Source organism: Lissotriton vulgaris, chromosome 12 (genome assembly GCF_964263255.1).
Source record: "Lissotriton vulgaris chromosome 12, aLisVul1.2, whole genome shotgun sequence".
In the NCBI taxonomy this organism is placed as follows: domain Eukaryota; kingdom Metazoa; phylum Chordata; class Amphibia; order Caudata; family Salamandridae; genus Lissotriton; species Lissotriton vulgaris.
In genome coordinates, this window is record NC_141700.1 from 427834951 (window position 1) to 427907039 (window position 72089).

Genomic DNA, 72089 nt, shown 5'->3' on the forward strand with positions numbered 1-72089 from the left:
AGACACCAACTTTCCAGTACAATTCTAGGCATGCATGATACTCTGCTATGAAAAAGCATTGCTGTGCTGCTACAAGGACTGCCACTCTGCTCAACTGCTACTCTGAAGGGGCCCCTGCCCTTCCGTGCTGACCTGCTTCCTGCTTCCCTCTTGCCTGTGGAAGAAGAACTGGACATGACACTTCATTTCCAACCCAGGGCCCCTGAGGGACTCAAAGGGCTAGTCTGTGGGCCTCCTGATATGAGCCTCAGGGACTTAAAAGGCTCCCCAACAGCTCCTGGATCCATCTTCAGTGAGTTCCTGACCCCCAAGAGGTGTCTTGGTGCGGCTTTAAACGTCTTGAATTAAGTCAATCAGGCTCTTCATGCCGCTCGCACCAAAAATCAGTGCGAGCCACCACCATCTCATCTCTTCACACAGGAAGCATTGACTGCCGCTTAGAACTGCTAAAGAGAGGCTCCAGCTTGCCTGTCCATAATACCTGGCCTGCTCCTCGTGCCACACCAACCACCACAAGCGATACTCTCCTTGTTCCCATTGACCCTCTCCAAAGTGAACAGGAGTCTTAGCACAAAACTTGAGAAGGTAAAACTTCAGCTGGACTACTTTGGGACTTTATTTGACCCATGTAGCCATTGTGGTTGGCCTGAACTGTTTAAATTGAGCTGGTCCAGTGCAAATATGTAGCAGCAGTTGGTGCTTTCTGTTTCTAGGAGCTATTTTATAATTTATTCTTTAAAAATTCATAACCCGGTTCTACTATATTGGTTGTTTTGTCGTTTTGGTTTGGATGTATGTCAGTACAACGCGATCTTCACAACGCGGTTATTACAACGACTTGCGTTGGAGGGCGCGGATTGAGGAATATTATAATTTTATATTTCAACACCAGTCCACGTAACAGTAGGGAAGGATGTTGCAATATAAATTTACAATATTCCTTAACCAACAGCGCCATCCAGGGCAAGTCGTAGTAACGACTTGCGTTGTAATGGCAGCGTGGTAAAGGTTGTGCGGTGTAAACACCGCGCTGTAAACAACGTTTACCTTTTGGTCTTGCTTTAGTTATTAAATTAAGCTCTATTTTTCTACCTGGTGTGGGATCTTTTTGTGCTGTTTTCACTGGTTTACTGATTGAAATGTTGCACAAATACAGTACACATTGCCTCTAAGTTAAGCCTGAGTGCTCTGTGTCAAGCTACCAGGGGTTGAGCACAGATTAATTTGGGGGTTGCTTGTGCCTTACCCTGACTTGGATTGTGGTTGGTGCTTCACCAGGGCTCAAAACCCAGTCAACCAATATCCCAATTTCTAATTTTGTTGAACACTGGTGAGGATAAGACGTGTGTTTTTCGATGCCATACAGCGACCTGGTGTACACTCCCATCTCATGTCTGAGACCATTACGAGTTTTTTAATTCTCCTTTTTCTCTCTTGGTCATTTTTTCAAAATTGACTCCTGCTTCACTTTCATCAACTTGGGACTCTTGGTATTGTACCTGTGATACCTTGCATTTCTCTAGAGATGCACAGGATCCGTGAGGAGGATTGAGTTGCTAGCATTTGGAGGCATATACCTATAGATGGGAGGGACACCGTACTTGCCCTAGAGAAGGCGTATATAAATTAGGTATTCCAACATGAAGGAGACCCTTGTCAAGAGATATGAATTTAGACCTGAAGATTACAGGTTGAGGTTCAGTGACAGCCAGAACTGTCTCATCAGTCCCATGGGGATTTTTTTGGGGTACTTGTGTGAGGCACTGGAAGGTTGGGTGATGAGTAGTGAAGTAAATACCTGTGAGAGGCTGTACAATTTGGTCGCCAAAGAGCATATGTTCAGTGACTGTTTTCTGGAGCTACTCCAATACCTGGTTGATTGCAAGCTCACTGACCTCAGGGAGCTTGCAAAGGAGGCAGACCTCTGGGTGAAGGCCAGAGTGTCTGGGAAGACATTTTGGAGTGATCCTAAGGGAGTGACTCTGGCTCCCCCAATCAGAGTGAGCAGAAAGTATACAGTGACCCAGACAGGTGCCAGTATAGTGTGGGGGAAAGTATTCCCATGTCCCTTCTAAGCGTAGAAGGGGAGATTTTGTGGGCAGAGGCCCAGTCTGCCCTATTTTCAGTCCCAATGCTTTGGTTGCTCTCAGAGGGGCACACACAGGGGGACCTTGGCTGTACCAAGAGGCCATTCTCTGGTTCTCTTTTCTGGGGGTACTACTGAACAGCCGAGGGTACGGAGGCACAGATGGAGGCTTAGGAGGGGTAAACAATCCACAGTGGGATGACCAGTGGGTCAGGGGTTGCCAGCTCTGAGAACAGAGCACCCCTAGACTGACCCCGGTGAGGCAACTTCTGACTAATGGGGGCTCCAAGCTCTTTCACAGGGACCTGTGCCAGGCAGACTTGTGCATGACATAGACAAAAGGCCTATTTACAATGCCAGTTGGAAATCCTCCAACCACTGGTCTGAGACTTTTCAATCGACATGGGAGGTTTTAAAGTCCGACCACCGTATTATGATGACGGTGGTGGGGGTTTAAATCGGCCGGGGAATCATACGCAGGTCTGACAGGCGCCAGGCGAAAACTCCTCATCATCCTTTAAGCACTGCATTTCCACTGTTGGGATTATGATGTCGGCCTATCCTATCAGGGCTCCCTTTTTCCCTGGGCCTCCACATTTGGGCCTCGTGGGCACCTATGGTACCTCTAAACATCCCTGTACTGTGTACCTGCCACACGTTGTAGAGATATTTAGAAACTAAAATTTTTTAATGGGACCTTGTCTTGTAGGCAGTTTTGACCCATCCCAATGGCGTTGTCGGAACCGGCGACCTATGGTCGGACAGTTCTTTCCCCAAAACGGCTTCGGTTGGAGGCAACTCAAACCGACATCGTAATTAGGCTCAGTGTGTGTCACCCTTGAGGGGGGTGTTGGCTACCCCCCCCCCAGGAAGTCCTGGCTTGCCAGGCATATGTTCAGTCTCAGGGTACAGGCCCTGGGCTGAGTGATAAAAAAATACTTGAACTGGTGGTAGGTAGAGTGGAAATAGGGTGTGCAACACCCAGGGCTACCACCTCCCCACTCTGAGAAACCTTAGAGGTCAGAGAGCTCTGGTTGGCCTGGGGCCCTGCTCTTGACACTGATACCTGTCAGTGGCCTCTATCGGTTGTTAGAGTTTTCCTTGGGTTGGGGACTGTGGCCTGAATCAAGAGTTGGAGTGGACTAAATCACGTTGTTGGACATGGTGATACAGCCAGCCGACTGGGATGTATCTGTAAGCAAGTTCAGGTTAGGTGCTGCACAGATGGTGTCCACAAGTGAAGAGAAGGGTTCCCGTTAGCTCAGGAGAGTATAGAGCGAGGGATCCAACTGAGTTTAGAGAGGCATATAACTGACAAGTCCTCCTGCATAACAGAGCCTTTGTCCATGTTCTATCACCTAAGAAGGAAAGACCATCACTGAGTTGATTAGTCTACCCTTGCTGTTGGCTGGAGAGGGGTTGAGTTAGACATAATTGGCTTATGCCCATATTGGCATATTGTATTTACTTGTAGGTCCCTAGTAAAGTGGCACTGCATATGCCCATGGCCTGTAAATTAAAAGTTACTGGAGGGCCTTCAACCCATACACAAAATAGTGATGGATGGAATGCTTGAATTAATCTCAACCACTAGTAATTACATGGGGCTGCATCCCAATCCATTGTTATTTTACACAGCATTTCACCTCAATTTGGATTCAGCTATATGGAAATCAGTCTTGATCCTCCTCCAATGGGATCAGTCCAGTCCAAACTGCCAAGCTAGGTCCTCCCTGAATCAGAAAACAAGGAACCCCCCATGAACCCCTGCCCACTAGTAAAAAATGTAACTTTAAAGTTTAATTTTCTGTTTTTTAAATGCATCACATTTTCCCTTAAGGAAAAGGGCAGCATTTAAAAAAAGATTGCTTTATTAGAAATCAATCACCAGTAGGTAGTTATAGTTAGGCTCTAATTTCCATTGGGAAAGCGTTTTTTGTTTTGCTAATAACTTTTGCAAAGTTTGACGAATCTTTATGAAAATGTCAAAACTCGTTTGCAAGTCACTTCTGCTGCAGTCTAGAAAGTGTTGGGGTGATTCCTCAAATGGGGGCCAAAAAAACAGGGGGACCCAAAATGCGTTTTCCCTAGACAATTTAAACACGACTACAGCCTGAAAAGCTGAACGGAATTACACCAAATTTAACAGAAAGCTTAGTCTTGGTCCAGAAAGAGTGCATTTTTGTAATTTGGTATAAATCTGTTACATAGTTTTGGAGTTATTTAAAAAAATATAAAGATTTATGTATATCTAGGCATGGAGATCCATCTTGTTGGAGCCACGCATCAACAGCAATGCCATGATTGGCCCATCATGTGAGAATAGTTGCAGCTGCCATTTTATTACTCGAAACATAGTTTCCAGGGGAGGGGGAACAAAGTGGAACGCAATATAAGGGGTCAAAATAAGGGTATTCTAACCCCATAGGACTGATGGAGGGTTCTGAGAGGGACCCCTCACGGGTAAGAAATTGTTGGAAATTTTTTTGGGGGCACTTGAGGATACACCCTGGTGATCAGCACATCCCGTGTGAATCTGCAGCAGATCCATGAAACCGGACCTCAATTAAAAGAAAAATATACCCGTTCACAGACCCAATTACACACTCACTCACACAACCACTTACACACCCACACAACCACTCACACACCCACTCCCCATACAGCCAGTCACACACCCACTCAGAGACCCAGAACACTACTCACACATCCATACAGCCATGCACATACACTCCCCCTGACCCAGAGAACAGCTTGATGTAAATCGGTTCAGGATTTTTGAGAAATTAAGGTTAAAAATCATTGTATATTTCATGCACTAGAGGATCCTTGGAGGTAACACATTTCAAGACAAGAGCTGAGTGGCTGCCACCACATCAGCAATGATTTAATCCAATATCCTGTAAACAAAAACTAAAAGTGCACATAGGCACGCAGCCTAAGGATACCCTGTTCCTCTAGGCAGGGTGGGGGGGTACCAGAGGGACAATCCCAGGCCAGAACCATAACTTAAAACAAAATCAGTGCTGTGTATCTGTTGAGGATCCACCGTTCTGCAACATTGTTAAAAAAACAAAGTTCCCTGCGCTTTAAAAAAATAAGCACCCTACGTTGGGCAATGGCCCAGGGATTCAGCCCTAGTGACAGCAGCCCTAGGGCCCATTAAAATTTTTCAAGAAAGAGCATGTACCTCCCTGAGCCTCTTAATAGCCCTGGGGAACCCATACACCAGGGCTGAATATTTTATTTAGGGGAGAGGTTGTGCAACCCTGATCCTTTTTTAACTCTCCCCAGGTTCATGATTTTACATTTTTGGAGGCTCTCCGAGCTGTACATTGGCCTGATGCCTAGTGCAGTGTCCCGGGATTTAATACCCTGAGACATTGCTGTTCCCTGCCCAGGAGAGTATGGGTATGGAACAGAATCTTTTTCTCGGGCCCACACTATCCCAGGAAGGGATCACAACTTTGCCCCTGCCCAGCTAAAAGCAGAGGAAAATGCTGCTCTTGCCCAAGCAGGAGCAACGTTAAAGAGCTGACTCCTGCCAGCACCACAATGGTTGCTGGCAGGGAAGCCTGTTGGGCCATGGGAGGTATTGGGGTTTACCTGTGTCCCCAAGCCATTAAGTTTGTTTGCTTGCTCTGGGTGGAACACAGCATCAACTATTAAAAAGAAAAATGCCAGCTCCTGCTGGCACCTGATATGTTTGCTGGCTGGGGAGTCAGCTGAGGCTGTGGTGCTGCAGAGCTTCCCCTCACAGTCCTCAACAATAAAGATTTGTGTGTGTGCCCCAGGTGGGCACTGGGACAGCCACTCTCAAACAAATAGCCAGCCCCCAGCAGCACTTACTGTGGGTGCTGGCTTGGGAGGTAGCAGGGGCCATGGGGTTTCCATACTCCCCCCACTATGCCCAACATTTTCATATAGGGTGGGTAGGCAACAGAGCACCCACTTTCAAAAAAAAGAAACAAAAAAGAAGAATAAATGAGCAGCAGGACCTGCTGATTTATTATTTACTGCTCTGTGCAAGGAGCTCCCCATAAAAAAAAATGCCACAGTAAGGGGCTCATTACGATGTCAGTTGGAAACTAAACCGACCGCTTCCTTGCCAGATTCGGTTCCGACTGAGTCACGGTCTGCAGTTTCCTCCAAACCGATTATGACGCTTCCGAACATCTTTCGGAAGGACTCCCATTGACTTCAATGAGAGCCTGTGTTCTGACTGACAACACAGACTCCTGTGGGGAAAATGGGTCTCTGCGTAAAACCTTGCACCCTGTTGCAGGCACCCCAACACGGTGCAAGGTTGTTCAGGGGAGTCCCTTGGGTACCCCCTCAACCCCAAACACGAGGACTCAGGATTAAGGGTGCCTGCTTGGAGCCCATAAAGTCTGTTTCCAAAAGCCTTTTTTTGTCAGAAAGACAGATTTGGAATGTCAGTCGGAATACGACTTCATAACCGGTCGGTCGGAAATGCTGTCTATTGAGCTGTATGAATCATATCAGATTTTTTGAATGCCGGTCAGAACCGATTTGGAATGACCGAATGGTTCCCATTCCGACCGCGAGTATTGTGATCGATCGGTCAGGAATGTTTCCGACCAAGTTGGGCTGATGGGTTACGACACGGTCTAGGAGAATCCAAATGTCGGTCGGAGGCTTTCAGACCGACGTCGTAATCATGCCCATAGTCTCTTGTGTCATTGAATCCATGACCATAGGAGAGCTTACTACATTTTTTCAGCCCACTTTAAGCCGGAGTTGGGTGCTCTTCAGTTGGAGTGCATGGACCCATTGTGGTGGGTTCTAGGCTTGCATTTTGTGACTTGAAAAACATTTTAAAAATACATAAATTTAGGGTTATTTTAGTAAGGATTTATTAAAACTATTTTACAACAATCAATTTAATATTTATTGCAATGTGTGAATTTATAAATTGTACATTTTAGACACTACCCCGCTCTGTGTCAACACCGATTTGCACACATTGAGTACTTCATGGTAAACAGGAGTAAAACTTCAAAACCAATTATTTTTTCTTGAAAACATCAATGATAAGCAACAGTATAAAACCAAGATCAAGATTTTCTCCTTCCCACTGTTACATATATATGGCCCACTTTTCTAATACTAATACTGTACAATTAAAATATCACTTGCATGCTGAAGATTCTACAGCACCTGAAGATAATAGAAACATCATATGTAAATTGAAGACTACTTATATCACATTCAAGATTAGATTCCCTCTAGTATTCTTTGCTTCCATGCATCTAACAAAAGATATCCAGCTTTAGACTTAGCTATCCCAACCACAATTCCATTCAATTGACCACTGTGCATTTGCCCCAACACCAGCACATGTAAAAACTGCACATTGGAGTATTTTTCAATGTGATTGTAACATTATATCTCAGTTCAAACTTGTTACACAAATGTGCATTGTCCAACCCCTTCTGAACGGCACTGAATTTTCCTTCAAATCTCAGGCCTCATCTACCACAACTCCATTTACTGAGGCATCCTTCCAAATTAGTTTATGATGTTCAAACTGCTCCCAGCTGCACTACCTGCATCTTTTTTTGGTGACACAACCACCTCACTCCTACCTTGATTGCTTTCCATTGATTATTGAAACACATTATTTCAATTGCCAGTTTCTAGCCTAGCATTGCACACTTTTGCCCTAATTATGAGGAAATGTTATTTTTAAGTAAACACTTTATTGTGCGTAGGCGGCTCAATGGAGAGAGCGAGCTGGGCTGCCTGCATATATGGCAATGGTGGTGGAGCACAGAAGCTTGTGTGACCCATATCATGTCCCTCAGCAGGAGTCAGGATTAAGTGACATGAACAACTTGGGGCGGTGCACTGGAAATTTTGCACATAGTGAGATTGCCCCTGGTAGCTATATGGGCAGGGAAGAGTCAAACAGGAGACTTTGCAAATCTCTGTAATACTGTAGAGTGTACAGCATTATCACAGGTGCCATGAGGCCACCAGCCATGAGAGCTCATTGTTGTGGATACCACCATCTTTGTGGAGGTACGCTAAGTGCTGCCCTGCTTCTGCACATGTGTGGACAGAGCCCTCCCCTGAACTCACTAGCCAGTCATATGCGCAGTTACAAACAGGCACTGCAACCAGTTTCCACTGCCACATCATTGATCGAGACTGGCGGAGGGCTGCCTCTTTTTGCCAGCTACCTTTGAAGGAAGAGTCCTGTGAGCTCCACTTCAATATAAACCTTTCTAGATTGAGCATATGTCCTGAATTTTTCCTTCTAAGCCACTGATGGCTTTAACTTGGCTGTTTCTGTAACTCCAGCATAGAGAAAGCTATATTTAGCATCAGCTAAAATAGGAGTAACTGGAGTAAAATTGTATCTGATTTCAACAGTTTACCAATTACAGAGAGACATCTAAAACAGGGAAGCAATTCCACACACAGTGGAAAAGAGACTAGAGCTGAAGAAAACTTAAAGCAAACAGCCTGCCGTCAGTGCTGTTTGCTAAGTTCAGAACAAATAAAAGATCAAATAAGCATATCATTAACTTGCTAAAAGAAGCATACTTCCTTCCTAATCCAAATTAACTGTGCTGGGTTGTGCGCTGGAATGCAGAGCAAAAAAGGCAATTTTGAGGTAATCAGTCAGCAAGATGTAAATGTTATCCATAAATAATACCAAACAGGTTGAAATAAAATACTACAAACAGGTTGAAATAAGACACACGGGCCCCTTATGTAAATTATATCCTTTATCTCTTATGAATTTCAAATGGTTTCATTTTACTTAAAGTGAAAAACACTTTTTATCTCGTTGGAACACCTTACATTCTGTTTACATTCCTTCTGCTGAATCAAGGTGCTTCATATTTCATTTTATGTTCCGCTTGTTAATCGGTTTAGTAAAGTGATTACCATTTGCAAATGGTGCATATTAACCATGTCTTGTGCAAGGGCGCAACTTCTTAAAAATTGCTACCACTTAAAAATGCAAAATGCCATTTTTAAACGGGAGTTTTGGATTATACCCCTTCATAAAAACCTTTCAAAAATGGTCACACATTTTAATGTCTTTCTTTACAAAATAAAACAACAATGCTTGCATTTGGCAAACATACTATAAGATCAGATAGCGAACATAACATAGCATAACATAATATATATGACATGTTACTCTAATCAGTTAGGCATTGAGACACTAGCCCTGCAACCAGTGGATGAGGAAGTGTGTTTGCTTGTTTTTAGGAATGCGGGTGCTTGAATGTATGTATGTGACTTACACCGCACAAACCTAACTACAAAGAAGGAAGCAATGCTTATGACGGGTATTTACAGTATGCAGTGAGGAATAGGTGGGCAGTGAGGTTCATCAGCTGCGGCTGCTCCCGGGAAGCGGTAGTTGGATGGGGAGGGGGGAAGGAGGGTGGGGGTTTGAAAAAAAAAATCACCTCTTCCATGCATCGGAAGGCGTCCGGGGGCCGTCCAACGTCACGGTTGGCGTGTGCGGAGGACAGCCTGGGGCTAATCAACAATATAGATGAGGGTCCGCAACTTCATTCGTTTTGATCACTATCCCCAAGGAGATAATGGGATCCTCTGGACTCTGGATATAACTGAGCCCGAGACTCATGAGTAGACTCAAGGGGTCATGCAAATTAGCAGTCCTCAGGGCATCATACCTCTGGATAATGGTCCAAAACTCTGGGAAACTCTAGGAGGAGGTTGCTGGGAGCCACATGGAGACATCCCCGACCTAAGGGAAATGATGCTTCATTGCCTGTTGTGTGCCTCTCCATGCAATAGCTGTCCCACATGGTGAGTGAATACAAGAACATCGGATGTGGGTCGGTGGAAGCGACGTCCTGACAGCAAAGTGGACAATGTGTGGAGATTCCCAGGCACAAACTCGCCATAAAGGCACACACCGTTTGAAGGATCCATACAATCAAAGACACAGTAACCCAGAAAATCACATGCAACAACACATAGTGGAAGATGCAAAAGAACACGAACAAAAAACATTCACTCATAGGCAACAACATAGAACAGAACCTTTCTGAGCATCATAATGCAGAAAACATGACGGAAGTTCAATTGACTCTATAAAGGGCATGCAGTGTGGCAGGGTATGCTCAGACGTGAGTCCGTTGCTCACTTTGCCACTGGATTCAAGCAAGCCGGGCTGAAGACGGCTGGAATGCCAGAAACCGGTCCTTGGAAGCTTGTTTCCGGTCCAGGGAAGACATGGCTTGGCAGTTCGGGCTGGACTGTTCTCATGAGGCACAGGGTCAGACTGATTTGCATATGGCCATGTCTGAACTGGGGTGGCAGAGTGGGCTAAAGAACGGTGATGGATTAAACCCAGATCTTTTGACTGGGTGTGAGTGTTTGATTGATTCAGATGCTCCGTCCATCACAACCCCCTATTGTACCGCTTTTGGCCGCCATAAGTGTGGCAGGGTATGCTCAGACGTGAGTCCCTTGCTCACTTTGCCACTGGATTCAAGCAAGCCGGGCTGAAGACGGCTGGAATGCCAGAAACTGATCCTCGGAAGTTTGTTTCTGGTCCAGGGAAGACATAGCTTGGCAGTTCGGGCTGGACTGTTCCCATGAGGCACAGGGTCAGACTGATTTGCATATGGCCATGTCTGAACTGGGGTGGCAGAGTGGGCTAAAGAACGGTGATAGATTAAACCCAGATCTTTTGACTGGGTGTGAGTGTTTGATTGATTCAGATGCTCCGTCCATCACAACCCCCTTTTTTACCGCTTTTGGCCGCCATAAGTGTGGCAGGGTATGCTCAGACGTGAGTCACTTGCTCACTTTGCCACTGGATTCAAGCATGCCGGGCTGAAGACGGCTGGAATGCCAGAAACCGGTCCTCGGAAGCTTGTTTCCGGTCCAGGGTAGACATGGCTTGGCAGTTCGGGCTCGACTGTTCCATGAGGCACAGGGTCAGACTGATTTGCATATGGCCATGTCTGAACTGGGGTGGCAGAGTGGGCTAAAGAACGGTGATGGATTAAACCCAGATCTTTTGACTGGGTGTGAGTGTTTGATTGATTCAGATGCTCCATCCATCACAACCCCCTTTTGTACCGCTTTTGGCCGCCATAAGTGTGGCAGGGTATGCTCAGACGTGAGTCCCTTGCTCACTTTGCCACTGGATTCAAGCAAGCCGGGCTGAAGACGGCTGGAATGCCAGAAACCGGTCCTCGGAAGCTTGTTTCCGGTCCAGGGAAGACATGGCTTGGCAGTTCGGGCTGGACTGTTTCCATGAGGCACAGGGTCAGACTGATTTGCATATGGCCATGTCTGAACTGGGGTGGCAGAGTGGGCTAAAGAACGGTGATGGATTAAACCCAGATCTTTTGACTGGGTGTGAGTGTTTGATTGATTCAGATGCTCCGTCCATCACAACCCCCTTTTGTACCACATGTATTCTTCAGTTGCTAGGCTTTGGAGGTTGTTTGGGTCACATCTGATCTTTTCACCAAACCACACTCTCTATTCCCCCTGGAATCTCACGACAGTAGGTCCATTCCTTTTGGGGGGAATAGTGAACATCTAACACTTGTAGACCCTCACGTATTAGTTTTCATAAAGCCAAGGCGCAGGTGAAATAACCCATCACTGTATCGTTGTGTACTGCAGTCACTTGAAGCATGTAAACTACATCGCACAGATGAACCACAAATAGTGTGCGATGCATCAATGAGAGATGTGTGTGGCAGACAACATAATCTTAAACAGACCTTGCAATTATACTATGGCTATGGTCATGATTAAAAAAAGACTCAGGAAAGTGTCCTAGGAGTTGTATAGATTTCCACTGTTAAGCAAATTCACAAAATACCCAGGACTATGTATTGATAGCTATGCAAATTGTAGATTTCCATGCATACTGTGATCTAATGGGCACATGCATCAATATTGCATTTTGCGATTCCTTAATTGCGAAAAATAAGGAATTGCAATTAAGGAATTGCAAACTGCAATGCATCAAGAAATCGCTATAAAAATAGCGATTTCTTAAAATTCCTTAATTGCGATTCTCTAATTGAGAATCGCAATTAAGGAATACCTCCCCATCCATTCCTATGGGCCTAGAGGCCCATAGGAATGAATGGAAAGCCATTCTTAATTTGCAATTCCCCATTAGAAATTCGCAAATTAAGAATGCAATTTCAAGGGTGCAGGGGTGTCCAAAGGACACCCTGTTGGACCCCTGAAATCTGCTTAGAAGTACATTTTGCACACTCACATGCCCCAAGGGCATGTATGTGTGTAAAATGGAACTTTGAAAAATGCACTTTAGTGCATTTTTCAAAGTTTTCGCAAATTACCATGAATGTCAACTTCATGATAATTTGCTCCCCTTATTTGCGAATTCGCAAAATTTTAGAGTTTGATGCATTGCATTTAAGGAATCTCAAAAATGTTAATGCATCCCAAAAATGGGAATTGCATTCGCAAACAGACGAATTTTGCGATTCACACCATTTGCGAATGCAATTTCCTTTGATGAATGTGCCCCTAACTTCATCCGTCTTAGCCTTTTAAATATGAGTAACTCCCTGAAGAAATGCTCTGCTTAAACATTAATTTGTGCGGTGTGCAATGGACATGTTTGCTGACCTACTGAAGTATGACTCAAATGTACAAACTGGAAAGGCGGCTTTAGACCTTCAGGCAAAGCTGAAAAACTACTGCTTGAACATCCAAATTTAAAAAGTAAAAGGCTTATGGTGCAATCATTCTCACGAAATGCAACTAGAATTTGGAACTCACTACCTCCAAACCTTCGCACCAGCGCTTCTTTCTGAATTTTCAAAGCAGATCTTAAAACTCTTCTTTTCCAAAGACACTTTGATCAATAATTCTCCTCTGCAAGTGCTCCTCCAGCAACACACCCCTTTTTCTTAGGTCATGACCCTGATTGTTACATGACACTCATGAGAGCTACTATGACCCTCTGTCTCAATTTTGTGATTATGTATTATGTATTAGCGTGACCCCAATCACTCCACCTTTTTAGGACGAGGACCGTAGGCTGCGGTCCGAGATTTTATGTTTCTTAGAATGGGGGCTTTAACCCACCCCTCTTCTCCATTGGCTGGCTTCCTAAACAGAGGCCAGCCATTGGAGGAGAGGGGCATCACTCCGTTTAAGCCCCGTCTTTTTCCGATTCGGGGGCGTCTTTTTTCGCTTCTTTCTTGTTTTCTTTCTCTCCTCTTCCAATTGGCTGGAATTTACCTTCCAGCCAATGGGAAGAGGAGAGAAAGAAAACCACGCCCCTGAATCAGAAAATGCAGCTGCTTTTTCCGAGGCATTTCTGCTTCGCCTCGGAGAAAGATGATGGTGCTTCAGCCCCTTCCCGTGCCCGCCCCCGTTTCAGCCGACCCCGTCAACAGAGGCTTGTTTTGTGTAGACACAGGGAGATTAAGTGGTTTGGCCAGATTCACACATGTGGAGCCGGCGCCTAGATTCAAACTCGGTTCCCAAATAGGCATCTCTGGTCGGTACGCGTTATCCTGTCCCCATGTGCCAAACTGTGAGATATTGGGAAGAACCATGGTATAACAGCGGCTTCTCCACTTGGCCGAATTGTTTGATCTTGTGCACATGAATGGTGATGAAGGACCAGCATGCAGCGGGGGGAGACTTCTGCTGCCGCCACTGCGGGGAGGCATCTCTGCTCGGAAATATGTGAGTATAAATGTGTCTTTCAGAGGATCCCAGACCTGAAAATAAAACTCTGGTCATTGTTTTTGTGCCTCTGTTCCCGGTTTTTGTGCCTCTGTTCTCGGTTTTTGTGCCTCTGTTTTCGGTTTTTGTGCCTCTGTTCCCGGTTTTTGTGCCTCTGTTCCCTGCTTGTGCCTCTTTTCCCTGCTTGTGCCTCTGTTCCCTGCTTGTAATCCGGTTTTCGTGCCTCTGTCCCCTTCTTGTGCCTCTGTTCCCTGCTTGTGCCTCTGTTCCCTGCTTGTGATGCGGTTTTTCGTGCCTCTGTTCCCTGCTTGTGCCTCTGTTCCCTGCTTGTGATCCGGTTTTTGTGCCTCTGTTCGAGCCTCTGTTCCCTGCTTTTGCCTCTGTTCCCTGCTTGAGCCTCTGTTCCCTGCTTGTGATCCAGTTTTCGTGCTTCTGTTCCCTGCTTGTGCCTCTTTTCCCTGCTTGTAATCCGGTTTTTCATGCCTCTGTTCCCTGGTTGTGCCTCTGTTCCCTGCTTGTGATCTGGTTTTCGTGCCTCGTTTTGTGCCTCTGTTCCCTGTTCATGCCTTTGTTCCCTGCTTGTGCCTCTGTTCCCTGCTTGTGCCTCTGTTCCCTGCTTGTGCCTCTGTTCCCTGCTTGTGATCCGTTTTTTTGTGCCTCTGTTCCCTGCTTGTGCCTCTGTTCCCTGCTTGTGATCCGGTTTTTGTGCCTCTGTTCGAGCCTCTGTTCCCTGCTTGTGCCTCTGTTCCCTGCTTTTGCCTCTGTTCCCTGCTTTTGCCTCTGTTCCCTGCTTGTGCCTCTGTTCCCTGCTTGTGATCCAGTTTTCGTGCTGTTCCCTGCTTGTGCCTCTTTTCCCTGCTTGTAATCCGTTTTTTCATGCATCTGTTCCCTGCTTGTGCCTCTGCTCCCTGCTTGTGATCCGGTTTTCGTGCCTCTGTTTGTGCCTCTGTTCCCTGTTTGTGCCTCTGTCCCCTGCTTGTGCCTCTGTTCCCTGCTTGTGCCTCTGTTCCGAGCTTGTGCCTCTGTTCCCTGTTTGTGATCCAGTTTTTCGTGCCTCTGTTCCCTACTTGTGATCCGGTTTTTCGTGCCTCTGTTGCCAAGGGCGTTACTGGACAGAGAGCTGTGTGTGTGTGTCTCTCTGTGTGTGGCTCTGTCTGTGTGTGGTGCCGACTGTGTGTGGCTCTGTGTGTGTGTGACCCTGTGTGTGTGTGTGTGTGGCTCTGTTCGCTCTGTGTGTGTGGCTCTGTCTGTGTGTGTGTGGCTCTGTCTGTGTGTGTGTGGCTCTGTCTGTGTGTGTGTGTGGCTCTGTCTGTGTGTGTGTGGCTTTGTCTGTGTGTGTGTGTGTGGCTTTGTCTGTGTGTGTGTGGATTTGTCTGTGTGTGTGTGGCTCTGTCTGTGTGTATGTGTGTGGCTCTGTGTGTGTATGTGGCACTGTGTGTGTGTGTGTGGCTGTGTGCGTGTGTGTGTGTGGCTCTGTGAGTGTGTGGCTCTGTGTCGGCTAATACTTTCTCATGCTCACCTATTGCCATTGTAAATGACAATACCTTGTATTAATAGTTTTAAAAAAAATGAAAAATGAAAAAAATGCCATTTGCAATGCAATAGCTGTAACTTTAATAAAGCCGAGACCATTGCATTGTAAATGCTTGTTTTAATATGTAATCTTGAGTGAATATGTAATTTGTTAATCTGTAACTCATACAACAAGTAACTGTTGTACATATAGGTAGTGATACCTACTACCATATTACTCTTTTTCCTTATGTAATTTACTTTGCTCTATTGTAATTCGCTGTGACACCTCTGGGTAAAGTACGTACTATATAAAAACCCATAAATAAATATAATGTTTAAACCGTGCAGTAGAGATTGGCGAGAGGGCTTTCTCTTGGATGGGACAGCCTGTGAAATTCACACATTTCTCATTGTCAAGCATGTATATTATGTTCATCGAACACGTGTTTCTGGTTCTCCAGATTCATTTTGTCTTTGCTCCAAACAAATGGCTTTCTGTAAATATGAATAGGCTTTTCCCAATGTTATTACTAATATGATTAAGATTTTCTTGTGTCTGGATGGATGACATTCAGAATTCCTATCTTTTGGGCATAGTCAAGAGAAAACTCAGTCCAATCACACACTCAACAAACCCAGAGGAGCACTCTAAAAGAGACTGTTAAAAATTCCAAATTATCACTCCAGAAAAGTAGATTGTTAGAAATGGGGGTCTCTAGTTGGCAGAGGTATTCACCTTTGTCCAAGTATACATGTTTACAAATATAACTCTTAGAACAGTTACTTCAAAAATAGCACTTGTAGAAACAAGAATACATTTAAGCATGGATCCGACCACGGGGTGCACAGGAAAGGACACAGAGTCACATGGACCTTTAAACAACAATACCTTGGAAACCAAGTCAGTAGACGATGCACAGCATCGTGGAGATGAGGTGTCAGTGCCAAGGCGGGCCAGTTCCCTTCTACCATGGTGGAGGCGAGGCATCGAGTACGTGAGGAGGCGAGGCATTGAGTCCAGGACAGGGAAGTTAGGCAGCAGCGAGGCGTCGGTTCCAGTGAGGGGAGACAACTTTGAAGAGTTCATGAGGTCACACTTGTCGGTTATTGGCTTTGTGATAATGGGATGCGGGCCCTGACGGTGACTGCGTTGGTGTGAGCACTGGAGTCAGGAAGGCCGATAACTGCAGGCATTGAAGGGTGTTGAAGCGGGGCTGTGCGTTGTGTACTTTATGAGTGGTGCCACTGGCCTCAGTGCAGGTCGCAGCGTTACTACGTCATCACTGACTGCATCAGAGACTGTTTTTCTTGCTTCTTTCAAATTGCTTCCAGCTCCCAACCGGAGGAACAACCTCCAGAGACCCAAAATTGGAATATGCATTTGGCTACGCACGTATAAACTAAAGATAGTGCGTTGTATTGTATGTTGCAATTTTGAAGGAATTGTTGTATATATATGTGTCTATTTTGTTTAATTGGTTTTGTCCAAAGTCATTTATACATGTTTGAAGTTGATGTGTCCTTGTGGTGTAAATTATATGTCCTTCTGGGAATAGAAGAGACTTCCTATTCAGAATAAATATTCAAACTGAAAAATAAGAGGTTGAATAAAATAACCTAACCACAAAAAGAATATAGTGTGGTTTCTGAAAAACAAAAAGTGGGAATCCAGGTATTTTTTCTGTGTATCTTGTATTTTGGGCCCTACCTGGTTCCTATCATTGGGCTTAACCCCTGTGTTGATCAAATACTTTTGAAAAGTGGCATTTTCAAATATGCAATTTAAAAACCATCTCCCTAAAATAATGTGTTATTAAAATATGAGATCAGAGAGCCTAACCTCTGTTTCTCTATCTTGTCCCAATCGAAAGCTATACTTGTAACATGTTACAAAAAACTCCCAGGTTAGCCTATGCGACAGATAGGCTTTCAATAGTAAAAAACAAAATTTGCTGTATTTCACTATCAGGACATGTAAAGCACATGACATGTAAAGCACATGTCCTACCCTTTACATGCAATTCACCCTGCCCATGGGGGTAACTTCAGCCTACCTGAGGGGTGCCTTATCATGTAAACAAAGGGAAGGTTAAGGCCTGGCGAGTGGGTGCACTTGCCAGGTCGACAGGGAGTTTAAAACTCCGCACACTGACCCTGCAGAGGCAGGTCAGAGATACATTTCAAGGGCTACTCGTGAGGGTGGCACAATCACTGCTGCAGTTCTACTAGTAGCATTTGATATACAGGCTCTGGGCACACACAGTGCACTGTTCTAGGGACTTATCAGTAAATCAAATATGTCATTGATGGATAACAACCTATAACAACAACTTATACAGGGAGCACTTGCACGTTGGCACTGTTTAGCAATGGTAAAGTGCCCAAAGCATCTAAGCCAGCCAAAACAAATTGCATCATACAGTCAAAAATGCAGGTGGTAGAAGCAAAAAGTATGTCAAGTCTAACATAGATCATATGTCAAAAGGAAACAGAAATTTACAAAGCCAATAGGCCCGGCTTAAATAAAAACAGCATTGTTTCATACCTATGTTGGCATATTAAAGCCAGACCAATCCACTTTTCAAAATAGGTGGCTGTGCAGTATGTGGAGCACTCCACTTGGAAAATTGAGAGTCCTGATAAAACATTAAAAAATGTCCTTCTGCAGTGGAAATAACTGGCAAAGCCAATAGGGCATTGGCTAAAAGAAAAATATTGTATGGTCTTGGAAAGCACACATTTCCTTTGTAGTCCATGACAGTGAAGGTATCTATGTATATTGGTCTCCTTGTGAAAGAGCAGAATGCCATCACCACAGTGGAGTTAGCCATTATCTGAAATGGGCTGACTCATTGCCCCATGGTGTATGCTGTAGTGGGTGGAAGGAAAATGTGAATACCACAATAGGCCAGTGGATGAAGAGGCCTGCCTGAAAACCATTATAAGCATATTATGTATTTCCTTTTAGTAAAATATAAAGATCTTGGCTAAAGGTAGCTCTAAAAAAAGTTATGATTTGGCCCTTTTCTGGTGATTGAGTAAAGGAATGCTATACAAAAACAGAATATTTTCAGAGTTTTACGCATAAAAACCTACCTGTTGCAGTTGCTAGATACTGTTTTAAAAGGAATTTGTAATTTAGTCAAGTGTTGTGGAACATCCAGAAGACACTAGTTAATGTTCATTTCTCTACATTTAGAATGTATACATTAAATTATCGTCTGACCATTCTCTTGCCTACTTAGTACCTTCCTGCACATAAACAATCTTTACAGCAATTTGCTGTTTTTATGCATGCTGCAGAATTCAGAACACATGGAAACATGTATTGCCTGATTAAGACCAGCTAAATTCCCCAGGGATATTTTTGGCGCTGCCCCATACCTTGTTATGTTATGTTATCCTCCATTTATAACGAGCAGGGCTATGTGGAAGTGTCCCAGCGCGGAAGCCAAATGGTGGAGACAGAGAGGGGCAGACCTGGTTGGAAGATTTACTTAAATAACAACGTTTTTAAATGTTTTTTAAACAGCCTAAGGTCGCCGATGTTCCACAGTTCAAAAGGCAGGGCATTCCAAGCCATGGCCGCTCTGACAGAAAGGGAGCTGCCTCCCATTCTTGACAGGCGGTATCTGGGAACAACAGTGAGGCATGTAACTATAGAACGTAAATGTCTGGGTGGCACAAAAAACTTGAACCGACTTCTGAGATACTAAGGCCCAGCCTTGTAAAGAGCACCGTGGGCAAGCGTAAGAGCTTTAAACAAAATACGTTGGTCAACTGGGAGCCAGTGCAGATCCCTTAGAAATATGGGACTGGGTAAATATGGGACTGTGTTAAAAGGCAATGGGTGTTGCAGCAGAAAGCTCACTGCAACACCTCTTGTACGCCCCTTTCACACTAAGGGGCCGATTATGATGGTGGATGGACCTGAGTCCGTCCGCCACCATAGAGTAGGAGGGAACCTCCGCATGGCCTGCGGAGTTCCCTCCTGTGCAATTAGGATGTGATCGCCACCCTGGCGGTCACATCCTCTATTTATGCCATTGCGGCGGGTGCGGCTTCAAGCTGCATCGGCCGCAATAGTAAAAATGCATACTTTGCATTTGTATGCAGAAAGCGACAGGCACCGTGCGGTGCCTGCCGATTTCTGCATACAAATGCAGGGGGGTACCATAGGTACCATAGGTACCCCCATGTGCACCCCCCACCCCCTTGACCCAGGGGACCTGCATCGGGCCCCCGCAGTGAAGTTACACATGCTTTTTCCACAGCGGAAAACCCGCCGCGGAAAAGCATTTTTAACAGCCCATCCTAATATGGCTGACGGTGTCTGGGAGACACCGTCACTATAGTAGAGCTTTTCTGCCGCGGTTGTAAGCCAACCGCGGCGGAAAAGCTGCGGATGGAAACCAGGACCCACCAGCCATCCTAATGTGGCGGTGGGTCTTTGGTGGGTCCGCTGCGGTTTTTCCGCATCCTCCAGGCCGGCGGTGGCTTCCGCCGGCCCGGAGGATGCGGAAAAAACGTAATCGTAATAGGCCCCTTAGTGTTGCTTGAATAGGGGCATTATTTACAAGGAGGCGTTAAACCACATTAAGTGACTTAAAGGTGTGAATAAGGCGAAGCACATAAAACCACCAGAACGTCAGAAACATTGACGTTGACTCATTGTAAATATGCCTCTAAAGGAGAGTTGGTCTCCAGGGTCTTGTCTTGAGCTGTGAGATAAATATAAACTGAAAATCCAGCTCTTCTTTTTTGACCATCTATGAATCCCACTCTTCTTTTTTAACCTCTCCTGTCTCCTCACACACAGCATGTTCTCATACCTGTTTTTGTTATTTAGAACGTGGGGGCAGATGCATTAGTGGAGAGTAATTGAGAGTGAATTCAATGGCTCAGCAATTTCTAACCCACCAAGTGAAACCTTCTTGAATTTTTGAGGAGGCATTCTGTGAGATGTACACAGGCAGAAGGCAACTGTCACAAAATAAGGAATATATCATCCAGTAACAAAGGCGGGAAAGCAATATATGAGGGAAAGTTATAGATTTATTTACAGGAAGCACCCAATGGCCACTTTTAGAACACATGCTAGACCCACTATTCTACCGTTCAAGCCTGAAAAAGAATGATCCCTACTTTGTATGAAAAACAAACATTACTTGCTAACTCTGCTGCAGGAACTACCAAGAGAGTATTACTATTCTGTAGATGAGTCTGCTACTGCAAGAATCTACTCTAGGACGTTAGAGGGCAGTCACAGGGCAGAAAGCTGACAACAAGTATCAATGGGAGCAGCTGGGGCAGCAAGCTGAAAATAGAGGGCAGGACAGAGGGAATGGGGTAACAAGGTGACAGTGGAGGGCGAGGGGGGGGGACTGGAAGCACGGTGACAATGGGAGTGGGAGTGAATTGGGCAACACATGGACAACAGAGGATGGGGATGCTAGAACGCCAAGGAAAGGTGGATGAGGAGGAAGCAAGAACTGTAACTGAGAAATGGGAACACAGAGAGGGGAGCAGGGAAGACGGTAGACAGTTGGAAAACACATGCACTCTCAAAAAGTGCTTAAACAGAAAGAAAAAGTAGCACATGAAAAATGAGCAGTGGAAGGACACACGTAATATGTCCATGCTCCAGTGGAGGGGCAAAAACAAGAAGGGGAAGGAAAGCCTAACGCAGCTGATGAATAGGAAGCAAGCAAATGAGAGTAAAAACTAAGTTAAACAATGAAAAGCGATAGGGAGGCTCTAAGCTCCCTGTTATGTAACAAAATGTCTTGCAACAGACAATCTTAGGCGGGACATAAAAAAAATGCCTCATTCCACATGAATTCATTTTCATCTCAACAAAGTGAATCATTGACTGATCTTTTAAATTGGAGGTTTCTAGCTTTGCCACTGCCTCAAAGGAGACTGCCTTCTGGTTTGACCCCCTGAATTCCAGAACAGTTCTTAAATCAAAAGGCAAGCATTTTGATTGGCCCAGGCTCACACAAATATATGGCTGTTTGTTGTTTGCAGTCTGCTAGCAGTTGTACCTAATTTTGGCGAAAGACCTAATAAGATATCCTCAGTCTGATGACCACTAGCTGACTATACTCTATTTTGATGACTTTACAAAATCAAGAAAAGACTTTTCCTTGAAAAATACTGACAACAGGGTCAGTGGGAGCAGCTGGGGAAGCAATGGGAGGGGATGGGGCAACCAGCTGACAATGGAGTGCAAGTGGGAGGGGATTGGGAAGCAGAGTGACAATGGTGGGTGGGTGTGGATCAGGCAAGACATGGAAAACTGAGGTTGGGGAAGCTGGAACGGCAAGGGAAGGTGGGCAAGGAAGAAGCAAAAACACTAACTGAGGAAGGGCGAAAAAGGGAAACACAGAGAAGGAACAAGTACACAAAGGAGACAGTTGAAAAACACATGCAATCTCATAGAGTGCTTAAAGAAAAAGAAAAAAGTAGCACATGAAAAATTAGCCGTGGAAGGACACACATAAAATGTCCATCCTCCAGTGGAGGGTTAACCCAAGAAATGGAAGGAAAGCCTAAGGCAGCTGATGAATAGGAAGCAAGTAAAGGATAGTGCAAATTAGGTTAACCAATGGTAGGCAAAAAGCTGGCTCTGGGAAACCTGTAATGTCTTGTAACAGACAGAGCATGCACTCTCTTAAGCAAGACCTAAAAAAAAGTGCCTTGAACCATGCAAATACATTTTCATCTCAGCAAAGTGAATACACAGATCTTTTGAATTGGAGGTTTCTAACTTTCCCATTGCCACAATGGAGATTGCCTCCTGGTTTGAATCCCTGACCTTACATGGTTTCCAGAAAAGTTCTTAATTCAAAAGGCAAACAGATTCATTGGCCCAGGCACACACATAGATTAGGTTATTTGTCGTTGTCAGTCTGCAAGCGGTTGTACCTAATTGCGGCAAAAGAACAAAAAAGGTACCCTCATTCTGATGACCCCAAGCTGACTAAACTATATTTTGGTGAATTTTCAAAATTAGGAAAAGACTTTTCCTTGAAAAATATTAGGAATTTAAAATGGTGGATACATAATGGCACAATAAAACATGTAAAGACATAAGGGATAGGGCTAATGGAGATGAATAGAGGGGCAAGATGCTCTAAGTAGTGGTATATATCTAGAACCTATTCTGAGATAAGATGGTATGCTATTAGAGTATAGGGTGTATATACTAGGTTATAGATTTGGATAGCAGGGATAGCAGTATTAGGGAACAGCTAAGGATATCTGTATTAGGGTATACTCAGGTATATATGTATTGATATATAGGTAGCGGTGCCAGACCAGACATTGGAGTAACTTTAATATCTATTTATTCATCATCTCAGTTCCATGTTCATCGTCCTATGACTTGTGTCAACAATTATTCCTGGTCCTGGCTTTCAGTTCATTTTGACAATAATATACTAAAACTTTCTGTAAGAGTTTCACAAATGTCCACCTGGGAGAGCCTGCCATCCTCTTAATGATAGTCTCATTTTACAGCAGCATAGTCACAAAAAGATCTTAATAAGTGTGTACTTTTCATGTTGGTGATGAATAACCTTATACATTATGTCATGAGCAAAGCAGTGAAAGAGAATTACATTTGCTTCTGAAAATATTAAAACACTTTAACTAAGTTTCTTTTTGTGGCATCGAGGTGGTATATTTAGATAAGTGTTGCTGTTTTTTTTTTTTAAATGTTCAGTTTTGTAGTACTAAGCTAAAGGTTGCCTGAATATACTATTTGTTTTATTAAAACAAATATATGCATGTATCGATCTGTTTATCCACTACCATTCCAGTCTATCTTTCTATTTATTTTGTTTTATGTGTGGATGAAGGAGGTTGGCCAGTCAAGTATTTTTGGCCTAAACATGTACACCACACTTTCCACCTCTTTATACGCTTACCTTATTTAAAAGTGCAAGTAGAGCATGACATTTTAAAAATTCAATTACATCAAACATTTCTGTTACAAAATGTACTTCTTTCAAAACAGGTACCCCGTGAAGTTCCTACAGAAGGTGCAATGGCAAACTCTGGGGTAGGTTGTAGGACGGCCTATTTCATATTCTGCAAATTTTTATTGAGAGCAAAAGCACATCACATTTCTGAATTTTGATTAATTCTAGCTGACACTGACACATATAGGATAACATAACGGAAACCTCACTTTGCGAAGTGAGTAGAAAGTAAAACAATATTGCTCTATGAGTCAGAATAATTCACATCTGATTCTGAAATGAATCTGGAATCACATTGGCGAACTTCAAAGGGCCCAGCAGGATATCCCTAATTTCAGGATCTGACACAGAGCTGCTGTGTGTTCGGATTTACATCTCTGCACTTCTAACGCTGTCACTTTGAATAATTTCTCTTGATTATGATTTAGATTTGCAAAGGTGAGCCTAAATAAGGCTCAGCATCACACACAAAATATGTCCTTACTAATTTTGATATTACTCTGGCAAGGCGGCAGGAGAAAGATGCAGATCGTGTTGTCTGGGCTGTGATATTCTGCATAATCCCCAGTGATTGCAACACTGTGTCAACATATGAGCTTCAAATGTAAATTGTGGGGTGCTTTGAAGTTCTGAAAAATAACACTGAGTCTGGTAGGCAGCTAGCGTGCCGCTTTAACACGTCAGACCATGCCAAATCCATCATAATTGTCAAGAAGCGTTATTGATGGTGCCTGTTAGCACTCGGGGCTTTCAGCAAGGTTTGCCTTTCTTCTGTGTGATGTTTATAGATTATGACAGGAAAGGGAACAAATATCACTGGTTGCCATGAGTTGTTGTTATGTGGCAAGCTGCATTTAAGAGATTAAACATATCTTCCCATTTTGCGAGTACCGAACGTCAGTGGAGAGCCCTGAAGTCATACTGAAATATGTTCTTCAGGTGTACATCTATGTTTGCACCACTGCTTAGAAACGGGGCTGGAATACTTAAAATTGCATCACCAACTGGGGCACCCTGTGGGCGTTCTTTACAAGCCCCTTGTGCCGCCGGGGGCGTCACTTTTTGTGAAGCACCGGCAGTGCATTTTGCTGCCCCATATTTACAAGGACACGAAAAACCACCTGCGTGGCTTTTCGTGTCCTTGTAAATATGGCCCCTTTTAATGCAGCACTTTGCATAAACTGGCATTCCATGGGTGTTGCTGTGGGTGTTCCCACGCAACACCCATGGAACATTACAGATTTACGAGAAATCGTAAACCTGGAAATACGTCTGAGGGGAGGAGTTGGGCGGCGCAGCACGGAGAAATTTATTCATTTCTCCTAGTTTTTTCCTCGTTCTATGAGTGTGGCATTCTGCAGTAAGGTGTCCCTTCCTGCACATAAACAATTGTTTAAAAAATAAAAACTTTTTGCAAGTTCTAATGCAGCACACATAGAAGTTGAAAAACACCATTTCAGATTGTTTAACTGCGGGAAGGGACACCTTCCTGCACATAAACAATCTTCCCTGTGATGCAGGCATTCCTGCACCATGGTGCAAGGGTGCCTGCGTTGGTGCGTGGCATCAAATTGTGAACCAGCGCAGGGGAGAACAAAGGGATCTGTTATATTTTTGTAGATATGACGCATCCCTTTGCTTTGGAATTAACGCAGCACAGCGCAGCCAAATGGCTTGCGGGATAACTCCTTGTAAATGATGCACTGTAGTCCCAAGAACAAGGGTAATACAATGCAAATGTAAACGTGTTCTGCCAGGAAAGTATTTGATAAATTTAGACAAGTAATAGGCCAATCCTTGTACAAATATCGATTATTTAAAATGGCGCCCGTGCTGGCTAAATGTTTCCCTGATCTTCCCCATAGCAAGAATTGTGCTGGTGCTGTTACAGTTTTGCATCCATTTTTGCACCACCTGCCAAGTGCAAAAACAACATTTGCAATCAAAACGCATTGTTTCCCCCTCTTTACAGAGCTGCACTGTTACTGAACCCTGTTTCATTTTAAGAATCTATTTCAGCAATAAATCAAAATTCCTTTGCTGAGTGAGTTCTATCTAAGATATTAGCCAATCTATATTGTGACGTCTGGCAGTACGATTTTATCATGAAGTAATGTATTGTGGTTTACTTCTGCTTTGTTTTTTACAGTATCAACAAAATATATGTCTACTTTTGTTGCTACTATGTTGTCCACGCAAACATGGGTTTACACACGTTTTGAAACAACCAGGCCCTACGTGGTTTTAAAGTTGCACCACATAACCCGTAATGCATTGGGGTGTTATTTGAGAAACATGTTATAGTCTTTCAACCTATGAAGAGTAAAAGAAATAAAGGACAAGAAATCAGTAAATAAGACCATGGGGGGCCAAGAAGGATTGGAGGTGTGGAGAGCACTTATGTGAGGAATAAAGCACTGAAAACATTTCTTTAAAGTGCTGGAACTATTTTTCTGCTGTGGAGGAGACGTTGTAAATAAATATTTAGTTACATACTTATATTTTAAAGAGAATGCTAAATATTGAGATTTAATGGAATTTTAGCAACATTCATTTCATACCAATTAGAAATTTAATAAGGAATGATATATTTAATGAGGAATGAGATATGAAATCCAAAGCTTTAAGCTTTGTGGTCAGTACCTGTGGATGTGGTGTTTTCTTGTCTTTTTGGATATGGTTTTTCCTGAGCACCTTTTGAACAGTAGAGAGCAAAGGCTACACCAAGAACAGACTTTACTTAAGTTTCACTAAACGGGCTATAGAAGAAATATACGCTCTGGACAATGTTATACCTCTGATTCCTACCCCCTCAAGGGGAGCAGCAAAAAAAGAGGGGGAGAGAGTGGGGAAAAGTGGGGACATTCTAAGGAAAACACTAAAAATTAAACAGCCCTTTAATGTCACTGCATAACATACCACATCTCTTGCGAGACACTCTCCCTTCAGCCGTCTTAAACAAGAATCTGCAATGCAATAGGTCTTGTGTTTATGCGAGTGTAACAATTAAAAGTCCTTAAATCCAGTATTATATAATAGGTTTGATTTATTGTAGCTTAGTTCCAGGTTAAGTTTATAATACAGATATAAGTAGATGTAATTGTAACCCCACCAGGAGCAGATAACCTCCTGCTCAGCCTCCAGGTAACTGATACATCCCTTGAACAGCAACAGGTAGAATCCTGGATGACATCACAGAGACATGACAGACTAACAGACACCAACACTAAGAAAGGACAAAGAGGGAGGAAAAGCAGGATGTAACAGCAAGTTTAAGCTATTGGCATTGTAAATGACAATGCCTTTTATTTATGTTTTGAAAACCAAAATATAAATAAAAGGCATTGTCATTTACAATGCCAATAGCTGAAACTCGTGTAAATGCGAGACGTATTGCATTGATTTGATTTAATTTGATTTGAGTGATTTGTAGAGCGCATAGCTGCCCAAAGGCTACCCAGCGCTAAGAGACCAATGCCAGATAGAGGGATAGAAGTGGATTAGTAATACAGAAGGAACAGCCATGTTTTGAGCGATTTCTGGATGGCTGCTTCCATTTCCAGGAGTCTAGATTCCCGTGGGAGTGAGTTCCACAGCCTAGAGGCTAGATGAGTAAAGGATCTGCCTCCCCATCTGGCTCTCCTGATTCTGGTAGTTCTTATCAGCCGTTCAGAGCCGGACATGAGGCTTCTGTTTGGGACATAGGGGATCAGCAGGTTTCTCATTTTCTTCGGGCCCTTGTTGTGTAATGCTCTGTGTGTCATAAACAGTGTCTTGAACTTAATTCTAGACTACGTTGGAAGCCAGTGAAGTCAAGTGCTTCAAGATGCTTTCTGGCTGATTCCTGGACTGGGACCTTGCACAGCAGCCTTGCTGACGCATTCTGGAGCACCTGGAGTCTATTGAGAACGTATTTTGGTGTCCCTAAAAAGAGTGAATTTCCGTGGTTCAGACGTGATGTGACCAAGGAGAGGACTATTGTCTTTCTGAGTAGTATGGGAATACGCTCCAGAACTTTGCGGAGCATTCTTAGTAGACCAAAACATGTGCTAGCTAGTTCTTGGCTTGGATCACCATTGTTAGATCCTTGTCAAGCCAGCAACCAAGATTTTTGATAGATTCCTTCATGGTGGGTGGGGTACCTAGGCAGTTGGGCCAGCTGATCAGAGGCCTGGGAACTGCCTTGTTCCCGAGGACCATAGCTCAGTTTTATCCCAGTTCAGCTTTAGACAGGTATTCGGCATCCAATCCACAACCCTTTCCATGTAGGGTGCTAAGCTATCAGAGTCATCATTGAATCTGGGGTCTAGGGAGATCACCAACTGGATGTCATCATCGTAAGATATCATAGAAACATCAAACTCCAGCGCTACCTGTACTAGTGGTGCCATGTACACATTAAATAGCATGGGGCTCAACGTGGAGCCCTGTGGCACCCCACAAGACAGAGGCTTGATTTGAGAGACAAGGTTAGATTCCATAACTTAGAACATTCTGCCTTCCAGGAAGGATGTCAGCCACTATAGGGATTTATCATGGACACCAAGTCCCAGCAGTCTATCTAGCAGAGTATAGTGGTCCACTGTGTCAAATGCTGCGCTAAGGTCGAGAAGTAGTATAGCGGCAGAGCTTCCCTGATCCAGTGTTGTTTTGAGTTCCTCAAACACTGCCAGGAGTGCTGATTCTGTGCTTTGCTGAGCACGGAATCCCATCTGTGTGGGATGGAGGCATTGATTTGGTTCCAAAAACTATGTTAGCACTCCATTTACATGTTTTCTAACAGTTTTCCAACAAGTGGCAGCATTGAGATGTGGCGATAATTCTCTAGTTGGATTGGGTCTAGATTAGTTTTTTTTTAGCAGAGATCTGATTATTGCATGTTTCCATGCAAATGCTTGTTCTTTTCCTTTAATAGAAATGGGTCTTTAAGTATGAGGATGCAGTGCCTAATGTGTGCCGGTGCTTTCCGGAGCTCAGCACCAGCACTTATTTCACAGGGCCGGGACTATCAATTTCTTTACCTGCTTGTCCATCCCAGTGAGCCCTGCCCAAAGCCAGCCTCAAGACCCAGTGAGCCGCGAGAACTGGGTCATTGTTGGTAAGTGGGCAGGCTTCTGTGCGACTGGATTCAGGCTCATGCCTGGCATCCTCCCACCAAGAGCCACCTGAGTCATACCTTCATCATAACGCCATCCTCTTCACCTTCCCGAATGCCCCTTCCCAGTCCTAGAATAGCTCCTGCCCCACCAGGTCCTATTGCTCGTCACCACTGAGTGCTGTTTCCACTACCTGTGACTTTCTGCCCTATGATTCCGCCACTTCTACTCGGGGCATCTGAGACTGACTTGGCAGCCCAATGGGAGTAGTGAGTGTAGACCCATTTGTCCCACAATAGCCTCACACACATTAGGTTAATGGTTGGGGTTTTCCTGACAGGCCATGCAGTGTTCCTCATGGGGGCTTTCCGGCTTAGTCTTGGCTACTCAATGACCGATTAGTTCATGGCGTCACGAGGTGGAGCTAAGCTGAAGAGGCATGACTTTTCTCATCTGCACAGCTCATGTATCTTCCCAGGTGCGGAAATGGAAAGAAAATCCTCTCTGCTTTCTAGGAAGTCGTCTCTGACTCTCAACCATGTAAATCGAGAAAAGTAAACAAACTTTTTCTCTACTTCTGCGGTGGACTGTAATGAAGTAAGCAATTACGCCGGAATCCAGTAGCAGGGAGGCAGCTCTGCTTTTCTTTCAGCAGCAGCACCTAAAGAGGAACAAGGGATGAACATGAAAGAAAGATAATCTGTGCTCTCTCCGCCACCACACCGTTCGTGGCCAAGGAGAGAGGTACTGATGGCCTTACTGCCTGCACAACCTATTAGAAAATAAACGCGGTTAAATTATCTTTCCCTCCCTATAGGCCAATGTCTGTGGTTCAGGCACGTAATTGTGGTGACGTGCAATAAACAGCCGCTATTGTATGTTAAATCCGAAACAATTAAGAGGTAAGTAACAGTATGAAAGTAACTGTCAGTTGGCCAAATGCTTACTTTAGCACCAAGTCTTTCAAGTTGCATGCTGTTTTGGAATATACACCACAGTTAAGAGTTGTTTTTCTTGATGACAAGAGATGCTAAATTATAACTGAAAAATTGGCAGCGTTGGCTACCAAAGCACCGGAATCAGATGGGACATCAGTATGGGACATAGAAAGGGTGACATATATTGTTTAAGAAAACAAAAACTATACATGTCACGCAGAAATGTCAGCATCATGGGCACTTCCTCTCTGTTGCCGCAATGACCAGAGTCAGTACACGCGAGCGCCACGACAATCCAAGGTGGTAGTAAATGTCTCATACACTGAACACACAGGCACACCAGATTCAATTATCAGAATATAGACGTGTCTTGGGAAATGGGTGATATCTTGCCAGTCCACTGCATCATCAAATCTTTTAGTATGATGTATGGCCATTCAAAATAGAGAAAACCAGCAAAGCACAAAAACATTTTTCTTTACTATCCTTTCCTTTGTCATTTTTTTTCATACAGATTGTTTTAACTGATAGTTAAAAATAACTGTTATTGGAAGATTCACACTGTAAATAAAATCATTTCAGGGTATATCACTGTGAGTGATATTTTAGGAGCATTCATGTAGTTACAGAGTACTTATTTTAGATTCATTATTTCTGACCAAATGTTTTGAAAGCTATTTTAGGATCCACCATTTTTAAGTAGAACTTTGTGTGCACAAGCGTGCTTGCAAGTCAGTCTATGCCTGCATGCGCGCGCTTGTAAGTCAATCTTTCTATGTGTGTGTGTGTGTGGTGAGTGTGAGTATGAGGCATTTGACTGTATCCATGCTTGTGTTTAAGTGACAGTAGAAACAGGTCTATATGAAGATGAGTTTTTTCTAAATTTAAAGACTCTTTCAAAGTTGATAACATTCCCACAAGAACCTTCGCAGCCTCCACCCCATCTGCAGACTACCCCAAACTTTTATTGGCCCCCCCAACTAAAGAATGTTGCTTCCTTTACTTTCCCAATCATAGCTTGCAGCCCACCCTCCCTAACACCACCTGCTTATGGAGATGCTAAGAGCACTGTTTTTCTTATCAGAGGATTTTGACTAGTGGAATATTTAAACACTAGTGGTTGATAAATGGATTTTCGCACAGGCAAACTTTTTACAGAGCAGACATTGACCAGATCTGGGCTCATTGTTGCCACTCTGGACTTCTCTTGGAGCATATATTGCTGTTTCACCCATTGCTCACTTTGAGCCGGTGGTTGCAGGTGGAGCCACCAGCACACTTATTTTGGGGCACTAGCACTTATTTTTGCTCATCACACTTTGACCTAAAACAAAAGAGAGAAAAGCACAAAAGGGGGAAAGGAGGACAAAAAGAAAGATGGGAAAGTGACAAAGGGAGGAATCAAAGACGACAAAGAAAGTGCAGGAGTGAAATAGATGGACAGGTCTGTCTGGTGGTGTGTTAAAGATGCATGGAGGGCACTAAAACCTACCCAGCTTTGGTACTTGGCACCACAACTTTGTGCAGCGCTAGCGACAGCAGCTTCTGAGCAAAATGTTGAGCTCCCGCATTGAATTTCCTACAAATTTGGCACAAAAGTGCTGTGTGAATTCTGGACAAATGATCCAATTTCACGAGTGGCACGTTAACTCAGCAAGCGTGTGTTTTTAAGACTAAACACAAAATGGCAAAACGTGAAATTGCAAATCCTGGAATGCAAAATGCTGTTTGCCAAAAAGCCAGAACTGGGTGAAAAGTGACACACGTAAATGTAGTCAACTCATTGACTATGCTTTCAGCAAGAGCCGTGACTAGTTGACATGGGGCATGCGACACCTATATTCAGCTATCGGTTATTTATCTGTTCGTGCAGCAGAGGGCCTTGTTTCCCTGCATGCTGAGCACGGCTCATATGGCAATGGTTAGTTATGGGTAAACTTGTTATCAAAATGATAGTTTCCTGGAAATTTCAAGGCGCAATGTTTAGGTCCTGGGCCTTACTTACAAAAATCATTGCTTTTCTGGTGTTGTGTTCCACCCGAGCGAGTAAAGTACACCATAACTACAAGTTCCAAAATACAATAAATTGTTATGCAAACACCCAGAAGCAGAGCACCGCATCCTTGGTGGCACACAGGAAGCTGATAACCTTCGAAAAACACAGCAGGAGTGACAAGGGACTAAGACTTCCCTGGCTCCCTTACTGTCAATATAAACTCACACAACAGAGAAGTGCTACAAGATACGCTCTCATCTGTACAGTGTCAGACAACAGACTGGAACTGTGGATCATATATTTATCCATAAAGGAACAGTAATTTATTTATTTATTTATTTATTTTTTACACTTATAAAGCGCGCTGTTACCAGTCGGCGTCCTGGCGCTGAAGTGATAATTCCAGAGAAGCGAGAATCAAGGTACTTATTGGGAGAAGAGCCATGTCTTTAGATCCTTCCTGAATGCCAGGAGATTTGTATTGAGTTTGAGGGAGAGAGGGAGGGAGTTCCACGCCATCGCAGCTCCCCTGACAAAACTCCTTCCACCCCAGCGTACCCTCTTGATCCGGGTGGTTTTGACCAGCCCCAGACTGGCCGACCTCAGTTGTCTACCTGGTCTATACCACTGAAAAAGATCTTGAAGGAACACTGGGCCAAGGCCATGCAATGCCTTAAAGACAATGCAGAGGGCCTTGAACCTGATTCGCTTCCGTACCGGAAGCCAGTGCAGTTTATCCAACTCCTTGGAGACTGAGGAAAACTTGGGCAAACCCCCAATCAAACGGGCGGCCGCATTTTGTAAAACTTGAAGCTTGTTGAGCACTCCCTGTTGTGCCTCAAGAAAAAGGCTATTACAATAGTCGATGCGAGATAGAACGAGGGCTGTCACCACCGTCTTTCTACTGCCCTCAGGAAGGTAAGGTAGAACCTTTCTGATAATTCTCAGAGTGTAATGTACTGAGGAACTCATCGCATTGACTTGGGGTTTGAAGGTGAGAAGGTTATCAATGACAACCCCCCAATTCTTCACCTTTGTAACAGGGATAGGAGGAGACCCCATATCGGTGGGCCACCAGTTAGGGCTCCAAAGATTAGTACTTGGGCCAAAAATGATCACCTCAGTCTTTGATGAATTCAATTTTAAACAGCTTTTTGCCATCCAGGAGCTGACTGCAGACATGCAATCCTGGAACCTGCCTGCCACCTCCCTCTTAGTCCCCGGGAGCACCGAGACCACAATCTGGGTGTCGTCGGCGTATGATGTTAACTCAAACCCGAAGGATCTGATTACTGGGGCAAGAGCGGCAACGTAGATGTTGAATAAAGTGGGGCTTAGGGAGGATCCCTGCGGGACCCCCCCCCCGGGAGCTCGAAAGGTCTTGATTCATACTCCCCCATGGCCACCACTTGTACCCGCTCCGTTAAAAATGCCTCCAGGAGCTTGAGTGCTTGGCCTCGAACCCCGCAGCCCTCCAGCCGATCTAATAACAGTGCATGGTGGACAGTATCGAAGGCTGCTGACAGGTCTAAATGAATCAGCACTGCCTGGCCCCCTTCGTCAAGCACCTGATCCTCTGTGGATTTAATCAGAGCTGTCTCGGTGCTGTGACCCTCTCTGAAACCATGTTGTGCTGAGTCAAGACCTTTTGAATTGCGCAAGAAGGAGCAGAGTTGGAAGTTCATAATTTTCTCAACCAATTTAGCAGGCAGTGGCAACCTGGATATTGGTCTATAGCTATTGGGGTCCGCAATGTCAAGGGAGGGTTTTTTAAGGAGCGGGCTGATTGAGGCCCGTTTCCAAATCTTAGGGAAGTTGCCTTTCTCAAACATCAAATTGAAAATCCCTGCCAGTTGGTTCGCGATAGGAGCAACCGCCAGTTTTGCAATAGAGGTGGGGCAAGGATCGTAAGGTGAACCTGATTTGGTGGCTAGCAACAGTTTTGCTACTTCCTCTGCCTCCACAGGGTTAAAGGTCGAGAAAGTAGCCCCCGTGGATCCCGCATGGGAGTTCCTATGAGGAGTTTCAAGGAGGCTCTGGGCCACCTGAGGTTCGAGAGAGGTGAATATTACCTGAACTTTATTCTGAAAGAACTTTGCTAAGGACTCACAGAGTTCTGGGTTAGGCGGGACCATCACCGCCTTCGGAGAGGCAAGACTGGTGACGGTATCGAAGAGTTCTTTTGTTGAGTTCTTAGCCTTCTCAATGCGATCCGTAAAGTATACCCTCTTAGCTTGCCTGATCTCATCTTTATAGGCCCTTTGGCCGGCTCTAAGCCTTTCCTTGTCATGCTCAGAATAGGTAGACCTCCAGATCCGTTCTAGTTTTTTGCATGCTAATTTAGCTTCTCTAAGGACGTCCGAGTACCAGGGGGCTGATGGCGCCGACCTAGCGGGTCGACATCGTTTGGGGGGGGCCAGCTTAAGGCAAGCATGATCAATCCAGTCTGTATACTCGGAAGTAGCTGTACTTACGTCTGTCGGTCGGGCCGGGCCAGAGGCCAGGAGCAACTCCTCCAAGTCGGTTCCTTTGATGTTTTTCCAAGGCCTACACATACTGCTAGTTTGACCCTCACCTGTCACTGTTTTAGCCTGAGGAATAAGGATGGCGAACCGCACCACCCCATGGTCTGTCCAGGGTAGAGGTTCGGCTTTTTGAAACATAAGATCAGAACTGTTGGTAAAGATTCCATCTAAAGTGTGGCCTGCCTGATGGGTTGGCCCTACTACCGACTGGATCAGGCCCACTACAGACATAGTGTCTAATAAGGCCAAGGTATCGGAGTCAGCGGGATCTTCCAAATGGAAGTTAAAATCCCCCAGCACAGTGAAGGAATCAGCCCCAACCGCCTCCTCTAAAATACTGCCCACTGTTTCGAGAAAGCGGGACTTCGCCCCAGGGGGTCTGTAAAGCAGACATCCCTTGAAGGAGTAATGGTTGGAAAGATCCAGCTTAAATCCCAGGGCCTCACACGCCCCGGAGGAAGTAGGAAAAAAGTGCCCTTGGATGGATGTATGGTAAATAATGGCCACCCCTCCACCCCTCTTTTTTGGTCTATCCAAGACGAAATTAAGGAAATTAGGCGGTGTTGCTTTTACCAGGTCAGGACCTGAAGCTGCGTCCGTCCAAGTCTCAGTGACAAAGGCAATTTGTGCGTTTGAGTCGAGAATCAAATCTGCGCACTCCATGCTGTGCTTTACCAGAGACCTAGCGTTAATTAATATACAGTTAATGGTAATTTTTCCTCGTCTATTCGTCTGCCTGGGAATCTGAGAGAGGGCTCTAATTCTATCCCCAGTAATGGGAGGGAACATAGCTTTACAAGAGGTACAGCAGTGTAACCCCACCTGTAGATCTTTATCCGGGGCCATCCTCTGACATCCACTCATCAGGCTGTTCCCCCCTAATTCCCAGAGCTGCTTATGGTCATAGCACAATCTCTTGCTGGGGTCTGGAGGAAAATTGACAGGGGTTGTGGCGCTGGGCGCGGGTCCGGCGCGGACGGGCGCAGACGGGCCCGCCTTTAGCTTATCTACTTGAACCTAGGACAACACAAGGGAAGACAACACTTGTCTTAACACCTTCCGAGCGTCGAACGTTCAGCGCCCAGTGCTGAACGTTCGAATAACGAATGCTGACCCATCGGCCAACGGTCGTGCGCAGCACTGGCAAGGTAGTGCTCGTGACGACCGTTGGCCGACGGCAGCACTTAAAGGGTTAATACTGCCCTCACACACTTTGCAGTGTCATGCTTCATCATTGGGCCGCATCATACATCCAGGTGCAGACCAACACACTGGATGGAGCGCAATCTTTTTTTGACGAAGAGCAGTAGTGAGGGTAGAGAAAGAAAGAAAAATGTGATAGTGCACATACAACATGTAAATCAATGTGAAACAACAAAAAAAGGGGAGAGAGAAGGGCGGTCTAATCCCTTCTATACCGGCACCAAAACTGTGCAGTACTTAAATATTAAAACAACCTAGGAGTCAACATAGATACTTTTATTCTGTCTGCGGACCCCTGGAAGGGTTAAAATATATGTAATGGGGCATAAAGGGAAGGTAACGATCCCTATAGCCACAGTGCAATTACCAACATGTTTCTGCCAATATTAGAACCCCACATGGGTGGTGCTGGCTTTCATCAAGGTGTTGGTCCCTACTTTTCAATCCTTACCCAAATTGGGTGTTTATTACCTTTGTTTTTTTGTCTGTAGGTAATGTTTCATACTCTTGGAACTCTCCAGAATTTCTGTGTGGGAAACAATTCCTACAGAGTGAAAAACAAGAGAGCAAAAATATGGAAGACAGATTATGTTAAAACACATAGGGTAATCTAGTCATAAATACCCTCTCGCTATATAAATCCTCTTTCTCAAAAGTTTAAAACATGCATCTTCCGCCACCTTTTAAAAAAAAACGGCGAGAACAGCCAGACTCACAGTTTAAAAGACCCCACTAAAGACAATAATGTGGCCACTTGTCCAGCATTATTGGGAGTCCGCCACACTCTAACAATCACATCTAAATAAAATGCATCATTCTTTTTATGAAATGTGGCTCTCTTCCAGATATTCACATTTCTCTTGTCAACAGATTGTGTATCGTATATACTCACACGAGTTCATAACATTTTTTTCTGAAACCGGGACTGCGTGGGGGTGTGCTCTCGCCATAACACTGCAGGGAAAAACATATTTGCTCATTTTTAATAGTTCTTAACTTACAACCATCCTCCATAACAAAACCTCCTCATATCTGTTTTCTAACGTAGGTAATTTCGATTTTTAAATAGCCGAAATCCTATAGTGATTAGGTCAACTATGTAATTCATTTGACTGCACCTCAGAAACTTATGGTCACTCACTGCGATGGACGGCAGTATACTTTGTCTTCGCTAACACCCCCCTCAGTGTTTACACCCAAACGAGTCCTTTCGCGCCTCCTATTCAATGGTAACACGTGGGGCCGGACATTGGGGAGAACACGATACAACACCCTGGAGATTTAGTGGACCGCCCATTTTGGGTATTGTTGTTCCTCCGCTAGCGATTCTAACTCGATGAAAAAAAGGAGATTGCCCATTCCTTTCATTGACCCAAATCAGTGCTAAGGAGTCAAAGAAAACAAAAATTAATGCAGGCACCCGCCGCATGCTAAGATGGACACTTATGTAACATTCCCTACTGCCGCTATCATTCTCCCTTTATTTATACGGCCCTACAGACTTACTAGTCATAGTCATAGTCAAGATACTTTATTCGGTTTTACGAATAGCAAACCATAAAAGCAATATTTCAACAATAAAAGGGACAATTATATAATTAAAAATATGAACATTTAAACTTGTACAAGTAATACAATAATTCATTCACATGTTAATACAAAACAAGTTAAAAAGCTTTCATCCCAGATGTGCAAACTTAAATCTAGAATTTAGTTGATACCATGACTACAGTACAAGTTTTAATTCGTTCGGGATGCTTTTTCTCATTCTCAGTGCATTTTTTAAAACACCAACCACAAAAAAAGTGCTTTCTGGGCTCAGCATTTGCAAGAAGCAAAGAGGCGGACGAACATGGGTGAAATTCAGTTTTTCTAAAAGAGGTTTTAAAAAGAATCTATGGGGAACATCATAATAATGGCAAATGAACATAAAGTGCATTAGTTCCTGTGGTGATGAAACATCGCAGCCACAGGGCGGCAATACCTGCCCTTTATGACTTCCCTTTGGAACAGCAAGTAGAAGGTGGTAATTGTTAAACCTAAATCTGGTTAACAGAAACCGCTCATGGGATGAAATAGGTGTGAGAAGTTGGCCTGGTATGGATGCTCACTAGTTCTAGTGATCACCTTGTACCATGCCAAGCAACCCTTAAGATGATTTGTTGTAAGTCAACCTTATAGACCAGCTATCCTAGTGGTAGCGTGGACAAAGCAGTCTTAGGCTAAACTCTGAAAGGCATGTGAAGCAAGCTGTTTTACCATACACAATCCCCTTGAATACCAAATGAAAGGACACCACACAGATATATATTGAAAATATATATATATATTTATTAACTACAAATATCCCCTATACTCTTTATGAGCACAGAAGCACAAGCGTTAAAACAAAACACAGTTTAAATACACAAAAGTTGCACAATATGGATGAGGGCGGGTGGCCACTCAAACCATATATTAAGAAAGTGGTATAAGAGATACCAATCGAAAAGGAAGTAGGCCTAGGGCCTTGGGAATCGCTGGAGCTGATCGGGACTAGCAGTGACTAAGTCGGGAAAGGCCCGCGGGACTCGGGTGCAGTGCTTAAAGTGCACGCGTTCACCAATGCATTGTCTATGGTGCATAAAAGTTACAAAGTTAGTGTTTTAGGAACCTTCCGAGTGACCTAGAGGAGTGAAACTTAAGACACAGACACTAGAGGTGTGTACCAGTGTAAGAGCACCGGCGTTGTTGAGTTACCTCACCCACAGGAAGCAGGTGCACAGGTGCAAAGTAGTGTCAGGTTTCGTCACGCAGGTCGATGGTGCTTGGAGCTAAAGATGCTGCAGGCAGCTCGATGTGAAGAGTTCCGGTGGATCCAAGGGTGGATCTGAAGTGGTGAAGACCTAAAAGCAGAGGGGACAAAGTTCAAAGTCACTAGCCAGTGACTACCGTGGAACCAGATTGGAACCAGGTGATGTCGGGTGCAGACAGGCATTGAGGTGTAGCTTCTCTCAGCAGCCACGAAGACACGAAGAGGTCGAGGACGTCCAGGCGTCGGTCACAAGCTGTCCCACAAAGGCTCTAGCTGATGGCGGTGTCGGCAACTTGATCGAAGCAAACAGACCTTGGCTAATGCAAGCCACGCAGGAAGTGAAAAAGGCTTATCACCCGGACCAGCAAGATCAGAGTGGGTGCTCCCTTTTACAGGAGCAAGGGCAAGTCTGGAGCCACCGAACCCGCAGTGTTGATTATAGGTTTCATCGCCAAGATGGCCGCTGACCACGTGGCAAGTGGCCGGGATGGCGGGTCAAGTGGCACAATGCAAAAGGGCCCCACGCAGATCGTGGAGATGCTGGGGGGCTGATCTTCGGTGCAAGGGCTGCTCGATGTCGAGGCTTCTCAAACTTCAAAGCACAGCATCGAGGGTGCCTCGGGTGCTGTGCAGTCAGCGTCTCGGGGGTCTTTCAAGAGGTCCAGTCCCACGTCTCTCGGTGCCTCCACGGGTCCCTTCTTTGCAGGGACTGTGGATCGGGCGGTGAGAAGTCTGGGAGTCTGGGTCTTGTCAGGCTCTGGGCTCGGGCCTCGGCGGGAGGCGGCGGCAAAGCAGACATCGAGTTGCTGGATGGGCCCTGTGTTCACAGGGTGGCCACTCCTAGGCCACAAGGGAGATGCTCTTCAGTCTTCTGTGCAGCAGAATGTCGAAGTCCAGTCGTCTTCTTAGTTTCAAGTTGATTCAGGATGATCTGAGGTGCTATGGCACTGCTCCCACTCTTATTCCCAATCTGAGGGGTGGATCACCTGCTAGGTCCCTCCTCTGGGTGTGACCAGGAAGGGGGGCGGTTACACCCCCTTTCCTTTGTCCAGCTCCTCGCCAGGCCTGGGTCTGGAAAGTCCCTGGACCGGTTTGGACTGGCTTATGCACGGGGACACCTCGTGTGCCCCGGGCATGTCTGATTCTATTCAGCCCTGTCCTACCCAATACACAAAATACGGTCTGGGGTGGTGCTCGCACCTCCCAAGGCAGGAAACCCTTTGTCCAAGCCTCCCTCGCTGGAAGGACTCCCAGCAGCAGGAGGTCAGACTTGTGTCTGTGGTGGCAGCATCCATTTTGTGATGCTGAGGCTCTGGTTAACTGTAACTGGGGTTAAGGCTATGTACATGTCGTGTCCCTCTAGAAGGGTGGAATGCTATCCCCGTCGACAGAACTGTCGAGGGGATAGCATTCCAAATCGTGTGACACCTTACTCGACATGTTTTGATAAAGCCAAACCAAAGTTAGCAAATAACCGCGAGGATTATAATGCATTTAAGAGTATATGGTATGGCAATATCCCGGAACAGCTAAGGGAGTGGTTCCCGACAGCTGCAGACAGGCTCAGCTCATGCTAGAGCACCATCTCACATATTTCAAAGCACTCTGCCTCTAGGATTGATGAGGCCTTCCACAGGAGTGGCTGATAGGAACATATGTGTCCATTTTAGGTTAGATATAGGGATACTATATCTAAGCAAGAGGTGATTACACCAACTTGCCCCAGCTGAGTGATCAGCCAGTTGTGTCAAATATGGAGGCCAGGCCAGGGGTGGCACAATACATGCTGCAGCCCCTGGTAGGCCTTGGAAACCCCTATGCCCTGGGTACCTAGGGTACACTGTTACAGGGGCCAATAAGGTGAACCAGTTCCAATTATGTATGCACCTAAGGTACATGGAGTCCATTTTAAGGAGAGAGCAATTAGCCTGGGGCCCTGAATAGCAGGATCCCAGGCCAACTATGTCAAAAACCAGCTAAACACCAGGCAAAAAGTTTGGGGGTAACCATAGTCAGATATCCACCTTCCTACAATAGGCCACGTTAGATAAGGTTCCAGCGAGGGGACGGTTTTAAGTAACATAAAGTTATGAACACTAGGTTTAACCAGTTCTGCCCCTTCTCTGTTGAATTTTTGCCATAGGGAAAAGGTTTTATTAACATAGGCCACATCCTTGATGGTAATCGTTTCAGGGCTTAAAAAGAGATCCAGTTGTCCAAGGTCGTTAAAGCAGGATTTTAAATATTTTAACCAGGGGATTTTAAGCATGTTATCCAGAGTCAGGGCCTCTTTAAGTAGCTGGTGATTGAGGGTAAAATTATCATTTAGCCAGCATTTCATCCAAAAAAGCAGAGGGCGCATAGCTTACGTGTCGCCAATAAATGGGAGCCCAGTTTCTTCATGAATGATTAAATTTGAGGTACTCTTTGGTACTCCCAATAATTGTTTTAAAAAATTATTCTCTGCCACCTGGATGCCCTTCACTGCTGTATATCCCCATAGCCCACTGCCATAGCTGCCAATTGCAACACTTTTTGCCTGGTACAGCTTCAGCTTTGCAGCAATTGGGCGTTTGCCCATTTTGCTTGCAAAGCTGAAGATAGCGGCATTCGCCCGTGTAATCTCCCCTTTTGTCTTCTTAACTAAAGCAGCCCAACTTAAATGGTCATCAAACAAAACTCCCAAGTATGAGAAAGTTTATAGTGATGGGCACTTTTCCATTGCTTATCATGAAGGGGAAGTTGCGTTTCGGGCTGGTCCAGACCTGCATTATGAAAGACTTGGAATTATTTATGGATGGGAAGGCCCCTGCGCCTTACGTAAGGGTAGTCCTCCCCGGTTTCAATCACAGACTTCTCTACCTCGTTAATGTATAGGTTAAAAAGAAATGGCGCTAAAATGCACCTTTACCTTACTCCCCGGGTAACTGTAAAATCCCTCGATACACCAAGATCGTGTGAGAATCTAATGTTTGCCCTGGTATCCCTATGTAGATCCCTTAGGAAGTTGACAAGAGTGTCATCCACCCCCATGGCGTCCATGGACTGCCACAATTTGCCCCGATTGACACAGTCAAAAGCGGAGGAAAGGTCCATGAACGCCATGTAGATGGCACCCTTGTGAGCGACAGTACACTTCCCAAGGATCGTATAGAGGTTAAGATATTGGGCCAGGGTAGAATGCCCGGGTCGAAACCTGTACTGAATATCAGAGATAACTCTGTTTTCTTTGGCCCAAGTGGTCAGTCTGTTCAGGACTACCCTTCCCACTACCTTGATTACAGAATCAATGAGGGAAATTGGACTGTAGCAGCCAGTGCTATTGTGGTCTCCTTTCTTAAAAATGGGGACAATCGTGGAGGTACCCCACGATTCTGGGCATCCTTACAACACTGCTGCGTTAAGCACCGCCATGAGGACTGGGGTCCAGAGAGGTTGATTTGATTTAAAGAGATCTGGGTGCAGGCCATCCGGACCTGGAGCCTTGTTACAGATCAGGCCGGAGATGACTTTCTCAACCTCACACATTGTAAACGGGGACAATGTTTCATTACTGCCTTCCAATTTCAGGTATACCTTTAACGTGGTGCAGGTAAATATGGACTCAAAATGGTGTACCCAGTCATCTTCTGTGATGTTTGTACCAATAGCATCCGACCCTTCTTTTTCAAATAGGGGTTTGTTTATTATTCCCCAGAATTTCGTGCTGTTACTTGAAGTTTCAGGTTCAAGGAGCTCCTTCCACATATTATCCTTAATTACTGATTTCCGAGATGCCACAGCCCGTTTATAATTAAGGCGAAGGAGCCTGATTCGAGATTGGTCTCTTGGGATGGACTTCAGACCCGCCTTTAACTTTCTCGCTGCTCTCGAACAAGAGCTGTCGAACCACTTGGGGTCTCTGGGTAATAATTTTTTGGAGCGGGTAGACAGCAAGGTTCCCACCTTTTTAGTAATAACCTTGAAGGCATTAAGTACAATCTCTGGAGAGGAGTCAAGTGACATGCATACTGCTCAGTCAGGAGCACAAGATTCCTGGATATTATCATAGAATGCTACCGGCTCCACCTGGGACCACTTAAGTCGGCGCCTACCGTCTGTAACTTTCAATGCACCATGCGCTGCTTTCTTCCGTTGTTGGATCAATAGATCACCACCAAGGCGTACACACAGGGTTATGGTCGCTATTTATCCTACATTTGATTTTAAGCACCACAAAGAAAGATTGTAAGCCGGTGGATATAAGAAGATGGTCAATGAAAGAACCCCCATTCTGTCTTTTGAAGGAAGGAACAGGCTGTTTACTACGTCATCTACCAGGGACATGGCTGAGATCAGATCTAATTTATTAAGTAGATTATTGAGCACATCTTCCTGCATCGAGTGCTCGAAATGAAGACCCCTCCGTCTATGCACAACCCAGTTCTCCCATGCAAGTCAGTGCCGGGTCTCCGCACGGTCTCAAGTTAAAATCACCTAATACCATAATGCAATAAAGAGGAGAGCCGCAATGTTGTTTGACAAATTCGCCCAGTAGGGTAATCTTACAAGATCCCACGGTATGCACTGCATTATAAAAATGTATCAAACAAAGATTTGAATTCCCTTGCTTTAAAACAATAGCTTGGGGTTCTGGGTGGGGGGAGCAAATTTCCTTTATTTTACATTGCAGGGCTAAAGATGTATAAATAGCCAACCCACCCTTGGCTCTACCCCTCAACGAGGGTGATGCGGGGACAAAGAAAGCTTTGTAGCCCTCTTGGAATAAATTGCATTCCACCATCCAAGTCTCCTGTAAACAAATCACGGGGTATTGTTTGATAAACCGGACCCACTTAGGGTTAAGAAACTTCCCCGCCAATCCTGCGATATTCCAGGAAATAATGTTATGTACTGCTGTCTCAAGGGGATGCTACGGGGGGCAGACAAATAAACCTCTGATAGAGCAGGGGTACACACCCTTGGGGATGGCTGCCTATGGTGTAAAAATGGGGTAGATAGCTGCTGATCCCGAGATGCAGCAACCAAAACAGTACCAGGGCTCAGTCAGTCGCACTCTTCTAGACCTGAGAGGGCAGAAAATCTGTTTGACCCCTGGTGAGTTGACGAGGATATGTGGGATTGCATGAGATCTCTCATTTTTCTCTTTCTGGGTGTGTCGGTGGTTGTGACCATACGATTATCATTACAGATTAGCACAGGGTTGTAAAAATAGCCATGGGGGAGGATCTGGATATTTGGACCCCTGTGCAGCTGGACAGATCTGGATTCTCTCAGTATTCTTTCCGCTATTATACAGTTATTGAAGTTTATGATGATGAAATCCCCCTCCCCCATTTCCTGGTATTGCCCACCCAGCCCACACGGCAGACCATTATGATGTTTCAGTCTACCGCCATGCCCACAGAGGTGTTACTCGAAAGCCAATGTGTGGCCTTATTCTTGAGCTGGCTAAATTCTTCCTTGGTGCCTTGGGGAAGAAGTGGAACGTTCCCCAAGATCCCCAACAAAGGTGTCGGTTCGGGGGGTAGATTAATAGATACAAATGTTGTGGGAGCAGCACAATAGTTACCTTCAAGATTACCAGCATTATCGCCCAGGTGATGGGGAGCCTGTGCCTGGTCTGGGGCCAGGGGAGTACTAGCCCTAGCCTGACATTCCCTGGGTCCACCCACTACTTGCCCTGTGTGATTTGAGACCAGGTTTCTATGTCGGTTAAAGAGGGTTGGAATCCCCTGATCAATCCCCTGATCAACAGAACGGTGTTGGGGACCTGCAGTAGAGTCTAAACTAGTTGGATCGGTGTTAGTGTTTTTAACAATAGCAGATGATGATGCAGGTTTTATGTGCACTACTAGATTCCGACTTACTAGTCACAAGAAACACCAGGATTTCTGCTCCCACTGCCAGTCCTCCGACTATACCATCTGTGTATGCAGGACACCATTATCTAGCAGTTGTTCCTGGTCACATGACCGCCACTCCGAGCTCTCGATGGAAGTTATAGATAGACTAGTAGGACTAGTGGTAAACGCTGTATGTGTAAAAGCAGTATCCGCCATATTGGAAAACTCACATCACTATTGCGAGTTAGAAAGTCCCGGTCCAGAGGCTCATTTTTTTAAAATTCTTACTGGCCCCAAATGTATTAAAATACATTTTCTCCACCCAACGTTGTTCCCTAATTAAAAAGAACTCAGCCACATTGTTGGTATCTGGTGGGATGAAGGGTTTGTCCAACACTGTCCATCTAAGGTCTAGTTTACTGTGCCTACAATCTTGAAAGTGTGACGTCATCTTGGTATTTGTTTTCCCGCACCGTATTGTGCTCATATGTTCTAAAATGCGGGTCTTAACTTTGCGAGTTGTCATACCAACATATTGCATGTTGCACGGACATTTAAGCAGATAGATAACATTCTCTGTGTTACATGTGGTATGTCTCCTCATTTCCCAAGGATGATTCAAGCCAATGTCTACACTTTTGCCATTGATGGACAATGGACAAGCCCTACAGAAGCCACATGAATATTGGCCCATGACTGGTGGTAGGGTCGAATTTCTGTCCAGAAGTTTCTGATCATTACTCCGTGTCCTCTGGCGTGTGTTGACAATCATGTCCTTGATGCTAGCACCTTTTTTAAAAGAGAAGAGTGGCATGGGTTGTTCTAGTACCTTTGGCATTCGGGAACCTCCAGTTTTTATGTATGATCTTTTTGACCTGGTTCGAGGCTGTGTTGAATGTTGTTACACAGATACTACTGTCAACCAACTATCGTTCATTGGTCTCCAAGAGGGTCCCCCGTCACAGTTTCTTGCTCTCTTGCGAGCTCTGTCGATTACTCGATCAGGGTAATGTCTCTCACTCAGTTTCTGACTCAAATTATCTGCTTCCTTTTTATAGTCAGACACTAATAAGCAGTTCCTGCGCAATCGCAGGAACTGCCCATAGGGTAGATTCTCCCTCAGGGAACGGGGGTGGAAGCTCTTAAATGATAGCAAATTATTTCTATCAGTGGGTTTGTGAAAAAAACATTGCTAATCAATACTCCCCCCTCAGCTTTTATGTTCATATCCAGAAAGGGCAATGAGTTGTTCGTAACAGTGCCTGTAAAATACAGAAAGGGATTTCTCTCGTTCAGCCTGGTTAAAAATGCTTGAACGGAATCTCTACTGCCTCTCCAAATGATAAAAACATCATCTATATATCGCCGCCAAACCCTGATCTGGCTACAGAAAGGGTTGGCAGACGAAAAGATTGTATCCTCTTCAAATTGTGAGACGTGAAGACAGGCCAAACTGGGTGCACAAGAGCTCCCCATGGAGGTACCATGAGTTTGTAAGTAAAACTAATCTTCTAATTTGAAAAAGTTTTTTGTCAGTGCCAGTTCTAAAAGGCAAAGACTTAAGGTGCGAGGGGTCTGAAAACTCCATTCTTCTGAGAATAAAATATTCTCAATCTTCCTTAGCGTTTCTCTCTGGGGTATATTAGTGTACAGTGACTCTATGTCAAGCCCGATCATAAAGTCACTGTTCACATCAAATTCTAGATCCTTTGGAAGGCTAATCAGTGGAAATTTATAAAAGATTTCTGAAATATGAGTCACGTTGCCGGTTCGGTTCTTCTCCTGCTGGTAAAAACGTGGTGATGGGATAAGAAGACTCTATTGTCCATACCGGAAAACACAATGATTGCAGTGAGGAGGTTCTGAGCACACTCGCTTAAGATTGAGCCTCAAATACTATCGCCCCCACACCAGGAGCGCACTCACGGCTCGACTTGACATGAGGCTTCATACTTGACGATTACGCAGAATAGAGTCTACTTATCCCATGACCACGTTTTTACCAGCTGGAGAATAACCGAACCGGCAACGTGACTTATATTTCGGAACACTTTTACCAATTTCCACTGATTGGTCCAGCCATGTTGGAATTATCATCAGCAGCGCGATTACCAAGCTGTGTAAGTCAACGTTCAGCCCTGAGGAGTCGTGGAATGAACTTCCGCACATGACGAAACATGTGCCGGCTGGTTTCTGTGCTCATACGACAACTGAATAAAAGAACAAAAGAATACAACACTTGTATGACTATCAATCAATGCTTTGCATAATTGTTCTATTGTACTGAACGCTACAAACATAAAATAGTTTTACTCTTATGTCTAACTAGGTTCAGACACCTAATTTGTATATTGTGAGGGAATTTCCCACACAACACTGAGGGGTTATAGAGCTTTTTCCTCTTTCCTAGTAGCACCATATGACTGTGTTTTTTGTTTTTTTTACATTTGTGTGATACAGCAGTGCACCTATAAATCCTTGGCTTCTAAAAACTCTCTCTTGTAGATTTGCCTCTTGCTCAGTTATGTATCCTTTCAACCTCGTGCTCCATGAGTACCACCCACATAGTAGCACACTGATTGATTATAGAAATCAAACTGAAACATGTTATTTAAATGTTCTTGAACGTTTGTCTCCATTTTCTATTTTGTTTAATCCAGGTCCAGAACGTGAGCCAGTGTCTTTCTTTGCACAAATTTGCTATTCAGTTCGTCTATGGAATTCTCCCGGTGTGAGTACTTCCAGGCTATTCAATATGTGGTTGCCCTCACTTATAAAAATGGTCTCCCCCTCACTTATAATGATGGTCTGCCCCTAGGTCAAAGATGACAGGTGAGGCTCGCTCCTTTCACCTTCACCCCATGGCACTAGAAACAAAATGTATCGTTTTTGTCCTCCCTTGATTTGGAGACCTTTAGGAACATGATGAGGTAGCAGTATATGTATTAAGCCTTTCTTTTTATGGGTGAGTCCAGATTCAACCCTTGGGAGACCACACTGCACTGTAGGGTAGTTCCTATTATCCCAGTAGGCTCTGCGCATTGGAAAAACATAAACAGCAGTATAGAGGTAGAACTGAGGTCATCTAGGTCTCTACTGACTATGTTAAACTTAATTTAGGTTTGCGCCAGCTAGCTCCGAGGTCACTGGAAAATTTCTAGAATGAATAGGGAGGGACATGCTCCCCTGGCTCAGACAAGAAGGGATTCAGTTTCCAACAACCGCATAAACATGACAACTTTGCTCCCTCAGAATAAGAGTGTATCTCTAGAGTTGTGTGAAAACAATAGACAGCTATTTCACTCAGTCAGCAGTGCATACTTAGTTTCACCAGAGTGCAGAGAAATAGAGAGACGGGCGTTTTCAATACAAAGGTGTTATTTATTGAGCAGTCTTCTTTCTCATGCAAGAGAAGTGAATTGCCACAATTGCAATACTTAAAGTAAAGTAAAGTGCGTACAGTAAAAGTAGTACTATGAAATAATACTGTAAAAGCATTGATATGGTTTCTTAGCCATATGATACTTTAAAATGGATAAAATATATACATACATAAATACATTGACTAACGTACTCAACTGGTGCTTCTAACTAAGCCTACCCCGGTGTACCTGACCAAAGCCTAATACGTGGGAAGGGATGAGTAAGTAGCAGTTTTAAGTTAAGTTTGTTAAGATAATTTTGCCAAGAATCTGCATCAAGAATTCTCTTAAGGGTTTAGTCAGCTCCGTACCGTGGTAATAGAATGTGGGAGGTCTGGTATCTCTTTCCTCAGGACTTGATATTCCAGCAACCCGCAAGGGTAGGCTGGAAACACCGGAGCTGGATTTTCTCGGGTGGAGAAAAAGACAGCGTCTCTCCCAGTGCGTCAAACAGGAGGGGCGGCTTCCGTGGGCACTCGCATCAGCTGGGCTCTTGGGCAAGTAGATGGCCGCTCTGCTCCAAACCACCGTGTCTTTGCTTAAGGCAACTGTTGGTATTTTATACCTGGAAGGTGCCGGGTTTGACGTAAGGTTGGACATAAGACGTCACTAAGAACTAACAGTTCTTTCTGGACTTCAGGAGTTCTTGTTCAAATCAAAACAAAGGCAGGGGGGTTTTCCTGGGCTGCTGGAGGCTTGGTTTGTTTAAAGAACGCGTTGTGCTTTCTAGGAGTCGATGGGAGTAGCCGTGTTGTGCTTTGGATTGCATGGGCTATTACTGAATATGAATCTGATTCTAATGCCTTTATCAGGATATTATTGATTATAACCTCACAAGGGCATAAATCGGGAATATAGAATTAGGGTCCTAGATATGAACACGACACCCACTCCACGGATTGATGTCCATCATTACTAAAAAACTAAGCAATAGTAAACATTCAATGATGCATGTGTTTTTCCTGACCCACCCCAAAATACATATTTCGCATTTGAAATGGTAGCAATCAATCAATCAATCACGGCATTTATAAAGCGCGCTACTCACCCGGGAGGGTCTCAAGGCGCTAGGGGAGGGGGTATGTTACTGCTCGAACAGCCAGGTCTGGAGCTGTTTCCTGAAGGAGAGATGGTCCTGGGTTCGCCGAAGGTGGGTGGGGAGGGAGTTCCAGGTCTTGGCTGCCAGGTAGGAGAAGGATCTTCCTCCGGCGGTGGCTCTGCGGATGCGTGGTACGGTGGTGAGAGTGTGGCAGGTTGATCGTAGCTGGCGGGTGGGCGTGTAGAAGGTCATGCGGTCGTTGAGGTACTTGGGGCTCAAGTCGTGGAGAGCCTTGTGAGGGTGGGTGAGGAGTCTGAACGTGATTCTCCTGCAGACGGGGAGCCCGTGCAGGTCTCTCAGTTGTCCAGTGATGTGGCTGTGTCGGGGGATGTCCAGGATGAGTCGTATAGAGGCGTTCTGGATTTGCTGGAGTCTTTTTTGAAGTTTGGCTGTGGTTCCGGCGTAGAGGGTGTTCCCATAGTCCAGTCGGCTGGTGACGAGTGCCTGGTTGACGGTCTTCCTGATTTCAGTGGGGATCCATCTGAAGATCTTGCGGAGCATGCGCAGGTTGTTGAAGCACGAAGATGAGACGGCGTTGACTTGTCTGGTCATCGACGGGGAGGAGTCCAGGATGAAGCCCAGGTTGCATGCGTGGTCCGTTGGCTTGGGAGCGGTGCCCAGGGCCGGGGTCCACCAGGAGTCGTCCCAGGTGGAGGGTGATGATCCAAGGATGAGGACGTCTGTCTTGTCTGAGTTCAGTTTAAGGCGGCTGTTCCTCATCCAGTCGGCGACGTCTTTCATCCCTTCGTGTAGGTTGGCTCTGGCGGTGGTGGGGTCGTTGGTGAGGGAGAGAATCAGCTGGGTGTCGTCGGCGTAGGAGATGATGTTGAGGTCGTGTTGGTGTACGATGGCTGCGAGGGGGCTCATGTAGACGTTGAAGAGGGTTTGACTGAGTGAAGATCCTTGTGGTACGCCGCAGATGACTTCGGTGGCCTCGGATCTGAACGGGGGGAGGCGGACTCTCTGGGTTCTTCCAGCGAGGAACGAGATGATCCACTCCAGTGCTTTCTCTCAGATTCCTATGTTGCTGAGGCGCTTCACTAGGGTGCGGTGGCAGATGGTGTCGAACGCCGCAGAGAGGTCCAAGAGGATGAAGGTCGCTGTTTCCCCGTTGTCGATCAGGATTCTGATGTCGTCGGTGGCTGCGATTAGGGCGGCCTCGGTGCTGTGGTTGGCCCGAAATCCGGACTGGGAGGGGTCGAGGGATCCATTCGTCTCGAGGAAGGTGGCCAGCTGTCTGTTGACGGTCTTCTCGATGACTTTCGCCGGAAAGGGAAGGAGCGAGATGGGACAGTAGTTCTTGAGGTCGGCGGGGTCCGCCGTTGGCTTCTTCAGGAGGGCGGTAAGCTCGGCGTGCTTCCAGCTCTCCGGGAAGGTGGCAGTGTGGAAGGAGGAGTTGATGATGTCCCGGAGATGGGGTGCGATGATGGCGTCGGCTTTGTTGAAGACGTGGTGTGGGCAGGGGTCGGTTGGTGATCCGGATTGGATGGAGTTCATCGTGCGGGTGGTAAATACACGAAAAATGAGTGTTTGTACTGTACGCTTTTCAAGCAGTGTCATCATTCAGATAAATGCATATATATATATCAGCTGAACGAATTGCAAAAATTACACATGAAATGGCTCTAAATACAGAAAAGAAGGTCGAGACCATTTCATCACATATTTATACAAATTGCTGTATATGTGCTAGAGGCTGAGGTAAAATATTGTCTCTAGTATCCTAAAATAGAAGCTCTGTTCTCTAAGAATAGTTCTACTTTAAGCAGAGTACCATGTGCCAAAATAAAAGTTAAATATTTTGAAAAATGGGCAAAAATAATTTCGCTTTCAGGGGAAAAAGTTCCAAATATTTTCTGTAGCTTTGTATATCAAAAACTGAAGGCCGAATTCAGAGTTCAGGGAACGCTGTGTGCTGATTGTTTTTATTAAGAGTTATTCTCGTTGACTGGGGAGAACATTATTACAGCCAGACATGCAAAAAATTGGTCTACCACATCGGGTGAAAGTTCGGCTAAGTTTGAAAATATTGCTACTGCGCAGTTCTCTGTGTGAGTGCTATCATCGATGGTTGGATCAGTAATGCTCACAGAAGGCTGTACCTGTTCGGCGTTGCTTTCCTCTCGTACCTCACCGCCACCTACTCGTAGTGGTGAAGTCTCAACGAATGCCGTCATCAGAATCGGTAGCGGCTGGGGACAACACGATGCATGAGTCGTTACTGGACCTAGCAAAGTATCGATTTCCATTGGTACTGCTGATTGTAGTGTAAGACAGACGCCCAACACGCATTCTTCTCCGCATAGCAGACATCCAAGCACAGGTATGATGCAATCTTGCCAGATCGGTCTGAATGAAAGAAACCAAGTTGTACTTAGAACTCTTAGCTGGGCCAATCTGCGGACCTTAGTGATACGGTCTCGGTATCGTATTGCTAGGATTGTTTCTTCCATCGTTGCTAGAGTCTTGCCTGTGGATTGGCTTGCCATATCGGAGCAGACGGAGCAAAAATAAAACTCCTGCCACGAGTCCCAAGATTAAGGGTAGCCCGCCGAAGACAGAATGGACAAGATTCAGGAAGTGCCCAGAACTGTTTCAAAGGGTGCTAACAGTCCCGAAAAAATTGTCTTAAATACATGTGCGATGCCACTGGTATCAGACATTTTTAAGATTTGGCTTAACACTTCTACGAAATGTACGGGACAATTTGTTGATAAAAGGGTATGTATCTCTGCTGCTGTCCTTGCAACTTGCAGATCATATGTTTCTTTTGATGATGTTAAAGGCACAGTTGTTTGTAAAAGAATAGACTTCATTCTGCTTAAAGTATCAATTTGAATAGAAGAGATATTCAACCGAGGCCATAACGGAGCCCCCATATCTGGATTGCTGTGTGGATACAATACTTGCATACAGCAAATGGCCCTGGAAGTTACTGTTGTCAGATAGGCTTTTCCTGGCAGCATGCCACAACAGCTGTGGTCACTTATTAAAATGTAACTACAGTTAGAAAGTGGTCTAAAAAATGGCTCTATCTGTTTTGCAGGCGTGCCATGCAGGTGACATGAAAGGTTGTTTGAAGACCCTTCGCAGGCTCCATGCAAATTAATTCCTTGACACAGATGTGTACCGCTTAGTGATTTTTTACAATTGTTACCACTAAGAAATACCTCCTTGTTTCCTTCACTATAACATCTGTGTGTATAAGGTAAATCCCAGGTTGATTTGATGTATTCTTTACCCAACCTTTCATACTGGCCTGCTGGTATATACTCTTGACAGTATTTAAACTGGAAAGTTGTTATCGGAATTGTAATCATTCCATGTATTATCCATTTGATGACAGGTCTCTCTGACATTCTCAATGGTAATCTTTCGAGTTTTTCAATGCTCTGAATCGTATAGTCTGCTCCATTTTGTGCCAAACTAATTTGTTTATCAGTAAGGTTAAAGATACCGAATAATGACGTTGTGTTGATTAAACGCCATGGTACGTAGCCTGAACGCAGATTTTGCAACGTCCAGCCAAGCTGTACAATAGAACGTAATTGAGACTGACCATGTTGTAACATTAGTAAGTCCTGCTCTATTATATCAAAAGCAGATGATACAATGCTGTCCAGTGAGTATATTCTGGAAGACAGAGTCGTTAACCCATTGTCCACAACAGAAAGTGATTTTTCCAAATTTATACGATCAGTTTCTCATATTTTTTCTGCTGTCTCAATTTACATTACTTTCCATGCTTCGTTGTATGCAGCCTATATACCAGCCGCTATGAAACGTTTTTGATGCTGTTTGCGTGGTCCCAATATGAAATCACGCAAGTCAGCACTGTCTTTAAGTAAAGTCAAGTGTTGCTTAATTTCAGCCAGTGTGGATTTCTGTAGCTACTCAAGGCATAGTTTCCCTACACTGTATGTTGTAACTATCCCTGGATGTTGTCTCTGGGAGTATCTAGGGTCTGGTCTGGTCATTCTGAACTCCTGTGTTTTGTTCAAGAATCTATCTTGAAGTTATTCGTGTCTGTTGGCCAGATCAACCACTTTTTCCAATCAGTATGTGTTCTGTTTTGGTGTAAAATATTAGATACGTCTATCTCTACATCAGTAATGCTGTCACTATCAGGTATGGGTTTCAGAATTGACGGCGTATTCAAGTCTTTTATCTTAGCTAGGCCAAGACAAGTAGTTTGTTGAATTGTGTCATTCAAGAATATCATTTGTTCTGGGATCATGCAGGCCCTAAACAGTGCTTCTAGGCCTTGTACTTGCCAATCTTTGGAACCCCAGATTGTTTTTGTTTCAATGGTGTTTTTCCAAAATTCAAAACCTAATGTAGACATTTTGTCATAAAATTTTTCGGAATAAATCAATTTAGTATTTGTCAACATTGTTTTCATTCCTGTTCTATTTTACATTTTAAAATAAAACGTTCCAGGATCACTCTTATTAAACCCTGAAAAGTATTGGAATTTCTCAAAAAACGTTTTCGAACTGCCTTTTGATGGAGTTGGACAGTGTTCCCACTGGTTAAAAGATAAAACATTTCTAGGCTGAGCAGTTTTATGCAACTAGTGATCACCATAATGGTTGTAGCAGTATAGCTCTTCATAATTGTGATGAACCCTGCAAGTAATCATGTTCTGTAAATTTGGCTGACATTACTAAATCTGACATCATATTATTAATGCTTTCAAAGTCCCAGTCATCAGAGAAGGTACTAGGTGTCACAAAATCACTTAATGAAATCTTGAGCTGGTGAGGATACTTCAAGAGCTCGACCGGGCCAAAAATGTCATAATCAGTTCTGTCCCATGCTGCCCCACCGGGTATTGGAATGGCTGTGATGTTCACTGATGACAGTTCTCTTTTCTCGATGTGAGAGGATGTGTGTGGCTTTAGGACCAAGTTGATGTTCTGACTTGCTATGTCCATTGTACTATATTTCCCCTCAATGAATTTTCCCAAACATAGAACCATGATGAGCCAAAGCAGGAGGAAAAGTACACCTAACACAATCCAAAATTCAATCCATGGTGAAATTAGATATGTCTCTTTCAGTTGGTGAAAAAGTTCAATTACTTTGTTTTTAAAACTTTTTGTTGGAGGCGTTTCTTCATGCTCGCTTGGATCTTCAGAGAAATTGTCGAAATTGATGAAGTAGCCCGATGCAGTTCTGTCAATTGTTGAAATTGCTTCCGGATTTTCATTTGTTTTTGCATTTTTATTTGTTTCATTTGCATAGTCTGAGGCTACTTTGTTGTAGACAGGTGTTTCTTGACGAACTGGTGATATTTGTGTTTCAAGAGGCACAAGTTCCATGGCTTTGTTGCATAGTCCTTTTTTATGCACTGTAGGTTTATCAAATGTGATTAGTCTCTCAGTTTGAACCTCTTGGATAGTTGCAAATTTTGGTATTCTGCTATTTCTTGGGAGTCCACTGGGCCTACTACTTATTATCGGCCACATGATTGGGGTTTTACCAGGTCGATGGATACAACTCGGTTCTCCTTTTTACCAGCAAGTGGGGGTAGTACTACTGATCTTGTTCCGTTGATAGCTAAGACAGGTACTGCTTTTCTGTAAGAAGGCCCAAATTCCTTCTTTACCGCGATCTTTTTTCTGACAAGATCCCCAATCTTTAGGATCTAGACAGGTCTTGCTGGGACAGGTGGTTTTTCTTCAGTGGTTGTCGACTGTTGTTTCAACCTTATGTTACTCGGGGTTTTTCTTTTTTCATTTAAATCCTGTAAAACAGCCAAACGATCTTTGATATCAAAGGTTTTTTCTTCTACCACTGAAGTGTGACTATCAAGGTCCTGAATATGCATTCTAGTTCCGAACAATAGTTCGTATGGAGTGAGACCTTTTAGAGAGTTTCTTGGCAGATTGTTAAGACTACGTTGGACGCTTGTTAAATGTTTGACCCAGTCGTCCCCCGAACCTAATACCCTCACCGTTATAGATTGCTTTATGTCCCGTTTTTTTCTTTCCACAACCGCATTTCCCTCAGGATGGAAGGGAGAAGAGTACCGCAATGCGATGCCCATACTGTTTATGACCTCTTTGTAAGCTTGAGAGCTAAACGCAGGACCCTGATCAGAATGTAGCATGCCAATTGCGTATGTGCCGATAAAGACTCGCAAATCTTTTATAACAGTTCTGGCGTCAGCTGAGCGCTGGGGCCACATCCAGATGAATCTCGTACAGGAATCCACTGCGACCATGATATATTTATAGTTGCCATCCCTTTGTAAGGACCACGGTGGTCCAGGTAAACACATGCTAATGGCTTATCTGATATTAGTAGGGGCGTCTGTGCTGGTCGTTTTACTGTTGAAACTTTCATTCTTTGGCATATTTGGCATTCTAGAACATACAGCCTGATTCATCAATCTCCCGTTTTGCGAGGCCCTAATAGCGAATTATAGCGATTCGCTATTAAGGACTCGCGAAACGGGATTCATGTAGGATTAGCAAAATTTATTGCGATTCCTACTGATTCCTTATTTGCGATTAGCATATTGCTAATCGCAAATAAGGAAAAACTCCCCATTCATTCCTATGGGCCAAAAGGCCCATAGGAATGAATGGGGAGTATTCCTTATTTGCGATTAGAAATTTGCTAATCGCAAATAAGATTGCGATTTGAAGGGTGCCAGGGGTGTCAAAAGGACACCCTGTAGCACCCCTCAAATGCACATTTGAACAGGTGTTGCGCACACACATGTCCAGAGGACATGTGTGTGTGTAACATGCAAAAGAAAAAAATGAACTAAAGTGCTTTTTACTCTTTTTTCGCAATTTACCACCAAGTCAGACTTGGTGGTAAATTGCGACCAAATATTACGAATTCGCAATTTCCAATTGGTTGATGAATTGGATTTAAGGAATCTCTATTAGAGAGTCCTTAAATCCAATTCCTCGCAAATATGCGATTTCGGTAATAGCGATTTTTGCATTTGGGATGATGAATCCCAAATGCAAAAATCGCACTCGCAAACGGCCAGATTCTCAGAATCTGGCCATTTGCGAGCGCAATTCATGTTGATAAATATGGCCGATAGTTCTTAGTTTGCTTCCTAATACCCGGCCACCAATATCTCTGTTTTAATAATGATGTTGTGGCGGAAATACCAGCATGTGCAGATGCTAACCCTTCGTGTGCCACTGAAATTATTCCTAATCTGTGTTCCATGTTTGGAATTGCTCTATCCCCTACTCCAGGGATTCGAGCAAATGGAACATTGTTCGCATCTATTATGTATGAGTACTTTACTGGAAAGCCTTTCGGGAGTGTTTTTCTGTCATCTTTTACTGACGCACTGACAGCTTGTAGTATGTCGCTGTCTATTTTTGTTTTTGACTGGGTGATAGCAGCTACGGAAGCCGTTTGCACAGCTGCCTTCGCGGCTTTATCAGCCAATGAATTCCCTGCAACGTGAACGCCATCACGTTGATGACTCAGTGTGTGTATCACATGAGTCTTTTGTAGTTCTTTCTGTAAAACAACTATTTGTTCTCAAAGCATTTTATGCTTGATTGTTCCACCTTTTGCATCTTTGAAGCCATTTTGAACCCAGTTCTTCAAGTATTCATTATAAGACTGAACGCAGTAATATGAATCGGACACTATTAGTGTGGGGAATTTGCGATCAGTATTTTCAAGCGCCATCTTAAATGCTAGTAGTTCAGCTCACTGAGCTTTACAATCTCATAGAGATTGAGTTTTAGTGACCGTTGGTCTAAATTTCCCTTCATGCCATCGACCTTTAACGATCGTGCATGCAGCACTATATGCTTGTTTACCCCCAACTGCGGGTTGTGCTGATCCGTCTGTATATATTATACAACCGTAATGTTCTAGAGGTAGGATTTCAGCTGGCAGAGGACATTCATATTCGTATTGGAGAATTTATTGTGTTTTTAAATTAGGATCAAATTCGTATACTACTTCTGTTGCAGCAAGGGAATTAACCCATTGTATCCATCTGGGATGTAATGCTTTAGCATTTGTAATGCTTGCTTTTGATACTGCTTCTAAAGCAGGTACTGGTGTAACGATTATTATTTGTTTACCTTGTGCAAAGGCTCTTTCTTTTGCTACAGCAGTTTGAACCGCAGTTAGAATTTTTTCTGTAGAGCTGAATTTCATTTCAGCTTTAGTGTACAAATGTGATTTGTAAGCTATAGGTACCGTTTCTCCCTCATTAGAGGTCAGGTATGTGAATCTGTATTTTCCTGGGATGACTCGGATTACAAGATTGCGTATATTTTCGCGAGTTTGTAATTTTGTTTTAGCTAACATGTCTGTTTGCAAAGATCTCAAAATCTCTGAGTCCAATTGGTTTGTTTAAAATCTGGTCTTATTAATTCATAGAGAGGTTTAACCCTCTCAGCATAATTTAGAATATATGTTCTCCCGAAATTCAGGAAACCTAGTAGTGATAGTAAATTCTTAAGCATTTTTGGTGCTTGGAGTACAGCACATTTCTCTAAGAAATTGTCTGCCAGGCTTTTGCCTTCACTTGATAATTCATATCCTAAAAATAGGACTGTAAGATGTGCAATTCGTGACTTTTTAAAGTTGAATTTGTAACCCTCTGACGCAAAAAGTATTATGGTGTTCACCCTTTTTAAGTGAGTCTCCAGGTCATCATCTGTGAGATAGATGTCATCGACATATGATAATGCTTCATCATCATATATTTGTAGTAACTCTGTTACCCTTGCTGAGAGTAATCCTGGGCTATTCTTGAATCCCTGTGAGAGTCGGCAAAATTGTTTTTGCGATCCAAATATTGAGAAAGCGGTCAAATACCTGCTTTCAGGTGCAATGTTTTGACAAAAGAATCCATTAGAGATGTCTAATGTCGTTTTATATTTTTTGCGCCCAATGTTATTCATTAGTGCTGCACTATGTGAGTTTTGTACTGCAAATGTTTTACAACAGGAGTTAAGGTGTCTGTAGTCCAAAACTAGACGATATGAATCATCTGGCTTGGAGATAGGAAACAAAGGATTGTTCATTTGAGAGGTGCATTTTTCGATCACCCCTTGGTATTCAAGTTGATCTAAGATCTCCCTGACTTGTTTTCTTTAGATTCTTGCTTAACTGGATACTGCCTTTGTGCAGTGGGCTGATTTTTTAACTGGATCTTGGGGTGAGGTGAGTCCTCATCCCATCCTACATGATTTTTGTACAAAGCAGGAGCTTGGGCTACTGCCCATTTTCTTGCCAATGTGTATTTTTTATGAATCTGGATGTGATTCGAGAAGGCAGGCATAATCATTTCTTCGCCATGAGGGCCTTCCCTGACAAACTCTGGTGGCCAGTCTTTCTCAGCTAACAGAATGTCATAGCCCTTTGAGAGTTTTTCCCAAAAGATACCTTTTATTTTTCTAGTTTTATCTCCCTTTATACGTAATGTTATTTCATATATTTTATGGGGCACACTAACTTGTGTGTCTGCAGTTTCCACCTGAATGTACTCATTCGTGTCCACTGTCTCCAGAAGATTCATCAGGATCTTGCGAGCTATGCTTACTTCTGCTGCGCTGTCTAGCATTGTCTGTACCCACTCTCCGTTTTTCAGCTGTGTCCTCAGAATTCACGGCATGTTTAATCTTAATACTTGCTACCTTCTTTCTGGGATATTGTAATTTTTTACTTTGATGAGCAGGTTCCTTGTCTTTGGACTTGACGTGCTCTTCTCTGTGTTCTGACTGTCCTCTACTTTCCGATTTCTGTGAGGAAGATCGAGAAAGATTCAGTGAGAAGGATCGAGAGGGACGTGTATCAACATCTTGATATCTGTCTGGTTTTCTTATTTTATCCCTATCGCTAAGGTTGTATCTTTTTTCAGAGGGTTCCCTTTGGGGAGACCTGTCTTCTCGGCCTGGAGATCTCTCTCTACGCTGAGGAGACCTTCCTCTGGACTGGAAACATTTTTCCCTTGGAATGGTTTGTTTATTACCTTCCCAACTCTTTTTTTGAGTTTTTAAATTATTTTTAATATATGTTTTTTCAGGATTTTCAGTTGGTTGGGGTTTTACCGGTTTCCCACCCAAACTATCTCTTCCTAGCTCTTCATAGGATTTTTCTATGATTCTGGCGAGTTCAAATAGTTGTTCTGCTATATCTGTTTCCTTCAATTTCTGGCGGATCGCCACAGATTCTGCTTCACCTTTTATGTTGGCTAATAATATAGCCGAGACCAGCTTGAAGTCTTTCAGTAATTTCATACCCAGAGTTAAAGCAGGTTCTGGACCGTATTCATTTTGAATCTGTCTTAGTACATCTGGTATTACCGCCATAGACGGGACACCATGTGTTTTTGTGTAGATGGAAGCAAAGACTGTGCCCCAAGTGTCACAGTCCTCCACATGTGGTGCGATCCCCATCGGGAGGCAGATAGTCAGAATTCTGTGTTTCTCAGTAGGAGTAGGAGTAATATCTGGAAATACTGCCTCTATTTGAGTAATTTTCTGTGCTAACCAGAATGGAATTTGTTCCCGTTTTATGGGTACTTTACCAAGACATGATTGTATGTTCTGTGGTGTGATTTTGTTTATGTTCCCCTAGTTAGGGGTCTGCTGTGGAATGTTAATTGTCGGTTGGACTATTGAAGTCCGTATGACATTGTGGACTAATTGTCTATGTATTTTAATTAAGAGTTTTAGCTGAGCTAAAAGTTCAGGAACTGACATTTTATCAATGTCTGGATGTGGTGTCTAGCTGGCTAGAACCGGCCACGTTGCTCCTGGTCTACCTAGTGGACCGAGCCTGGTGATGTGATCATTATGTTTTAGGGCGCCTTTAAACCAGAGTAGGTGGTCTTGGTATTTTAGTGGGATTTCAATCTCCTCGAAAGGAGTGTATTCATCCAGAAGTTCCTCTATTTTGTAATAGTGGAAGTCTTTTGTCGTAGCGTGTGCTGCTGGAAAATTTATCCATGAATAGGATACCTATGTCTGCCGATATTCATGTGCCTCTATCACGAATATGACTGTACCACCTTGTGCTGTTAGTCCATTTTCTATAAGTTTTAGAGTTATAGTTCTTCTTACATTGACGGGAATGATTAATGCATTCGGGTCAGTCTCTTGGAGACTTGTGTCTTCCTCTAAGAGTCGAGCTGCTATTCTTGCTCGCTCCCTCTCTTCGTCACTTTCTGCCATATAACTGACTGAAAGTTTTCTGTTGCTGATCGAGTTTCAAGGAAACAAAGATTAGGTGCACAATATTTTGGAACACTGTATCCTTCAATGTTGATCAAACCAAAAACTAATACATAGGTTTCTCATCCTACTAAGTTCCTGCAGATATTAACCTTTCACCCACTCCAGACGTCTATTGTAGTTTTTACGGGGAAAGGGTTCTGTGTGAAAAAGCACGACTGAGTTACTCTACTGTCTTGCGTTAGATTATCGCCTTACCAAAACGTTGGGCGTCATGTAGTGTAGTTCCTATTTTCCCAATAGGCTCTGCGCATTGGAATAACATAAACAGCAGTGTAGACGTAGGACTAAGGTCATCTAGGTCTCTACTGACTATGTTAAACTTAATTTAGGTTTGCGCCAGCTAGATCAGAGGTCACTGGAAACTTTCTAGAATGAATAGGGAGGGACAAGCTCCCCTAGCTCAGAGAAGAAGGGATTCAGTTTCCGACAACCGCATAAACATGACAACTTTGCTCCCTCAGAATAAGAGTGTATCTCTAGAGTCGTGTGAAAACAATAGACAGCTATTTCACTCAGTCAGCAGTGCATACTTAGTTTCACCAGAGTGCAGAAAAATAGAGAGACGGGCGTTTTCAATAAAAAGGTGTTATTTATTGAGCAGTCTTCTTTCTCATGCAAGGGAAGTGAATTGCCACAATTGCAATACTTAAAGTAAATTAAAGTGCGTACAGTAAAAGGAGTATTATGAAATAATACTGTAAAAGCATTGATATGGTTTCTTAGCCATATGATACTTTAAAATGGATAAAATATATACATACATAAATACATTGACTAACGTACTCAACTGGTGCTTCTAACTAAGCCTACCCCGGTGTACCTGACCTAAGCCTAATACGTGGGAAGGGATGAGTAAGTAGCAGTTTTAAGTTAAGTTGGTTAAGATAATTTTGCCATGAATCTGCATCAAGACTTCTCTTAAGGGTTTAGTCAGCTCCGTACCTTGGTAATAGAATGTGGGAGGTCTGGTATCTCTTTCCTCAGGACTCGATATTCCAGCAACCCGCAAGGGTAGGCTGGAAACATGGGAGCTGGATTTTCTCGGCTGGAGAAAAAGACAGCGTCTCTCTCAGTGCATCAAACAGGAGGGGCGGCTTCCGTGGGCACTCGCATCAGCTGGGCTCTCGGGCAAGTAGATGGCTGCTCTGCTCCAAACCACTGTGTCTTTGCTTAAGGCAACTGTTGGTATTTTATACCTGGAAGGTGCCGGGTTTGACGTAAGGTTGGACATAAGACGTCACCAAGAACTAACAGTTCTTTCTGGACTTCAGGAGTTCTTGTTTAAATCAAAACAAAAGCAAGGGGGTTTTCCCGGGCTGCTGGAGGCTTGGTATGTTTAAAGAACACGTTGTGTTTTCTAGGAGTCGATGGGAGCAGCTGTGCTGTGCTTTGGATTGCATGGGCTATTACTGAATATGATTCTGATTCTTATGCCTTTATCAGGATATTATTGATTATAAACTCACAAGGGCATAAATCGGGAATATAGAATTAGGGTCCTAGATATGAACACAACAGCACTGGTCGTCAAGACTGAGAGTGAGTTCATCTGGTAGGGGGAAGGTAACAGGGCATCTCCTGCCATTGCCAATGTCATCTGTACTGTTGAGATAATCCTCCTAGCATTGCCTATTGCCATGCCTGTAAGCGCATTGAGGGTCACACCACCACAGCATCTGCTCACTGAAGGGCACATTGCACAGGTGTGGCAGTGGTCGTCCAGACTCCCCCGTCTCAATAGATGAAGGTACATCTCCACAACCATTGGATTATCACTGAAAAAACAAACCATGCTCTGACCAGTGATGTAGCTGTCATCTGGCCATCAGACTCTGTAACGAAGTCCATCCCACGTGCCGATGAATTCTTGGGTCGAGCTGCTTGGGACTCAACAGATCTTGCGGAGCTGCCAACACTCTACAGGTCTACACCTCCAAGTAAGCCTCCATGACCTCTGTCCTTGCACTCAGTCAGAACACTAGTTCCCAAATAGGGAGCTTCACCAGCGCTCCATTAGAGCTTGACCAAATCAGACCTCAGCTAGCTCCATTCCTCCCTCATTGGCATATAATATTTAAAATGTTCATGTCTTTACAGTACCAATTATAGGGCTTGACATCTATAATTCCTTGACTGCAAATAGAGTATTCATTTAATAGAGGCTTGAGGTGGGCATTTCCATCTCTACATTAAAAGACTGCATTGTTTAAGAAAGAGCTTATGCTTCAGGCATTTTGACTGGAGTTGGGAGTTGTATGTGGGCAATTTGAATCATATGACACAATTCTAAGGTGGTGGTTTTACACTTGAAATGCATTACCAAATTGACTACATACATAATTAGACAGAGAATGAAAAACTGAAGTGAACTTGTGCATCATCTAGAATAAAGGAGTATATAATGCATTGTTGGAATTTCAGTTCATGGAGGATGATTACAAACATGTAATTTAAATATAGAAATTAAATCATTGTTCCATGATAGAAAGATTGTGTGCCATATCTATAGTTTCAGCCATAACAAATGCACTACCTAACAGGCCGTAGCAGGCAATGGGCATTTGTCCAGGAGGCTGGGTGGGCGTGCTGGTTTTGGGGCAGTGGGGGCTGGTTTTGGAGCGTTGGGGGCTGGTTTTGCATAATGCTGCAATATCTGCCCCCAGCTACAAAAGCAGCAGTACTGAGGGCTGGTTTTGGTAAGCCGTAATGCTTCACACTGCAACCTCCCCTTCCCTGGTTGGGGGCCGGTCCAACAAAATTGCCAGGGCTGCTTTTGGTTCCCAGTCCGGTTCTGCTCACAAACACAGCTGAATAATCTCAAAATATGCAGTTTTTATGATTTTTTTAACAGCCGAAGAGTTAGCTAGGTACTTTGGTGCCATTTTTAGCTATAAACTAAACTGGACATAATTACAGCTAATTTCAGTGGGAAGAATACATTCACAGGATACACATTCAGTGCTCCTTTAATTTGTAAAAGGTTGCATTTTTACCAATAGGCACGAAGAACTAACATGATTAAAAATGTCCATTATGCCCATGAAGTTGTACCTGTTACTAGTACTACAATTGTATATTTCGAAGATAGATGCATTACAGTCTGGATTTATCTGGCACAATAGAAGGCCTAGAAGATCCCACACATGTCTTTATTTGTCTTGTAGAAGATAGGCACCACCTCTGTGGAATGATGCTTTACTTACTGTGCAGCAAAGCAGAAACAAGTTCTCCACTTATTGCAAAATGCCGACTCAGCATTATTATTCTCCAATATTTTTCTTTTTCTCTAAAGCAGGTTACATTTAAAACAATAATGGCATGTTATCATGCATGGATGGGAAGAGGTTAAGGCATTTTACTAGCAGCGTTTAATTTACAGGCCCTGGGGATATGTAGTTCCAGTTTACTAAGGATTTATAAGCAAATTAAATGTGCTAATTGAGTGTAGGCTAATGCTACCATGTTTTAGGATAACATTGGAGAAGCTCTTAGTTCCTCGGAAATGCCAGTGTGTGACCCATCCTTGACACAGGAGTTTGCACTGCAAGCCCCTCATCGATGGCATTCTTTTTATTTTATATTTTATTAGTCCTCATATGTGACAAAGGCAGAAGTTGCAATATGGAGAGATCTGGTACCTGGGCAAGACATAACCTCCATTATCTTATACTCCACTGACCAGCCATCTTCAACTAGTAATCGAGGAGCGTTTTTGAATGATTACCACCACTATCCTCGTTAAACTGCTGAATGTTGTCTTAATCCTTGGACTTTATAATTTGAGATGGACAGTTCTACAGCTGCTTCACTCTTATGTTGATGAAATTTCATAGCAGTTAAAAAAAGGAGCCCACATTCTTTCTTTTTTTGCTGCCCCAGATTGACAGTCAAGTCTGGCAATATGCCTAGCAAAGCTTTTTACAGCTTTCGCAGGTAGGAGGGAACTCAGAGACCCAATTTATAAAACCTCTCTTCGTGCAATAGCTATTGGTATAAAAACTAGGTGGGATTTAATCAATCCCATAGGCACTTTTTCCCCATGATTACCTCAAAAATAATTAGCGGTAAGCTTACCTCCATATTGAGCCCCAGAATTGTATTCAATACATCACCCACTTCTTGCCAAAAGGGCAGTTTAGTTGGACATTGCCAAAAGAGCTGTACGTCATCCACGTTCTCTAGTTCACACTTCAAACTGCATCTTTTCTTACCACCACTCATCTTTGCAAACCTCTTTGGGGGCCAATGTGACATGTATAGTGTGAATAAGTGATTTCTCTGGAGTGGTGCAGACTTTACTGACAACCAAAGTGTAGACATGGATACTTGCCGTAAGTGTAGGATATTGCAGTGTGGTATGTCCAGCTTCCATATCTCCTCCGGCAAGGTCAATGGTCCATCCTCCCCCTGTAGAAGAGCCCAGTACCACTTAGAAACTTATTTCCTACATGTCTGGTTGTTTTGTAGTTCATCCTCTATTTTTGATTCCATCCCTAGATTTATCCGAGTTCTGACCCAGCTTGCCAGTTGATAGTATTTGAACCTGGATGGACTATAGTTTGTGCTATGCCATAGGGAACCCCATGATGCCAGAGTGGCTTGCTCAACAAGTTGTCCCCACTTTATCAGGCCCGCAGCTAGCAATGGAGTCACCAAGCTATCTTTCAGATATGGCCAGGTACCTGGAGATCACCAAATTGGGGATCTACTACTATATGATGGAATTCCCAGAATTCTCTTTATTTGGATCCATACTTTGCATGCAGCAATTAACGTTTTAAATGTTATCTTTTTGAAAGATTTAGGATGACCACATTTAGATAGAAAATATTTGCCTTCCTCTGATAAGTTTTTTGTTAATGCCCTTAAGAGCAGCGGCATATCCTGACAATCCAAAAATAGCATTTTTCAGAAAGAAAGCCCAATATTAGAGCTGAAAATATGGAGGTGCTAATCCACCATCCACCTTTTTTCCCCGAAGTTTTTTCTATGCAATTCTTACTCGCTTGCTGCTCCATATAAAACAGTTGAGTTCTCCCTGTAAATTCTTAAACCATATTGGTTTGAAGTGTAAGTGAAGAGAGTTGAAGATAAAGGTGAACTTTGGCAGAATTATCATTTTGACTATGTTGGCTCTCCCCAAGATCTAAATCGGGAGAGAGGCCCAGAGATGCAAACGTTTTCTGGTTTCATTCATCAACCTAATAAAGTTAATAAAATGCCATTTTTTTCTCCAAGTCATTTACTACACCTATTCACAGGTGTCTAATCTCTGTTTTCTCTAGATGATTAAGGGTTGGCCCATTCAAGGTTATAGTCTCTGTTTTGTCCTCATTGACTAGGTATCCTGAGACCTTCCCAAACTTTAATCCTAGCTAGAAAAATTAGACCAGAACAAAAAATTCCATCATTTTGTTACTTAGGTTGGACGACAAAAGAAGTTTTGTATGCAGATGATTAAATAATTTACACCAGCAATCCCTTTGTGTCACTCCCTGTAATAATCAACAGCATTCTTGACGACAATGTAGCACCCTCAGGTTCGTCGAAGCCACAGCTGCATGACGCATCCTCGACGCAGGACCTCGCAGTGCTTCGCAACCAGTATTTCAGGTACTCTGTTCAGCAGGCCTAAATTGGTCTCTGTGTCCTTCCCTTGCTCCATCACAGTTGGCCTGAACTTGTGACTTTGTCACAGTTTGATGCAATCAGATAACCACAGTTGGCGCTTTGTGCTTTTATGCTCTATTTTTACTTAAATCTTCAAAACTGAATATCTCTGGTTATACTGATTGGATTTTTGTCATTTTGGTCTCACATAATTTGTTTTTCTAATTTGATGTGGGATATTTCTTGTGTTATGTTTTCACTTTATTACTGTTTGAAGAGCTGCATAAATACTTTGCACATTGCCTATAAGTTAAGCCAGACTGCTTTGTGTCAAGCTAGTAGAGCGTTGCTCACAGGTTATTTTGGGGTTTGCTTGTGATTTCACCCTGACAGAAATTGCAGTTGCTGTTTGAGTAGTGGTTGAGACAAAGGGTGAAAGGTCCCGAACCCTTACTGGCCGTACGATGAACAAAAATTGACCTTCTTGGATGTTTGCCCTAAACAAGGGGAAACCTCTAACCCCCTATTGTTAGATATGCTCTGTACTGCTCGGTACTGGGTTGTCAGGGCAAAGTTTGTTTCTTAACAGCCAACACGTGTTTCACCCCTTTTAAATGGCCATCCACAGAGTATATTGAACCAGAGAGGCATTACACCATTTATTTAGAGAATCCACCGACCATGAAGACCGGAGCAACCCAACCTTTTTCTTTAACCGCCTTGAAGAAGCCCCGGGATTGCTGGCCATGTAAAAGGGATGAAACACGTGTTGGCTGTTCTCTCACTCCCTATCAAGGCGATAGTGACAACACCATTATAAAAAATAACTACAAAACGAACCGAAGTGTGATTGGAATTTATCCATATAGAAATATAAGAAACAAACTTTGCCCTGACAACCCAGTATGAGCTGTTTGAGTAATGCTTAAGTAGTGTAACCCGATTTCCTACGGTGGCCAATAGAATATACGTTTGTTTTTTAAAAAAAATCAATATATATGTCTAAGATATGAGAGAAGACATATGCTCAGAAGGAAATATGATTCTATACAGCAATAATGAATATATCATGTAATTTTACTCTGTATTAATCATGAGAGATTATAGCAAAGGCTTTGACCAAGATAAGAACCCTTATTAGGCAAATTAGTGGAAGGCTGTCAGTGAAGCTCAGCAGTGCGGTTCATGATAGCTGAGGCAGTCTGAAGGAATATGATGTAATTTGGTAACTATGCAAACCAGACTGCTCACCCTCATACCCATGATTTAGTTAGGTTTTTGATTGAGTTATAATGATGATATATGTGACTCAGGGCCGAATTTAGATTTTGGCAAACAATGCGCCATCATGCTCCTGCCACCTCCATTACCTTGGTGAACTACTTCCTGGCATATTTAGAGATCTTAGCCAGCCTGGTGCAGATCTCTGTGTTTTCAAAAGACTGCTACCACAGTAACTCCTATCAATCAATCAGGGAATTTTAAAGCTTGCTACCCACGAGAGGGTCTCAAGGCGCTGGGGGGCGGCAGCTCTAGATCAGCTGAAAAGCCAGGTCTTGAGGCTCTTCCTGAAGGATTGCAGAGTAGGGGTGCGTCTGATGTTGACTGGGAGCTTGTTCCAGGCCTTGGGCATGATGTAGGAGAAGGCTCTTCCACCCACTCTGGTTCTGCGGATATGTGGGGTTTCTGCTAGGGCGAGGTCGGCGGAGTGGAGGTTTCTTTTGGCTACTTGGAAAGAGACTCTTTCGTTGAGGTATTTGGGTCCGGTGTTGTGAAGGGAATTGTAGGCATGGGTGAGTACCTTGAAGGTTACTCTCCTCTCGACGGGGAGCCAATGGAGGTCTCGCAGGGGTTGGGTGATGTGTGAGGGCAAGTCTGGCTGCGGTGTTTTGGATGATCTGGAGTTTGCGTAGCAGGGATTTGTTGATTCCAGCGTAGAGGATGTTTCCGTAGTCCAGTCTGCTTGTTATGAGTGCGTGGGTGATGGTCTTTCTGGCTTCGGGGGGATCCGCTTGAAGGTCTTGCGGAGGATGCAGAAGGTGGAAGCAGGTGGAGGCAATGGCATTGACCTGGCCAGTCATGGTGAGGGAGGTGTCGAGTATGATATCAAGGTTCAGGGCCTGGTCAGTTGGGGTGCGGAGGTTGGCGAGGATGGTGGGCCACCAGGTGTTGTTCCAAGCTGAGGGGGGTGGGTCCAAGGACGAGGACTTCCGACTTCTCTAAGTTGAGCTTCAGGCAGCTGCTGCTCATCCAAGCTGTGACGTCTTTCATTCCCCCCTGAAAGCTGAGCCTGCTGGTTTTGGGGTCCTTTGTGAGTGAAAGGACGAGCTGGGTGTCGACCTATAAAAGCACAACAATGTTCATACGACCGGTCACCAAACATTTTTTTTTACAAAAAAAACCTCACTAAGCAGAGTTTGATTTTGTGTAAAGAAACACTAATGTAACAGCATAAAAGCTGATTATTCTTTACATGACAAACTGATTATGACAAATGAAAACTAATATGCACTTTGCACACATCTAGACAAAACAACATTGAAACTGAGAAATTATTATTAATGGATTACGAAATGTTATTATCAAGATAATAATGACAAGGTTATTAATGAAAATGTTTGCTATAATGGAAAATTAACAAAGAATTGTTATTGTAAAGGAGTATCACATGCAATTATGCTAACATGAATGATTTACCCTAGCACCTTTAGCTTCATTATTGTAACGCACCATGGAGAGAAGAAAGTGGTGCAAAATGACTATGCCATGTTGTATGTGAATGACATGTTCAGCAATAATTCTTGACACTATTAGGGTCTTAGTTTTAATAAAACAATAATTCTTTATTGAATTTGGAGAATATTTTACATGCATGCACAGTTAAACTATGTTAATAGTAGGCCATTCTTAAGGTTGAATATTTCTATGCAATAATTGTTGACAAAATGATATATAATTCACCATCTGATATACGTATTGAATTTCTTTATGCTTCAACTAAATTATGAGATTCTTTTGCTAAATAAATAATGTTGACTTTAAATACATTAAATTGTCTTTTTCCCTTAGGTTTGCATCATATTCCCACATGAATAAGCTACTTTTTCTTTACCTCTTATTGCGAAAGCATGGAAACTTGTTTTCTTACTTTAACTTATGAAGAGTAACAAAGTAAATACATTCTGTGTCATTTAACCTATGAAGACAGAATGGACAGTCACTTTTCTTGTGCAATATGGGAAAATATGCTGGAGTTTCAATCTTGTACCTGGTGAACAGAAGAATAGTCACTTGACAGTCAGACCTTCATATGGTGATGATTGATGTCACAGATGGATGATTTTGAGTGTAAAAAGTGCCTTCTCTAGGAGGACGGAGGCTACCCTCACCACACACGAGATCAGACGCTGACTCTACCGAATCAATCCTTTCACCTTTGTCCTTTCTCATCCATTGCCTTCAGCCTGCCTGCCAGACTATCTTTATATGCCCCTTGCCTTTTCCCTTTTGCTGATAAAATTGCCTTTCAGAGAATTTGGAGCTGTTTGGTGAGAGACCAGACTTAAACTTTAATGATTATTCCTCCATCCCCTTTGCGCATGGACTTCCCCTAGAGGACTTTAACTTGATCTCTTTTGTCATGCTTAGAGAACTCTTTTGAAACCATCCTCCTGCCTTTATTGGTGGTAGGAAACTCTGATTCAAACCATGCTCAAGGGTTTCTGTATTTCCAATATAGATTTATTCTAATCAAACGTGTGATTTTATATTACAAGCAGTGAGACTCAGGAACGAAATGCTCAAAATGTTACTTAATTGCATTGACTTTGGATGTTTAATATAATAACCAAATACTCCAGAATTTGTCTGCGTCTTTTCATAATTGTGTCTAAATGTTGTTCCCATAGAAACTGTGCTTACAAGATTTAATTTCTAGTGCCAGAGTTACTAAGTGTTCACGCAGCGCAGTGCAGCAGCTCTAAAAGCTGCACTGCTCTTCATGAGGAGAGTGCCAAATTTATTGAAATATGGTACTCTCCTCCCCTCTCCGTAGCACCTGTGCTGAAAGCAGCTGCTGTGCGTCAAAGAGACACCATTGCACCATTGAGCCTAGCATAGGTTTTGTACTAGAAGGGTACCCTTGCTGTACATAATAATATGCATAGACTGTTTTAACCACTTTCCCACTTTGTATGCATGCTGTAAAGTGCAGCACATGTACAAAGTCGGGAAAATAAGGAGAAATAAAAGTATTTCTCCTTCCGTGTGCCTACTTCTAAAGGGCACCGTTTTCTGCTGATAAACCCTGTCTACTTTGGTTAGTAAATTGGGTTTAGCCCCAGAAACCTTGGGTGGTTGCAGGGTAATGCCCATGCACCACCCATGGTACGCCGCCTTGGCACTAAGTAATGCAAAGCAGTGCTGTGTGCTGCTTTGCATTGCTTTCAAATTATTTCCAGTGCTAAACAAGTTTAACGCTAAAAATTAAATTGGAAAAAAAAAGATTTTGCTCAGAATTGTGGCACTTTTGTGATGCAAACACAGCATAAAATCTTAGTAACTCCCCCCCTAATGGGTTATAGAGATAAGCATAGATTGTTTTAAGAGCATCAGGTTCTACTACTCTTGTTCCAAGTAGCAATTGCAAAATTGCTGGTCTGTATGATTCTCGCTAGACTCATATTTTTCATAAGGTTTGGTCTCCCTGTCACCATCCTTTACATTTTACAGTATGGTTCCGAGGGTGGTGTACTTGAATTTGATTTAAAATTTGTGAGTTGGCTACCGACTAATTGGTCCTCAATGGGTGGGCAACAGGTTGACACCTTACTTCTTACCCTTCACAACGACCATCAAGATCCATCAGAGGACCAATGTCTCTGAGGGAAATATTTAAAAATAATTAGGTTTTGGGCCCAAAACAAAATAAAAACGGCTTCCACTGCCACACAAATGACCCAGACACCCTGAGAGTTTACTCCCAGGGAATGGGAGTTATTTTTATTTTGTTTGGAATCACCAGGCTTTAGCTGGTGGTATTGAACAGAAAAAATGTACATCAGTCTGATGTAAATACATTGATGGCCTCAAGTCCATTGGGTCGCTGGTATAAGGCTTCTGCTAATAGAGTCAACCAGGGCACCACAAGCAAAAATATGACTATCCACCAGACTCAAAACCAAAGAGAGTCACTCTGTCAAAAGAGAAAGTGAATTATGTTCTTTCTTCTTGCACTCCAAATCTTTATTGAGGAAAATAAATGTATTTAAATAACCCTCACCAACCAGGGTTACCCCTTGGTGGCATGCTTAATCATTAGGTCTTCCCATTCCGCTGCAGGATGGGGCATACTAAGACTGACATGTATGTGGGATCACTGACAGTAATAGGACCTATCCAGATGAGAAAATAATAGGAGTGAGGGGGTTTGGAAAAAGAAATAAAAATACCTTGCTAGCAGAAAAATTGTATTTATTTGCACCTCTAGCCGGTATGGCTAAAATAAGGGGAACAAAATAAGAAACTCTATGGGGTGATTTCCCTGGGTTTCTCTGGTCAACTAGTTTCAAGTCCTACCCCAGGGCTTTTTGTTCAGGACCAAGGAAGTCTACTCCCTGATACCACACCTTTAGTCTTAAAGTTCACTGCATGCTGGTTAAATAACAAAGAGATATACAGCACTTAATTGGTCTGTTTCTTGGAAACTACAAGGATTCATAGAAGAAGATAAGAAAAAGATTAATAAAAAAATGGCCCGTGGCCATATTGCATATGTTATATTTTAAACATTCTACACCATTATGGGCATTTGTGACATATTTTTCGCTAGGGTAGGTGAGCACATCTAGTGATATCACAAAACAGTGAGACTTGAAGCACACATATATATTCTCACGGATATCAACATATATCTGCTTGTAATAGGCAAAATTACATGCTGCAAGCTTTATTTAGGCATTAAATGGTGGAGAGGGGTGCCGGTAGTCACATTCTATTTCAGAAGGAGACCTGTCATATCAAATGAAAGTTAAAGTGAGTGAGTTGTAAAAAGGACAGAGAAAAAGCAGGGGAGCAAGCTCCCATTAACTTACATCATCAAGGCTGCTCCCTTGCTCTAGGGAACATGCTCGCCCATGGCTCCAAAGATGCCAACCCAGAATAAATCATTCTAAGCTGGGCAGCCATCGAATTCCTCATGTTGGCTGAAGACTAGGATGCAGACCGGGACAAATTGGCCGCTCTCAATTGAACAACTACCTAGTGCGCACTCCAACCGCAGTGGGTTTGTGTCTTCAGTTGGCATCTCGCCGTTCAGGGATTGAAGACATATTTTGTGTTAAATGGCAAGAATTTATGAGAAGAAACTATAAATTGTAAAGTGGAAAAATGGCAGAAAATTAGAGGGAAGGAAACATAGTGGATGTGTTTCTCTGAAACCTATGGGCCCCATTACGATGGCGGGCGGGCTTTGCCCGCCCGCCATCCTATCGGAAATCGGGACCGCCTGCCCTAAGGGCGGGGGTCCCGCATGCACCATTAGGATGTGCCCGCCACTGTGGCGGGAACATCCTGTATTTTTAGTATTGTGGCGGGCGGAGCTCTGTACTCCGCCCGCCACAATACTAAAAATGCTTTGCAGCATTTACATAATCAAAGCGGCAGGCACCGCGTGGTGCCTACCGCTTTGATTATGCAAATGCAGGGGGGTACCACAGGCACCCCCGTGTGCCACCCCCCTTTGGCCTTCACTCTGGGGGCCCACAGGGGGCCCCCAGAGTGAACACTGCATGCGTTTCCGTGGCGGCATTGCCGCCACGGAAAGGCATTGAAAAATGCCCATTGTAATATTGCCGGCGGTGTCTGACAGACACCACCTGCATGTTACTCGTTTTCCACCCCGGTCGCAATGGCGACCGGGGCGGAAAAGTGGCGGCCGGTGTTTTGCTCCGCCGTGGTCCCCCCCGCCATTCTAATATGGCGGGGAGAATACAGGGAAGGATGGTGGGCGG